At 42.3% G+C, this 70800-nt stretch overlaps 2 protein-coding genes across 6 annotated transcripts in view; both read right to left on the bottom strand.

Annotated features, from left to right (window-relative positions):
- Nucleotides 1-2104, bottom strand: part of LOC136051491 (synaptophysin-like protein 1) — a 4450-nt gene extending 2346 nt beyond the window's left edge. The window contains exons 1-2 of the mRNA XM_065740931.1: nucleotides 2002-2104; nucleotides 1190-1308 (exon numbers count right to left, since the gene is read on the bottom strand). Of these exons, the coding sequence (XP_065597003.1) occupies nucleotides 1190-1308; nucleotides 2002-2070 (188 nt within the window). The 5' untranslated portion in view covers nucleotides 2071-2104. The remainder of the gene's footprint in view (nucleotides 1-1189; nucleotides 1309-2001) is intronic.
- A 26792-nt stretch (nucleotides 2105-28896) lies between these two features.
- On the bottom strand, nucleotides 28897-57770 carry NAMPT (nicotinamide phosphoribosyltransferase). Of its 5 annotated transcripts, none has more exons than XM_065743608.1 (12): nucleotides 57621-57770; nucleotides 47115-47271; nucleotides 45779-45882; nucleotides 42998-43126; nucleotides 42382-42540; nucleotides 41898-42034; nucleotides 39207-39432; nucleotides 37926-38045; nucleotides 35767-35784; nucleotides 33735-33875; nucleotides 33458-33592; nucleotides 28897-31809 (listed from the first exon to the last, which is right to left on the bottom strand). In XM_065743608.1, exons 1-12 carry the CDS (start codon nucleotides 57678-57680, stop codon nucleotides 31696-31698), a joined length of 1500 nt encoding a protein of 499 aa, XP_065599680.1. In that variant the 5' UTR covers nucleotides 57681-57770; the 3' UTR covers nucleotides 28897-31695. The 5 variants fall into 5 exon arrangements, with proteins under 5 accessions (XP_065599680.1, XP_065599679.1, XP_065599683.1 ...); XM_065743607.1 differs by lacking the exon at nucleotides 57621-57770 and adding an exon at nucleotides 56544-56811; XM_065743611.1 differs by lacking the exon at nucleotides 57621-57770 and adding an exon at nucleotides 53649-53740.
- Nucleotides 57771-70800: the final 13030 nt, after the last annotated feature.

Here is a 70800-nt window from a genome sequence, read left to right as displayed (position 1 = left end):
ACAACGGTAGCTTTAAAGAATCTTGATCTTGCATTTAGACTAATTGAAGAAAGCAGCCTCACTTGGGAAGCAGATATTTCCAGGAAACACTACTTCTCCAAGAGCGGTCAGGCAGTGGAATGGGCTGCCCAGGGACGTGGAGTCACCAACCTTGGAGGTGTTCAGGGAACATCCAGACACTGTTGAAGGACATGGTTCAGAGAGAATTCAGAGAGAGCTATTGCTGGTTAAGGGGATAGCTGGACTGGGTGATCTTGTAGGTCTTTCCCAACCTTGGTGATTCTATGATTTTGGAAGCTAGCACTTGAAGGTGGAGGGACAGTGAGAGGAAAGACTTAAAATGAAACAACTGCACATCTGCAAGCAAGTACAAGCACTGGATTTTAAGCAAAGGAAGCTCAATAAAGTTCACAACCAGTAGTAACCACTCAACGACCACTACAAAAGCATTTCAGATTCCTACCTTCTCCTCCAAGTGCTTTTACAGAGATGAGGTTTGTGGCTAAGTTCTGTACTTCTGTAGTGGTCTTTATATGCTAGCATCTGAATCTATTGGTACTGCTTATTGGGCATGCAAGTAACACATGCACTTCTTACAGCTGTGCAGAAGTACAAAGAAAGAATAAGCCTTTTCCCTCATGCTCCAGGAAAGCAGCCTGCATTTACAACACTGCAATTATCGCAGTCTTTAGCCATGTACTGAACACCTTCACAAAAATTACAGTGAAATAAAATAAGAAGTTAATGTCTTTATAGGAAGACAGAATGGAAAAGATTATTATGACAACAGCGCATCTAAAGAAGAGTCTTACCTGGGTCCCCAGATCAACTACAAATTGATGAAGAAAGAGACTGGACTAGGGGACTTATTAAGGTTGGAAAATACCTCTATGACTACTTGATTCGTGCTGCTAATTAATCACCTTCCATAGCTTTTCCATACTGGTGGAATATAGTTTAGGAGAAAGTAACACAAAACAGTAACACAGCCAATTATCACTTCTACCTACTTGCCTCCATAAGGCACTGACAATCACACTGCTTTCAAACATAACTATTATCCACTTCCTTCCCCCTCAACTACCACAGATCAAGTCAAGGTGTTTACAATATTGATTTGTATATATAAGCTGTTCACAAAGGAAAAAAAAGTCAGTGTATGAGTAACAGCTGGACAGATTAACCTCACCTGAATGGATAAGCAAACGCAGCTGTAACTGTTTTGTTCACCACACCCTTGCAGGAAACCAAAAGGGTAGTTTCACCACGAAAGCCTCCACATGTTGAAGAGACAAAGATGGAGAAAATCTAGAAATTGAAACAAGACATTAGCATGCACCAGTAGATCTCCAAAGAAATCATCCCAGCCTTTTAGGAGAAGCAGCTAATAAAAACCAAGAACTAGGCAAAAAAATAATATGTTAATGAAAAAGCATTAAAGCAAAAGCAAGAAGGAACCAGCACACTGTTTCTATAGAAATAACTGGGGAAAAACCCTAAACAAGTCAGTTTCAAAGATTCTTGTTCACATTCCACTCAGCTCTACTGAGAAAGTACCATTTTGATTTGAATGCTCTCATGGAAACCCAACACAGCCTCTCATGTAGTCTAATGAGCATTTTTAGGAGTCTCAGACACCCACAATTGTGCCGTGTGGTAACAAGAAGCTGTACCTCTAAATAGCTCTAGCTTTCCCTATGTTAAGTAGAGAAACCCCAAAGCTCCTACAAGCAGGAGCTAAGATACTAACAGCCAGCAGCCCAAGTTGCTGTAACAGCTGTAATTAGTAGATCATGATATTTATCTGCAGAAGTGCTTTCTTTCCTCCTAGGTGGGACCTGAGGAGCAGCTCTGTGCAGAGCAGCCACCGCTAGCAGTGCAGCGCACACAGGCTGCCTGCCTACACGCTCCTGCTGAGGCCTGCCCAGCCACAGCCCAGAGAGCCACGCTCTGAGCAGGAGGACAAACTGACAACCTCAGGACCTTCCCTGCCCCACTCACCCACTCGAGGACCTTGATGAAGACCAGGGGCTCCAGCAGCGAGCTACAGTCCACCTGCAAGCCAAACATCCTGCAAGACAACCAAGCAGCTTCTAGGAGCCAGAGAAACCCCCACTAAGCCCCTAGGTCTCCAGGCAGCCTGTTATAGCCACTGCCAGACCCCACCCCACCCACTCACATCACAGTGCAGGTGGCCCCACCCCCATTACCTCATAATGGGTTGGCCTTGCCCCCTAATGCCTTGCGCTGCTGATGGCCCTGCTCCCTGGTCCATCACGCTGTGGCCCTGTGTAAGGTCCAGCTGTGTGAGATGGCTGCTGCTGCCATCGAGGACATGAGTTGAGATCTTGCTCGGGGAAGTAGTGCAGCCGCAGGTAGGAACAGCTTTGGCCATTTTGTGAAATACTCCAGGAGTTCGGGACTTGGCACTTGGCCTTGTTGAAGCTCATCCCATTGGCCTCAGCCCAGCGATCCAGCCTGCCCAGATCCCTCTGCAGGGACTTCCTAGCCCAGTCAGATCAACCCTTCCTCCCAGCTCGCTGTCATCTCTGAACTTAGTGAGGATGCACTCACTTGCCTCATCCAGGTCATCAGTAAAGATATTGAGCAGGGCGGGCCTCAGTACCATCCCCTGGGGAACACCACTTGCAGTCATTCGCCAGCTGGATTTAAATCCATTCACCACCACACTCTTGGTAGTGGTGGTGAATGGATTCTCCTCCAGCCAGTTCTTTACCAGTGAAGTGAGGCCTGACCCTCATGGTTACTGATGTCTCAAAATAGACCATCACACTGTAAGACTTATTCCAGGCCACGTGGTTTATTTCTCCTCCTACCCAGCGTGAACATGAAGAAATGAGGAGAGATCGAGGAGCACAAAAGGACAGCGATGACTCAGGCTTTCACCTCACCTGGGGTTGGTCTGTGGCGAAGCACTGCAGCACAGTGTGACATTACCACAAATTTGCTCCTTTGTGCAAGAAGGAATTTTCTGCCCCAGCTTACTGGGAGAGGTGCTGAGATGTGCCAGCTGCTACGGGCTCCTGGAGGCAGCCCAGTGTAAAGCTGTGAAAAGAGTGGTTCGTTCTTTTCTTTTACTGCTGTGTTACACGTGCAGTTGCCCAGCCTGGCAGCCTCCTCCCTAGCTAGCGACTTCTGCTTTGTTCATGCGTGTGCTTGGCAACGTAACACAAACTGCACAGGTGAAATATCATCAATCCCCAGCTGTCTCGTTTTGATGTGCCTGTCCCTGGAGGTTGTATGAACTATTCAAATGAGTAGAGTAGGCTCCTTTGTTACAGGAAAATGATGTTGTTGATGCCACAAAATACGGTGATTAGTGTCACTGATTCTATTTGTACCAAAATCTGTAAACTGCTTTCAAATCTGATGTCACTTTAAGCTCACCAGCATTAGTATTAAAGTGTGATCTTGCTATTATGATCAACGTACAGATTCTTAGCTAACTAGTTACAGATGATAACTAGTTGGTCTGTATATTGGAACTCTCCAAGAATATGCATCTGTGGTTACAAAACACAAATGGCGCAGAGTGCGCTGAAGGGTGAGAGCACTAGCATAGCAAAGGCTACTTGTGGATCTTTCCTTGGAGGTGTGAGGCTGTTCTGCAGACACTCAAGGAGCTAGGACAGGGTGCTGGACCTCCCAGCACTCTAGTGGAGTGTATAAGCATCATTAACCATATGCTAGAATTGATTTTTGGAACTTGATATCATCTTATTTCTGTCTGCGTGTGCCTTTCAAGCTCAAAAACGATCAGCCACTCCTTGGAGTAGGTTACTAAAACACTCAATGTGGTTAGAAACAATGGCAGGGTATCACACATGTGGGAACCCTAGGACAGCAGGAACCTACATAACCAGTCTGCAGAATTGCACCTTGCATTTCAAAATGAAAGTGACAAGGCCAGTGACAGTCATAGAATCACAGAATAGTTTGGGTTGGAAGGGACCTACAAGATCATCTATTTCCAGCCCCCTGCTACAGGGAGGGCCACCTCCTAGTTGACCAGGTTGCTCAAAGCCCTCTCCAGACTGGTCTCGAATGCTTCCAGTGGGGGGGGGGGCAACCACCTGTGTGTGCTCTGGTATTGTGCCAGAAACGTGGAGCCTTGAGAGACCTCCAGCTCCTGAAGATGCACTGTTCAGCACAGCCATTAGATCTGTAGCAGCTCAGGGCAGAGCTGTCTGTCTGGGCATTCATTCTGCAGCTTTGGGGCTATTCTAGATATGCTCAGAGCAGGCTGCCTGACCAAGGTAAGGTTTGAGATGATAAAGCTTGTTATTTCATTGATTATAACAAATTTGACTGCGCTGACTAATGTTGCAAAGGAATCTGTTATTTTAGTGCTGGAAGTAATCTCTGTTAAACTCAATAGAGTTGAATGGTGGGTACAGATTAGGGAACAAGACCACAGTAGAGCTCGTTCACAGGGATATTGCAGTGGCACAGCTGAAGCATACTTTAGGCTGTAAAGATCTTGTGGGATTGAACTCCAGTGGGGAAGTCTCTGTGGATCTGATGTTTTGTTGTTGTTGTTTTGTTTTTTCAGTGTTTCACAGTGGTATATCTAATGCAGCTGGTGAAATTGGCTCTGATCTTGTAAAGATCTGTCACAGTTCAGTGGTATTTCCCTTCCCCTGAGTTAAATGAGTAGTGGCTGAACCAGGCTGAACCAGTGAATGTACCCCGTGGGAGGCAATCTACGAGCCCTATTGACTTTGTAGTACACGAACCTCACCAGAACATACCAAAAAGATAAAAAACTGAAAACAGAACAAAACAAAAAACAACCAACAACAAATGCTGTGCCACATTAATTAGCCAAGCTGCCTTGAGCAGACAGTTCTTTTAAGGAGTTAAAGAAGATTATAAAAAAAATGGGACAGGTCAAAAGAAAAGTTGGGAGATCTATTTGGTTCTCCTTCTCTGGAGTCGTTCAAGACCCGCCTGGACGCCTACCTGTGCAACCTGGGCTAGGGTGCTGCTTTGGAAGGGGGTTTGGACTTGATGATCTCTAGAGTTCCCTTCCAAGCCCTACAATTCTGTGATTCTGTGCATCTCCATAAAAATACGCATAGGCTTTTGTCTGATTCCTCTCCTTTTCCACTCATTTGGTTAAAATTATTTCCTTATTTAAAGCATTCTTCAAAAATGCTCTCAGTCCCTAATTGATTTTTTTTTAACCAGTGTCTCTCCAGGTATTAGATACCTGGTATGGAATTACTCTCATCTTGATGCTATATTCTAGCTGTGGGCTCATTAATTCAAAACTGTAAAATACTCTCACTCCATATAACTTATCTCTTCACTGAGGTTAAAAGTATTTTGGAACATTTTTGTTAATAGGTTGCATTCCAAAGTGGTATCAAAGATATAAATATAGGTGATGCTTCCACAGTGCCAATTTCATAAGCTAAAACCAATTCTAAATCAAATCTCTGCAAGAAGGAATTTAAGCAGGTAAACCGTGAAACTAAGAGCAATGAAAAAGTGCACTACAGAAGAAGAGAGTTATTTTGCTTAGCAAATCGGTTTGGCTTAGAGAGAAAGTGAAAAAAGAATAGAAATTATACAGCAAATGGGAGAAGCTGTTAATAATGAATATAAATTAGAAGGTGGCTTCTTGCAGAAAAGTGATAAGGGAGCAAATGGACCAAGGGACCAGCGTATGATCTACACACTCACAGACAACAGCCATGCATTTTTAAAATGTAGAAGGAAGAGATTATACCAAAGTGAATAGATAGAAATGATTGAAATAAGCTCAAAGGGAAAAAAAATGCAGGAACAATCAATATTATGTTTTGTATTTGGGAAAAAAGCAGAGAAGAATTAATGTGCTAATAGTATAATAAATCCTTTCCACTCCAGCAGGGCTCAGGAGAGTGTTGTGTCACATCTGCTAAAGCTTTTCCATCAGCTGTCCGTACCCAGCAATCCCAGTTTGGACAGGGCTGATAAAAGAGCTCTTGTAATACTACTACTGATTGCCAGTCATCTTTGAAATGCTGCTCAGGATCTAGATGTCTGATGTCATGGCAAGGTCAATCCTGTCCATTTATCACTATTCCTAAGGAAAAAATATGACCCTCTTAATAGAGAATTAAATAAACATAGTTTTATCTCAAAATATGAGGTCATTTGGGAGTTAGCTTTTGCTGATTGGCCTATGCCTAAGCCTGTGCTTAAGCAGTGATGATCAAAATACTGGGCTGATGCAGTTAATAGTTGTTACTGTGACATATATTTGACCTGGGACTTGATGATGCATAAGAATATAAAACTGATGCGAAATGCTGATTTTAATTGGAAAGTAACCGATTTCAATAAATTAACTTCGATCTTCAAAAAGGGCAAGAAGGAGTATCTGGGGAACTACAGGCCAGTCAGCCTCACCTCCGTCTGTGGAAAGGTGATGGAACAACTTGTTCTGGATGCTGTCTTCAGGCAATTGGAAGAGAAGAGAGTTATCAGGAGTAGTCAGCACGGGGAGTCAGTCAGGAGGAGGTCGGGCTCGACCAACCTGGTGGCCTTCTATGATGTCATTACTGGCTGGCTGGATGGGGGGAGAGCAGTGGTTGTAGTCTACTTTGATTTCAGCAAAGCATTTGACAGTGTCTACCACAGAATCCTGATAACAAAGGTGAAGGAAGAGTGGAATAGGTGAGTGGACAGAGACATGGGTTGAGAACTGGCTGATTGGCAGAGCTCAGAAGGTTGTGATCAGTGGTGAAGAGTCCAGTTGGAGGCCTGTACTTAGCAGTGTTCCTCAGGGGTCAATGCGGGTTCTGTTCAACATCTTCATCAATGACCTTGATGAGGGGATAGAGTCCACCCTCAGCAAGTTTGCTGATGAAACAAAGCTGGGAGGAATGGCTGACACACTGGAAGGCTGTGGTGCCATTCAGCAAAACCTGGACAGGCTGGAGGCAGAGAGGAACCAGATGAGGTTTAACAAGAGCAAGTGTAAAGTCTTGCACATGGGGAGGAATAACCGCATGCATCAGTACAGGCTGAGGGATGAGCTGCTGGAGAGGAGCTCTGAGGAGAGGAATCTGGGTGTCCTGGTGGATGACAGGCTGGTCATGAGCCTGCACTGTGCCCTGGTGGCCAAGAAGGCCAATGAGATCCTGGGGTACATTAAGAAGAGCATGGCCAGCAGGTCAAGGGAGGTGATCCTCCCCCTCTACTCTGCCCTGGTGAGGCCTCACCTGGAGTATCGTGACCAGTTGTGGGATCTCCTGTACAAAAAAGACTGGGATCTCCTCAAAAGAGTCCAGTGGAGGGCCACAAAGACAATAAAAGATGTGGAACATCTGCTGCATGACTAAAGGCTGAGAGACCTGGGTCTGTTCAGCCTTGAGAAAAGAAGACTCAGAGGGGATCTGATCCATGTCTATAGATATCGAAGGAATGGGAGACAAAGGGATGAGGCCAGACTGTTCTCAGCAGTGTGTGGCGATAGGACAAGGGGAAATGGCCACAAACTAAAGCATAGCAAGTTCTGCACAAATGTGTGTGGGAACTCCTTCCCAGTGCAGTGACGGAGCAGTGGCACAGCTGCTCAGAGAGGTGGTGGGGTCTCCTTCTCTGGAGACGTTCCAGAGCCGCCTGGACGCCTACCTGTGCAACCTGGGCTAGGGAGCTGCTCTGGCAGGGGGTTGGACTGATGATCTCTGGAGGTCCCTTCCAACCCCTACAGTTCCATGATTCTGTGATTATCTTAAACTGAGAATCCATAATATTAGTAAGAAAGTAAAAATAATTTCTTAATATATTGAGTATCATTCTTGGGAAAAGATAAGACATAGCTGTGGGGCTTATAGAGCTGCTATCAGAGTGCCTGGTGTGGGAGAAACCTGTGGGTCTGCCTGCTGCCCAGAGACATGTCTATAATAGGGACAGCAAGGCGCAACGGGGACAGCAAGGTGCCAGTGCTGCCCTGCAAGGAGAATCCTCTGAGTATGGCAGCCTCACTGACTCTTGTGAGAGATGAATTCCAACTGTCTGTTTGGTTAAGGGTTGTGGAGAGCTCCTTTTCTTAGTCTGAAAGAAGTTGGATGGTTTAGCTCATCAAAGTGGAGTGTAACTGAAGATATTACTGCTGTCTTGAAGTACACCAGAGAATAGATTCAGGGAAGGAAGAGGTTGATACTAAAAGACAGTTTTACCATAGGGATGACTGCATATAGTCAAAGAATGTAATTTATGTTGAGTGTAAAGTGTAAGTGTGAGGTTCTGAAGGTGTCTCCCATCAGCAAGCTCAATGTAAATGCTGTTTTCAGAGGGAGTTCAGAATATTTGTGATATTGTGACTTGTGATAGCAGTGGAAAAGAACCTGATGATTCCTGAAGCTCTTTTCCCATGCTAATCTCCTGCACAGTCCAAACAAGAAGTAATTCAGGGAAGTCCTACGCTCTATGTTTATAGATAAATCAAGAAAGGATTATTAATTTAGTACTGATCTGTCAGGGAGACACCATTACATGGGGCTGCCCTGCCCACTAGACTGTGCAGCAGTTTTACTGCAACATTAGACACTTCAGGTGGGGAAAGTGCTTTTCTTCTCATATCAAATACATTTTCCCTGTCAAATAGCTGTTTACAGTTTCTCTTAATGCAATAGGTTGCATTCGTCTGACCATTCTGTTTTCTAGAATCTTTATATCATTTTATTTGCTTGTGCGCTCTGATGTTTTAAAACTTTCCTCATTAGAACCGTTAGTGTATTTATTGTTCTATTTATTCCTCTTTTGGCCCTCTAACAACAGCACTAAGTTACACAGTACTTTTTCCCTGACTTCTGTGGCACTCCATTGACTTTTCTTCAGAACTCCGAAAATTGCTGCTCAGTGTTGCACATTGCTAAAGTCCTTGAGACATTTTTCACAGCGTGTGATGTTCCATGTGTAACCCTACCCAAACAGGCTTTAAGCCCTGTGATTAACTTAGATGTTCTGAGACACAGAATCAATTTAAAAATTAAATTCCAGGCATCTTCTTCCTACCCTCTCCGCTTGAATCACTGTCCACCTACCACCAATACTGCTCACTAAACCATGTCCCTAAGTACCACATCTCTACTTTTCCCAAATGCTTCCAGGGATGGTGACACTATCACCTCCCTGGGCAGCCTCATCTAATCCAGTACCACTACAGAAGGTTCTTGAAGCTGTGGTTGCCTCCCAGGCAGTGTGATTTTCACCTGGGATCACAATCTACAAGTGAATCTCGTGCCTTAATTTTCACAGCTCAACATTTGCAGGTGTTAACGAGTCAGCTGTGAGGCAGCCGATGCAGTATGCTGAGCTGTGAATTGTTCTGTGGGTACACCTCGGAAAGGTCATCGCTGAAGATGGAGCTCTGGGACATAACAGACAATAATTATGACGTGTGCTATTGTATTTAAAATTCTAGCTTACACCGTAGAATCTTCAGACAGAGCAAAGCTGCGCTGAGCGGCTGCAGTTGTGCAGACAGAATCCTGTCGTACCATCTAGTGGCCTGCTGGGATAGAGCATGCTGTGGAAGTTACCCAACTGCAGGAAAAGACAGTTATTATTCATATAAATTATTCTTAATTTATGTTTATCACTTGTGCAACCCAACAGAAATGCATTTACAGTGAATTTCTTGGATTAAGGGAAGATAATACCAATGTTAGGGATAATTTAAAGTGGAAAACATGGGAGAAAGGAGGTAGAACATACTCTCTGCTACAGCCAAACCAGTGTGGTCAGCCAGACAAGCTTGGTTTGGGCATCAGAAGCTTCTGTGGATTAGAATCATTAAAGACCAACGTTACTATATATGACCTGTTTATTATGGCAAAGCACACCTCTGTAGTGCCATTACTAGTTTATGTTAACCCCTTTCCTTTCCCCTCCTTTTATTTTCTGATAACTGCCTCTTCGAACTACCCTAGTATGTTCAGTTTTGGCCCTGCTGGTTAAAAAACATTTTTCTCCCCTGGCTGCACTGACATCCACATAAATTTGCACTGTCATACATTTGATTGGGATGAAAAAGAAACCCACTATTTCATTTTATAATTTATTTTACTAATTTAGTTTTGTACCAAATAGATGCACTAATCCTGTGCTGTTACAAAGCAAGATGTTGTTTGGGATAGGATGGAGCAGCTAGAGGCACGAAATGCCTTTCTTTCAACTACTTTGCATTTCTCCTTAGCCAAAGTGATTCCTGACTGCCCCAGAAACAACCTGACCCCCACATGAGACATCAGACGTCCACTGCAAAAAAGATGACTATGATTCCCTTTCAGGACACTGTATTGAGAACACAAAGAGCAGGCGAACTGGGCAGGGTTGGACAAGATCCCTTGGGAGCTTCCAAATGCACTGTGTCTGCCTGAGCAGGTCTGGAGTTCAGCTCAGATCTGCACAGCAGTTCCAAGTTTGCAAGGACATGTTGTAGCACACTGAGGCTGAGAAGCAAAGCAGCTTTAGAACTTCCCCATTTATCTGATGGATAAAGAAATACAGCATCCACTCTGCATCCTGAATGAACACTGCTGTGCTGCTGTGCAGCTGATGCTGCTATACTATACTGCTGATTTTGCCTATCCAAATCTCTTTAGAAGTTTTTTGTATAATTAATTATACAAGCAAGCAGAATACATTGCTTTGCTTTATTTTTTTAAGGTTCCAGATTTCCCAACTGTTGACAAAGAATGTGATAATATCATCATTATGAAGTTCTGTTGTTTACTGTTTTCTTCAGCAAACAGTAATTTTATTGACTTTGGCAGAGACATTGGTGTTTTGCGTGATTTCAGTAGATTCTGTGGCACAGATGCATAATATAATCCAAGATGTTCCATTATAAACAGGGCTGTTACTACCAGATGGAAATAGTCCTGAAGCATTACTGGACTTGAAAAAACAAAAATGTTTTAAGACAAACATTTTAGGTCTCAGCTTAATCGTCTTGAATCAATATGTACTTAGAATATTTTTTGAAAGAAAAAAAGAAGGCAAAGGAAGGATATAAACAGTATTTATTTCAGATTTTACTATTTTATTATCTGTACACAAATTTAGTAAAATTTATCTCTTTAAAAGACATGCTGACACACAAGTTAGTGAGATAACTGCACAAACTAATATGAATCAGGGATGAGATATTTCTGGTCAGAAAACAAAGACTCAGAAGATATTTTGGCAGCAAACGTAAATATACATAAACTCAAAGAGAGTAGATAATGGCTGACCTTATTTGTAGAGCTGCTCAAATTACTAATTGTGAATTTCAAATTAATTCTAAATGTATCCTGCTAACAGGTTACATAATGACAGGTTTATAACTCAAATCTGGCTTGTGGACACGAGGCCACAAAACAAAAATTAATCTATTCAACAGTACAAATATTCCTCATTTTAAATTGTGAGAAAGGAAGTCTTACGTGCTTGGGTGGAACGGCTGTACACAAATACAGATGGTTCAGCAGGTATTATTTGCCTGCCAAATGGGACACAATAGATACCCTCAAAGAGTGTGTTAAAAATGTGGAGGCAATGAAATACGCTGGGTAGATTGTGTGTTTTAGGTCACAGATTGTAAAAATACATACAAATGAAATAAAATGCAAACAGCTGTGAGAAATTGAAGAAAAACTGAAACAGAGAGCGTAATAAAATTGTGTTGTTATGCAGTTAATTCTGTTATCATTTGACCAGATTATATTTTCTAGAAATAAAAACACAAAACATGTTTCAAGCAGCCCATGTAAATATAAAAGCCCTTCTCAGTGCCATTGAATGCAAATGCTGCTCAGTGAAAATAGTTCATAAATCCTTAGTGCAAATGTTCACAGTCTGCAAAATGTAAGAATGAGCCGTCTTGTTCATGCAAGCCAAGGGTTTGGCCAAGTCCAGCTTCATGTAGAACAACAAACTGCACTCTTGGCACTGTGGTTTGGTAGCTGCATGTTTAACGTCCTCCCTCCTGCTTCAGCACTTGACATTTAACAGAAACAAACCGAGAAGGCATTCGGTGACCCCTGCCCTTCTCCTGCTGCCTTCAGAGCCAGGGATTGCGCTCAGGCACTGCTGTTACTTGCCTGTCAGCAGCAGAAGCGCCATTTTGGCATAACATTGAGCAAATGGGTATACCAGTTGAGAAAGATGATGCAATGTTGCCCCGTTATCCTAGGAAAACAATACTGCACAGGAACTGCAAGAAAAGCACTTCCTATAGGCTAGCTGACAGATCCAGACCTTCAAATACTTAGGCTATGAAAAAGAACCTGGTCCTCACAGTAAGATCTATTAAGATTAAGTAAAAGTCAGGTTTCGGATTTCCTGTGGGAATCTTTCCAGTGTAATTTTTGAAAGGCCTTCTCAGAGCCGTATCTGTATCATGGTGACTGACAGTATAAATGCAATGTAAAATATGGAAGAAAACAGTTTCCAGTGATGCTTTAGCTCTAGTAATTAAGCGGGGCTGGGGACCTTCCAAACCAAGGTGGCTGTGTGACCTGGTGGGCCATCATCGCACTTGAACTGGGCCTAGGAATTACGTGGGAGTGAGTCTGTGTTCCCAAGCCAAATTCCTGTGCTTCACCAGTTTGTTTTCACTGACAGTGCTCCAGGGCAGGCAGCTCCCCTTACCACTCTTCAATATTTCTGTCCAGAAACAGCATTTTAGTGGAGGGCTGGGGTATAAGCATGGCACAGAGCAGGAAAGTTGCTTGGCGCTTCCTTCCGCCCTGCTCCAGGTACTTGCCTTGCTCTCCCGCCTTCTCAAGCCATGTAGATGCTTGTGTTGGGCTTTATAAGACTGATTTCTCCCTTCTGACATCAACTGTCTTTGCCTCCATTTTTTTTCTGGAGGTCCTCTCATGATAATCAAACCTGGGTGGATTTTCCAGGAGACAGGAGGTGGAAGGCAGCAGGGGGCTGGCAAGAAGCCAGGCAGTGATAATGCTGCTCCCAGCCCATGGCACTGTAAGCATCCTGCTGGACGAGCTGTTTGATTAGCCATTCATCATATTCACAAACGAGCTGTTTGCTCTGAGAGTATTTTGAAGAAGAATAGGAAGCCTGGAAGGGAAGTCTAGGCTGCCTAATTGCATGGTAGCTCTGGGGTCTCCTACATGTGTCCCGATGCCACTGTCACTGCAGCATGCCTCCCAGCAAATATCTGCATGTCAGTAGAGCACAGGCAGTTCTACTTTACCTGTGTACAGCACTTTGAAACCCTGACTGTGATGTGCTGTGGTTGTGCTGTCACCTCACTGTCATGGTCTACTGTGCAAGTGTGTGTGTGTGTACCTAAAATTCAAAACAACCAAACCCCAGAGTCAGTTCTGGGAATTGATACAGCTGGTGTTTCAGCACTGAAAAATGCTATGTTTTGCCTAGCTTCCTGGGGATTTTTCCAGTATGTTTAATCAGTCCTGCTGGTAGCCTGTCAGCCCCAGGCAGTGTTTTGGCGCTGCGTGTTACTCCAACATAAAGCTGGAGCAACCTTGGAGGGCCATGGGCTGCATGCTGCTAGGCTAACCCAGCTTGGCTGCTGCTGCAGAGGCATAAATCCACTGTTACTTCCTCTCTTCATCCTTTCTGCACTGAATGCTCAAGAATTTCTTGGCCATACATAGTGCCTAATGACTTTACCTTCTCCATGCTTTCCTGTTAGCATCCAAGTCAATTTTTTTTCTTTGGATCTCCTTCAAATATATATATATAGGCTTGGCACATAACACATTCAGACATAGTTTACATTAAGTTGTAAATTTCAAGCACCTAATTAAAATGCATGTTTTTCAGGGAAGGCAGAATTCAGGACCTAAGTGTTTTGACAGAACTTTCCATGAAGTAGAGCTTCAGTTGTGCTTTCATTAGATTGTACAAATCAAAAATAAGTTTCTGGAAGTTATATCCTAAAAAATAGGTGCTGTTGAGCATCTTGCATGGGAATATAGAGCTTGAGCTAAAGAATTTGGCTTCAGTGCAAAAGCATGAAGGCAGAATCAACCCAATATGAGCAGATTTATGCAGAGATGTGCATTGTTATGGGAATACTGTGCTCTCCTCTGTATATGATTCTCACCAATCAAATATGATCTCTCTCATTGCATGGATTCATCCTTTTTCACTGGCTTTTCTCTAGATTATACATCATGACCTGCCCATTCAGCACGTGGTTGTATATGTGTTGAATAGAGTCCCTCACCAGATCCTTTGAATCAAAGAATCCTAAGTTGGAAGGGTCCTAAAAGGATCATCGCGTCCAACTCCTGATTCTGCACAGGACCACTGAAAATTCAAACCCTGTGTCTGAGAGCGGTGTCCCAATGCTCCTTGAACTCCTCCATCAGCTCGGGGCCGTGCCCACTGCCCTCCGGTGCAGCCCCTTTCCCTGACCCCTTTCCCCGCCCCTCCCCTGACACAGCTCCGTGCCGCTCCCTCGGGCCCTGTCGCTGTCACACAGAGCAGAGCTCAGCGCTGCCCCTCCGCTCCCTGGGAGAGCTGCAGCCGCCATCAGGACTCAGCTCAGCTCCTCTGCTCTGGGCTCAGCAAGCACAGGGACCTCAGCTGCTCCTCACACATCTCCACACCCTCCCCCATCTTTGCAGCCGTCCTTTGGACGCTCTGTAATAGCTTTATGTCCCTCTTATATCATGGTGACCACAACCGCACTCAGCATCCCCTGTGTCACAACACACTCATGGCTGGGAGAAATCCTCCTGTGGCCTTAGGAGGTTTTCCACTGTGGAAACAAGCAACTGCTGGAGAACAGAGGACAAGCCCCAGGATCGACCAAGCATGGACACTGCTTCGATGTCTCTGATTAATTTCTGCCTATATCTTACATGGGAAGTATACAAGCTAATTGCTGAATGAGAAAGGTTTGCTGGCTTGGCACAAGACTCAAGGAGCGTGGGAGATGTCACTGCTGAACTGCGATGGCTTGTCAGCGAGCCATTAGCTGTTCACTGCTTGTTTCAGGCTGACCACTTTGTTTCCACTTAGACCTCTGCATTAAAAAATGAATGTTCTCATCTGATGACAAGTGTAGCATCATCACACAAGGCTTGCTTCAGCGTGGAGCCCAAGGGCTGGCAGCAGGGTTCTGACGGCAGCACTGGCTCAGCCCCAGGTCTGCTGGCTGGGAGTGCAGCCATGAGCTGCCATGTGCCCGCGGCCAGCCTGCGGCGCTGCCTGCCCGCCTCACACACGGCTGTGTCCTTTCACACTCACAAGACCCTGACAAGCCTCTGTCCAAAGAGCTCTGCGCTTGTTGGCAGCCAGTTGGCAGCCAGCCTGCTTGTGATTTTCCAGTGACACGTGTTCAGCAACAACTGCCGTTAGCTTTGGCAGATGCAAGGAAAACATTTTGTAACCCTGGAAAATCCCCAGTACTCATGCTCCATCTGACTGCTAAGAGCATCCTTATCCAATGGCATTTCAGGTTGAGAAGCATCAAAGAGAGTGAGTGACTGTCTTGAGCCTTAGAAGGAAGAAGGGCAGGGATCGAAGAAGTAAAAAGCAATTCTATTCAAGAATTTCATGGTATTATTTTTCTTTCAAAGTACTGAAAACCCAGTTGTTAGTCCTCAAAACCATCCAGCTTTCAAGCCATGCAGTTGGCTTGATAATCAGATACAGCTGAGATTTCTTTCCATTTGTCTTCTGATCCTTTACCTTTAGGAGGAGGCATTCTTCAGCTTTTCTCTGCAGTTTCAGTGGCTAGAATCTTATATTTAATTGTAGTGGAAGCTGAGATCCTCACATAATCATATGACTCCAGAAAGCTGGGGATTGAGGAGCTACACTGTGTGCCATGGGTCCAGCAACCAGCATGTTGGCTGCACTGCAGCATTTCCCTGGACAGCTCGTCCTGCTGTCCCAAAGATAACGTACAAGGTGGCAGGTGAGCTGCAGCAGTGATCTAAAGGTCACGTTCAGCCCTGTGCGATGATCCAGCACAGGCCGATGGATCACGTACCTCTCAAGTAGGACCTCTACACATAGGCTGGGTTGACATTCACGTTGACCTCAAGACCAGATTGAATTTCATTCAAGGTGAATTAAGAAGAGCCAACAGCTCCACTGCTGAAATGAGTGGAAGTAAAATCTCAGAACTAGAAAAGGGTCTGTGCTTCTCTTTTTCCTTTTTTTTTTTTTTTTTTTGATAGCTGGCATTCCCTCCAACTCCCTCTTCCATGGACCAAAAATCATCTAATTCAGAATATAACTTTTGGATGAAGGTAACAGTACAGAACATGCACAGAGAGAAAGAGATAATGTTTTGACGAATGTATGTTGCGTATATGTTACATGTGTAGAAATAAAAAGCTTTCATTATTGCATGTTTTCAAAGAAAATGTATTTTTTTATTTTCAAAGCAGACTTTTATTCTGAAATCCTCCTAATCTGATATAGAGAATAGATTAAAAGGTAACCAGACAAAAAACATAATATTTTGGATCCAATAGAATATTTCAGCTGCGTGTAAAGAAAAACTGCTTTATTTCAGCTGCCCTATTAAGAAAATCAGTCTTTGGTTTGGGAATCATCTTCAGCACTCTAACAACGCAGAATACAGTCCAGGAGTCTGAGGCAGATGGAGGCAGCAGAGCCCCTGGAGCTGCAGAGCCATTCACCACTGTCACCATGAGAGCCGTGTTGGGCAGGGGAGGTCATACTGAACTGAGCCACTGCTTCCTGCTCCAACCCGTGCAAGGGCACGTGGCTTGGGGCCAAAGCTTGTGCAAAGGCTTGTGAGGGAGCAGGTGGTGACTGCAAGTTTTGCAATCAGCTGGCAGTACATTTTCTGTATTTCAGTCTGAGGTTAGGACACTCGAACACCCTTGCCAATAACCCTCTCATAGACATCAATGACAAAACTCTCAGAGAGGTCGTATCTCTATTGGGATAAGTTAGTTCTTTTGTATTATTATTATTATCATTTATTATTATTATTATTATTATTAAGGAAAGAAAGCAAAGTGGATTTTCAGTGGGTTTTGTTGTTTTTCTCCATTTGCACAACCACTAGGGGGCTATCATCATGTTCTATGTTCTGGAGGAATCTGGTTGAAGAATGAGTGGAGGGTTGGATTTCTTGTATCCATTTCCATTGACTGCTCCAGGAGGAAGGGGCACATGCTGCAAGAAGGACCCTCAGCTAATCCAAGGCACCAGAAGACTGCTGTGACAGCATGTTTCTGGGGAAGGCATTTGGAGCAACCAAAGAGAGAGTGTATGGGGTTCGTTTTGCCTCTGTGATGTTTTGCCCCTGCCTTTCCCATGGCAGAGGATGGGGTGAAGTGTCCCAGTGCAGGGTGGGGTAATACACACAGCTGTGGTTTTGCACAGAAATAAAATGAAAAGCGGTGGAGCAAGCTCAGACAGGAAATCACTTATTTCCTCATGCTGCTGCTATGACAGCAATGTTGATGTTGGATCTTCCCTAGGTGAAGAAAAAAAAAAAAAAAAAAGCAAGTTCAACCAGAATAGGGCCTGATTCCTGTAAGGGTGAGCCACTGCCTCCTCTGCAAGGTGGATTTCTGCAGCCCTTGGGCACAGAGCATCAGCTGTGCAAGCCATCAGGGATGGATGATAGTACATTTGTCATCCTTTATCTACAAGATGCACAGCTCTGAGTAGGGAAAGATTGTGATTTAATCATTTGGTTGAACACAGTAAGGAACAGAGAGGGATTTTCCAGTAATACTTGAGGTGGTTTCATTCTCATTGGCCTTGAGACAGAGATTTATTGTCTTGTCACTTAATGGCAGTTGCTTGCACTCCTAAACTCCTGGGATGCCTTGAAAAAGAGGGTAACAGTTTTCAATGACCAAAAAATCTTCTCATATCACTTAATGAGGGAGAACTTAGGATTTCCTGGCACCAGAGTGGGCTCTTCTGTAGTTTTCATTGCATCCTCTGTGCTTCCTCTGAGAAGATGCTGAGTGCTCGCTGCTCAGCCCATTTGCAAAAAGGACCTCACCTTGATTCTTCTTCCTTTTCAAACTGCTCTTACTGTGTTGCTGAAGAAAGACAAGTCAAAGAGAGCTATTGTTCATTTCATCAGCTTTTTTTCCAGCACCACAGGCAAATCTGAACTTTCCAACAAAGTTGAAGTGGGGAGTATTTGTGAGGTTGTGTGGCAGCAGTTGACTGCAGAGGAAAATCAATGCTCCCCATCAAAACAGCTCAATAGCCTCATGCACACCCACAGAGGTTTTCTTTCCAGATGCTGTGGCTTCATCCTAGGAGTATTTCCAGTTGTCATCATGAACCTGAGTTCTGTGTTTCACCTGCAAACAGTTCAGCTTGGTTGGCATATTAGCAACCCCAGCTCAATCCACCTTCATAAATGCGTGGAAGAGCAGACCTACCCCAGAGAGCTGGGGTTGTTGTGAAATAGCATACAGGGGTCTATAGCACCAGTGTGCATCTACTGACTCAAAGGGGCCGGTGTCTGTTGTACAGAGATCTGTGTGAGACCCGAGCTGGGCACAGGCACCCTGGAGGTTTTAAGGCCTAGGAGAACGGTGGGCAGGGCACCTGCCCTGATCTCCCGTGGATCTCCTCGGAGCAGAATTTCTGAAGCAGCCTTCCACTCCCAGCCGTTCGGTGGCTGTATTCTCTGTTGTGCTGGGACCCTAAGTGTGAATCTGTACCAACTCAAAATATGAGTAAAATAAAATCAATGTAGTTTAAGTGAAATGTTTTTATTTTTTATTTCTTCTTTCTTGAACAGTCGGAAACTTATTTGTAACCATGAGGGGATACCCATTTTTATTTTTTTTAATAAAGGCTGAGATTTTCACTTCATCCCAGGTCTACAGCAAATGCAGATCCTGCAGTAAAGCTGGGCTGGCATGGGATCATGACCAGGCATCTCAGGGCTCAGCCCAGCCACGGTAAACCTGCCTGCATCTGCTGCAAACAGGGCAGGTTGTAGCCAGTGACTGCGTGGGTTGGGAGATGCATGTCTTCTGCAGGAGAGGCACATGTCCACCCAACTCTAACTGCTGCCAAATTCCAGCACATTGACCACACCACAAAGCTGGGTGCCATCACCAAACTTTCTTTCCACTCTTTGTGTTACCAACAAAGATGTTGAACAGCACTGGTTCAGTACTGAGCCCCAGAGAACACCACTTGTCACTGGTCTCCACTGGGACATAAAGCCATTGACTGCAACTCTTTGGGTGTGACCATCCATCCAATTCCTGACCCACTGGGTGGCCCTCATCGTCCTATAGCATCTAGATGAGTCAAAGGACTTCTTTTATAGAAGTACAAAATATTTCACTGTTGTAGACCTAGTAAGAGAAGGCTTGCAAAACCAACAGTAAGAACAACAACCAAGCAGACAAAACCCAAGCAGGAAGAATAAAGGCACAGCCCCTGCTCAGGAGACATTCCAATCAAAAGGCAAAGCCAAGTGTGAGACAGGGTACCTGTCACAGCTGAGCATTTGAAAGCTGAGGGAACCAATTAGATCAGCCCCAGAGCTGCTGTGCTGGGTCTAGTGTTTTTATAGCAGCTTGATTGTCTTGGGAGCTTTGTGGCTCCTGCAGGGTGAGTTCAAGTTCATGATCGAACGTATCAGCAATGAGCTTTTATTTCATGCCTTCAGTGTGCCATGGGGCAAAAGGCCAAAGGCAGCGTCACTTCACACAGCTGGAAAGTGCATTTAGCACCTCACCAGTGTGAGCTCTGGAAGATGTTATTCCAGAATGAAGCTTTTTTTTTTCTTTGGCTTAAAAAAGCCCACAATTTTTTAGTTCAAAATTAGAATGAATGTAACTGGTTTTGTGTGTTTTCTCAACTCTTTCTCTGGTGTGGAAAGTGGAGGGTGGAAAGAAAGGAAGACAGTTTACTCACTTATCTTTAATGATTTCCTTTGGTTCCCACTACCCATCAGTCATCCTCACATTTCCTGGAAAAGAATACTTTTAGCAGAGGGCAGGATTTTGCCTGAACCTCACACTAGTTTTAACCCAGCATATACCCTTTTGGGGGATAAAAATCAGCAGGAAAACTGTACTAAGCCTTCCAGCTTTTTAGCAGAAAAAGGCATGCCTTTAGCATAATGTTTTATTTTCTTTTTTTTTCATTTGACTTTTATGAAAAGGGAGAGAGCCAGAAATGCTTCACCTGTTGCTTTGAAGCTGCTCTGTTCAGAGGAAACAAAACAAAACCGTCGAATAGGAGCAGATCGGTGAAACAGGGACAAACAAGAGCAAGCCAGCATCCTCCCCATGCCGCGTAGGCTCAGGCAAACCATCCATTGCTGTGTCCTACCTTCCGGCTGCAGAGGAAATACTGAGGCAGAAGGACTGCCTGGTATCTTTTATTTTTGCTTCAGTGTACTGGAAAGTACTGCTGCTGCTCAGTTTTGGCAGCTTACTGCAGAGCTCAGGCTGCAGCCTCCCCTCTGGTCCCCACTTTCTTCCTGGGGCTGCTTGCAAACCTCTCTCCTGTTCCCCAAAAGTTAAGATCAGAAAACTTTTGCCTTCAGTCAGTTCAAACATTTTTGTTTGAAATCATGCAAAAATACCTCATTTTTATTTCAGTTCCATTTATTGTTCTATTTTTTTTTTAACTGTAGCTGTGAATGAAGTTTTTATCTGAAAAGTTGTGCTGACAAACTCAGCGGTTCTGCAGTCTCAGAACTTATCTAATAGTGCACCAAATGGGCAGATTCATGGAAACCAAGCCTTTCTGCCAGGAGTTCTGTAAGAAACTGGCATTTTTCTAAGGAAAAATATGCTTCAGAGGAGAAATACCATACTCTTTTTGCCCAAATCATTGTATAAAGTCTTTCATAATAGTCAAAAGGTCAGTTTGGTTTTTTTTCAGAGGAAGAAAGTTCATATTTCCTTCTAATCTTCTGTAGCAGGAGAGGAGGTAAAAATAGGTAAACATTCACATTTTGGTAGTTAAATATGCACATTTAGGCCTTCATACATTTGAAGCACCATTGAAGCTTAAGGCGTCAGTAACTGGGCTGGGGCACCTGGAAATTTGCTCAGGGCTCTGCACTTGGGCAACCAGCGCAGGAGAGTGTGGTGTTGCTTCAGGAGCTTTGTTAACACCTGGGCTCATGCAAAATGCACAGAACTTGATGTGCTGCAGGATGCTTCACACTGAAACCCATGCATCACCCAATGATGTGCGGGGAATTACATTCCTTGCTTGAAGCAAGAAGCTTGCAAATCGGGCACAGGAGTTGGCTTCCAGATGAACAAACGGACAGAGGGAGTGATCAGTTCAGTTTAACGAAGACTGGACTTCCCCTGGCTCCATGCTTATTCATCTCTGTCATGGAGGAGCAAGCTTGAGGGCATTTCCAAAGCTGCTGCTGGTGCTCTGCTTGCTGAGGCACAGCAAAGAACCCCATTTTTCAGGCACTGTTCAGACCCTCACTGGCAGTGCAGAGTATATATGCTCTCCTCCCCACTCAGTGTCTTCACAGCACAAAGTCCCAAGTCACAAACAACTGAAAATAGCAAAATGATCTCATAGATCAGTTGCTAAAAATACGGAGAAGAGTCTAGTTACAAACACTGTGGTCTGCTGGTTTATTATTCAAGTGGCAGAAGAAAGCATCACTGAATCCTGGATTCTACCGCTTCTGGAATAATTTTTCTTTGCTGGTGTTGCCTCTGTCATTTCCCAAGCAACACTGAGCCTATTATAGAGGCCCTTGTGCAGAAGGCAGTATGGGGAGTGAGGTGAGCACATCTCATGTGGGCCATCACTGTCACCCAGGGTTACCCTTGTTGCGATCCTGCCCCAACAGCACAGAGAAACCTCACGCACAGATCAGAGATGGCCAGTGGCTCCCCAGGGGACATAATCCCTATAAAACACCCATGGGCCCATTAATGTTGGCCAGCAGTCTAATGCTGCTTAAGAATGCCATGCACTTTTTGCATGGCTGGTGGTGGGACAGGAGTCACTGTGGGAGCAGCTCCTTGCTCGTGCTGGTCCCCAGCTTGGAAGCTGAAAGATCAATGGAAAAAACACAGTTTGAGAACTCCTCTGGCTTTTTTAGGTGCAAATAGAGGGAGCTCAGCTACAAACACAAATGCACCCTGACAAGGAAGCTTGGCATGGAAAGTCACATCGTGCTGGATGATTTCCCTTCCCTGCTCACACCTAATGAGCAGGAGGGATCCACACCTGGGATGGATCTAACTCACTGCCTTGAATTTCACCCTGGTCTTGGCCATACGCTCACTTTGTGCTAATGCCACAGTGGTACTCTGACACTCCAGCCCCAGAACTGCCCACTGATGCCCATAGGCTGCTGGAGCTCACGACCTGGTAGGACTGCATAGCAGGGGCTGCTTGTGTCATGGCCTGGCCTGCACATCTGGAATCTGCTCCAAGCAAGAGCCCACGAGGGGTTTCTAAGCCCCAGAGGGCTGCACGCTGAGACTGTGGTGGCTGTTTGAGCCCTTCTGCAGAAGAAGAAAATTCTTGGTGATTGAGCAGCCCATGTCCCAGGACCCCATTCCAGCCTAGCTTTGGGCCCCTGTCTTCTGTGTTGATCTAATGCAGGCATTTGCCCAAAGAGAGAGAAGCTGCCAGGTCAGAGCTGTGCAGGGAAGGACAGCCCCATGGTGGTGGTCTCCTCTTCCCCTGTGACATTACTGAGCGAATGCAGGCTGCCACCTCACCCCATGGGCTGTGTTTCTCCAGCCAAATATTTTCAGCACATTCTTTACCTAAAGGTATTTCCTTTCATAGTTAGGAATTGTAGCAGAAATGAGGATTTGGCCAGCAGCATTTCCTGCTCACAGCTAAATGGAGAAGGAGATCCTAAATGGAGAATATAATCTGTAACCTTCCAGTTCAGAGCACTTTAATGGCCAGTAGTGACAAGGGGATTTAATAGAGCATGGGTCTGAAAGCTGTTGTCTTTTTAATAATGGGAGCGCGTATCTGTTGAATAACAAAAACCATATAATGTTAATTCCTCCAGTGCATTAATACAGTACTGTGTTTGATTTAAAAACTGCTGTGGTATGGAGTTAGCAGGGAATGAACTATAATAGATAGGGAAAAAATAGATAAAAAAATAGATTAAAATGACGTCTCATCACTGATTCACATATCGATCACTGGAGACCATCAGTGAGCATGACCACTTTTAGCAGGGATGCCAAAGGGTTGGGGTCTTTTTGCTACCATTCAGTTTGTCGGTGAAGCAGACAATGACACAAAACTTCTGCTGGCAAACGCTATGGAAGACATGGAAACTAGGAGGTTGTGAAGAGGAAAAAAGCCATGTTACTGTTAAGCAGAGCTGCCTTGCCTGGGCGCAGACCCATGGCACCCACTGGCAGATAGCTAAATTCTAACTTATGCAACACCAGAGATAGACATGCAGACTGTCTTGGCAAGTAAGAATTCAGAGACAGATTTAAGTGTAATCATAGATGATCACTTCAGTGTAAGCTGCCAGTCAGGTGGCAGCCAAAAAGGCTGATTACACAACTCTCGGTGTACAAAATGAAGCTAGCAGGAAGAAACGGGGCAAGGATGGATCCCTTTTCACATTTGTGAAAAGTCAGAGAACATGAAAGATCACAGCCCATGAAAGATTATAAAAGATTAGGTTAGGGTGTCTTTAGTCTTTATAAGACATTTCCTTCTATGTGCAGAATACTTATGAATCTATATTCATCCATCTATTCATACACAGAGAGATTTGCATATCCATTTGTGTAATTTGTATATAGATATATACAATTGTATGTAAGTGATCCCCATACAGTTTGTATGTATGGAAGTGTGTATGAAAGACTCTCCTGTCCCAAAGGACTCTGCTGAAATAGGTGACTGTCACCATATGAATAAAACTGCAGTTGGCGTTTGCCACTGAGAAATTTACTCTGATGTAGCAAAGATAGCAGAAGAACAAGGATCAGTTTCACAAATTCCCTGAATTTTCTGGAGCTTGATTTTCCAAGTCTTCAAAGAACTTCTAACCTTGCTGACAAAGGCCATAGAAAGGCCAAGTGGCTTGAAGTTGGACTCAACTTTGAAACTGCAGTGGTAGGAAGGAAGTTAATGGGACAACTGCAGACCATATTTCAAGGGGAAGTCATGTTTCAGAACCCAGAGTTCTCTGAAAGAATCAGCAGGTGTGTGGTAAGGGAGATCCAATGATATAACCTTCTTTAATTTCAAAAATGCATACCACAAGGTTTCTTATCAGAAGTCCTTAAAGGCTCATAGAATTACCAAGGTTGGAAAAGACCTCTAAGATCATCCAGTCTAACTGTCCACCTCTCACCAGTATTTCCCCACTAAACCATGTCCTTCAGTACATCTACATGCTTCTTGAACACCTAAAGGGATGGCTTTGCCACCACCTCCCTGGGCAGCCTGTTCTAGTGCCTCACCATGCTTTCTGAGTTCTTCCTAACATCCAGCCTGAACCTGCCCTGGTTTGACTTTAGGTCATTCCCTTTTGTCCTATAGCTAGTTACACAAGAGGAGAGGATGATCCCCACCTCACCCCTATTTCCCTTCAGGCAGTTGTAGAGAGCGATAAAAGCGATAAGATCTCCTCCAGACTGAACCATCCCGGTTCCCTCAGCCACTCCCCATCGGATCTGTGCTCCAGACCTCTCACCAGCTTTGTTGTTCTTCTCTGAACACATTCCTGGGCCTCAATGTCTTTCTTGTACTGAGGGGCCCACAACTAAGAAGCTAAGAAGTCTATGGACCCAAAGGTAGGAAACAGAGTAGAAAAAGTGAAAGCTTAGCTTTCACAGACAGGAGTGGAGTTTCTTACTGATGTGTGCAGTAACTCATGGGGCTCTACACATTATGAAACAGTCTGGAGAAAGATGAGTAAACAGGGGATGCTGGAGACGCTGAGTTATTTGAGGTAATAAAGATGTGTGCCAATTGTGAAGAATTGCAGAAGGATCTTAGGAAACACTGTGACTACAAATTAAATTTGGAGATGAAATCCAGTATAGATAAACATAAACTGATGGGCACAGGACATAATCCTGCTTTACATATGAAATGATGCATTGTGAATCATCTACTCCAGATAAACACAAAATCCTGGAGTTAAAAAATAGCTTTATCAAAATATTAAAAATATCAAAATGTTAAAAACAAAGCTAACAAGCACTAAAAAGAAGCAAACAAAAAAACCTGATCAATTCAAGAGCTATGAAAAAGCAGAGACTGTAACACTGAACTTAAAGCCACGTGGATTTGTATTAGAAAAGGTTTAGAGAGATGAGAAAAGAAAGAGACAGAGCAGTGAAGAGCTTCTGTGCAAAGAATTAGGTTGGGATGCTTCAGCCTGGAGTGGGACTATGACACAGACCTATGTACTCATGAATGGCTCAGAAAAGGTGAAATATGCCCTCTCCTTTTCCAAAGGGAGGAATTGGATGGCAAGAGAAAGTAGCAGCTCGAAGACTCAGAACTAACATAAAAGGCTGCACAGGGGCAGCTTTCTCTTCTGGTTTTACTGTGTTAATCTATTTGCTTTGGTCTGAAGGTGTGGTGTAAAGATTGCAAAACCTTGTACAGAGGGGAAATCTTCCTTTTACTTCGTGAAGATTTATTGCCACAATAAAAGCAAGTAATGGTCTTCAAGCAACAGTGCTGCAGGTGAAGCTGCATAAAAAAAGACAGCGTGAGACCAATGGTAGCTTTAATGAAGTTTGTCACTGGCATTTGGCTTAATGAGTTGTTATAAGCCTTGAAAAATGGATTAAGGTTTGACTGGTTCACAGTAACAGACCATTGCTCTGTTATCACAGGGACACGGACACACTTCGCTTTGGTTGAACAGCCTCAATGCTGTTGCAGCAGATTATAGGATAGACTTGAACCAGCTCAGCCGAGACAGAAATCACGGGGAGGCACCCTCACCAGAGGGAGATTAGCTGTCAAGCTCTGACCCTTCTGTGATTTACAGACGTATCCCTACCCAAAGCCATTTAGCTCACAGTTTATCCTCTTAAATTGCAGGATAGGCCATCCTTCTGACACCAAAAACCAAGCTGCAATTCCTTACGCATAAACTAGGGTGGTATCTTTTGGAACATGGAAAACTCCCTCAAAGGGAAGTGTGCTAGCTGCTGCTGCTTCAGTCGAGGAAATTGCATCACAGTGACCCTCAGAAAACAGCTTTCCTCTTTTCCCTTTTGCGGAAAACGGAAGGAAGGAAGTTCAAGACTGATATTCTTCACTTCTTAGAATGAAAGGAAGCCTTAATAAGGCTTAGAGTTCTCACAATTCACCTGACACAAAAGTGTAAATTTTTATTAATCTTTTGGTGATAGGAATACTCAGTCATCATAAAGTAAGTTTCCTTGTCATAGAATTACAGATTCTGTACAGTTGGAAGGGGTCTTTAAAGGCCATCTAGTCCAACTCCCCTGCAATGCACAGGGACACCACTGTTAGATCAGGTTGCCCAGAGCCCGATCCAGCCTCGCTTTGAAAGCCTCCAGGGTCAGGGCGTCAACCACAACACTAGGCAACCTGTTCAGTGCCTCACCACCCTCATAATTTTTACCTTTTATCGAACCTAAATCGACCCTCCCTGAGCTTGAAGCCATTTCCCCTTGTTCTATCACCACAGGCCATGCCTAAGTGAGTCTGTCCCCTTCTTTCCTATATCTCCCCTTTAGATATGGAAAGGCCACTCTCAGGTCACCTCGCAGCCTTCTCTTCTCCATGCTGAACAGCCCCAGCTCTCTCAGCCTGTCCTCATAGCAGAGGTGTTGCATCCCTTGGATCATTTTTGTGGCCCTTCTCTGGATGTGCTCCAACAGGTCTGCGTCTCTCCTGTACTGAGGACTCCACATCTGATGCAGTACTCCAGGTGAGGACTCACAATGCAGAGCAGAGGGGCAGGATCACCTCCCTCTACCTGCCGGTCATGCATCTTCTAATAGAGGGCCACATCCCTTTTCATATAGAAGAGCTGATGTGGAACCTTTAAATAGCAACATTAATAACTTAACTGAGTGATAAGTACGATCGTCAGAACGCACAGTATTCATCAGTGAAACGTAAGAAAATGCAAACAATTAAAAATACAGATAAAGTATGCTTGTGTGATCATGTGAGATCCAGAATCCACATTGTTCTGATTTTCTACTCAAACGTAAACCAGCAATAAACTTCTGCTACTGCTTTTCTTCTCTGAAGAGTTGGAGGAGAGGGAAATTAAAAAGTTGTTGGAGGCGTGATGGGTTCCTCCCTCCTGCTCCAACTAGGAGTGGGATAGAGAACTTGGTTCTGATTTTAGGAAATCTCCCCATAAATGGAAAAGTTTAAAAATTCACAGAACCACAGAACTGTAGGGGTTGGAAGGGACCTCCAGAGATCACTGAGTCCAACCCCCTGCCAAAGCAGCTCCCTAGCCCAGGTTGCACAGGTAGGCGTCCAGGCGGCTCTGGAACGTCTCCAGAGTACTCAGATAAAGAGCTCTAAGGAAATGCTGTAGAATAAAGTACACAACTTGAGAAGAATCCTACAGACTTCACTCCCAAATCCTTTGAATTGCTCTGCATTGTCTTGCAGCAGAAACCAGCAAAAACAACACTACAGGAAAAGAGCCTTTGGAGGTGGCTCCATTGCTACGTGCTACCCATCTCTGCCCATAAAAGCGTTTTAGATAAATGTGACGGATGTTTTTAAATCGTTAACAAGATTGGCTGTGCTATCGGTAAAAAGAGACAAAAATGAACACAGTATCTATGGCTAACAACTGTGATTTCACTAAGCATGACTCCACAGAGCACCTTTATTGTCAGTGTTTCTGTACTTCAGGTGGCTAAGTGCTTACCTTTTATGGTTCTCCCCGTATCTTGCCTCTGTCCATCATGTTTAAGAGCATCACCTCACACTAAGCTGCTCACACACACTTCAGAGCAGGTGCATGCCTACAGGATGCTGCTGGGACTCCCAAGGACAAGCAGAAACATGCAGTACAGCTCACAGGTACAACTACCATTCGTTAAATATCAGCGCAGATTCAGCTTTGAGTATCTCAGCACAGTAATCATTAATAACTGTAATCATTAGGGAAGAATTAGGGGGCACAGAGAGCCATGTTTGCAAGTCCCTTGCCTTCTACACAGCTTGGAGCTTGAGACTTCTCTGCAGGCTCCTTTGAGTGCTGGCCCGGGAGCTCACCAATGCACGCTTAACATCACCCATTGCCTTTAACTTTCTCAAAGGCTGCTTAGAGGAAGAAGAGATGGAAGCGTTGCAGCTGGACATTTCTACCAGCAGAGAAGTGCCCCTTGTATTCCAGTGTGACGTGAAGGGACAAGTAACAAATAGAACTAAATCATCTTCACACTCATATTACAGATTGCATTTATGGGACGCTTTGCCATTTAAAGTTGCATAGGAACTAAAAGCAGTTTCTTCCAATTATGAAAATCCTGTTCAAAGGGACTGGAGCTATTCTCTCCCCTAAGAGATGGTATTTTCAATAGATTGCCGAGCATTTTAGTAGCTTTCCACGTGAAAATTAAAGAATAAATCTTTATCTGAGAAAGGATTATGTGAAGCGTAGATAGTGGATAAGACTTTATAGCAAATCCAATCAGAAGTGCTCCATCTTTAAGCAGAAGCACACATCATATTGAACCACAGATGCAGTGACGCTCTACAAGAAAAATACTGAAAAGGAAGAAGAGTCTAGTTTTCCTTCTCTTCTTTAGAGCAAAGTTGACCACAAACTGCACACCAGCTGACAGTGCAGCTCTTCCACAGCACACTGTGACAGCGCACCTATGCTCCCCTCTGTTCAGCAACGAAGAGCACGTGAATGAAATCTGATGCCCAACATCACAACTTTAAGACACAGGCAAATGGCTCTTAATTTTCACTGCCAGAACTAAACTTTATTTCCATGTGTATTACATACTGGTATTTGATGCCAAGTACATTAGAATTACTTTAACAGAGGATTTAAGTGAGGAATATTTATTCTTCACTAAACAGGTTAAGAAGGAATGTAAAAACCTACAGGAAAAAAAAAATGTTTCAACTCAGTTTTGATTTTGGCAATCCAAACAGTTAAGTACTCTTCTATTCTCTCCTCCAATCTTCCGAAGTAGGAAAAAGAAACCCCATCTTTTCATAATCATGCAGCTCAAGAAAAATAGTTTTATAAAATCCATTTCTTATGCTAAATATGGTTACAAATAAAGTATTAACACAAAACTCCCAATTCCTATTTTTAAATACAAATACTGTGTTATATTATGAAATGGGGATAATTAAAATATATCGATGACTACAAATCTAGTAATTTAAAAGCAAGCTTAAACATGCTGTTTGCTTTTATGTGGAAGAATTAGGATACTGTATGGTTTAACCACTGCAGTAATTTCTGTCAACTCCTTGATGCCCAGAACAACAAACCGTCAAACACAGAGAAACACGTATTTGGGTCTGAATAGCACCAGGTGTTTTTCTCCCAGAGTCCCCTCTCAAAATTTATCAGCATTTACCAAGATGAGTGACATGACAACTTTCTGAGAGTGACGTGCACACACAATTTGCTTTAAGACTCCAACGAGCAAGCTACATTTTAGACAACACTGAACAAATATTGATGCACATCGTGATACAAAAGAAAACAGCGCTTCCACAGCATATCCTCAGTTCCCAAATACAAAAATATCAGTTATGGGTACTTAATAGTTATCAAAATTTTTATTGGTACAGAATGAAAGCAGCATTTACTTTTTCGTTTTAAACTGTACATCATAAAATTCCCTAGTACACATGTGGAGGAGTAAAATAGGCTCTGTACTATTTACCTGCTATTGGTACTAAGCCCAGGTTTAAATCCCTTCTTGGCCAAATACAAACAGTATCACTAATAGCAAAGGGAAGGTAGTTCCTCAGTGTGAAAGGTCAGCACTTAAAGTTCTACTAAAGCGCTATTTTTGGAACAATACATCACTTAAATGTATAATTACATACACTAAGAGTGAAAAACAAGTCTTTATGAACAAGAACTACTGAGACTGGGCATAAATATCTTAACCACAAACCCTAGAAAGATTCTGAATGCTTTGATGTGGCCCTTTTTGGTGAGAGAATAAAAACAATAAAGTATGGCTTTTCAATCTTCCTTTAAATGCATGTTTTGTATAACTTTTGTAGGCTTAAGTGATTTCAGAGGACCTCTAACATTTTCCTTTAACGTCATTTCCTAATTAGAAGCATTAATTACATCAGTATATGAAGTCATCGATAGTTGATCATTAAAATAATACAGAAGCCGTTTGCTTTTGCTGTTGTTTTTTTAAGGGAGGTATTCCTTCTGTAGCGAGAGCCAGCCTACAGTACTAACATTTCAGAGGTTACTACATAGCTTCTCAAATGAAATCCTCAACAGTTTTGTTTTCCAGCAGATATTTAAATCAAGCATATGCAGAGAGCTCATACAATCAAGCGCAGACAGTTCAGAAGTCTTTCCAACGCTGCTTACAGCTACCCTCTGCAAAACAAAGGCCCCTCCTCGCCCCACTGAGATGGGGGAGAAGGGGAAACAGCTCTGCCATTCGTGTAGGAGTTTGGCTAGCATAAAGTTTTATTAAAGTTGTTAACAAAAATAGTTAAACATTTTTTACAATTTAACATCCAGTCTGACAAAAGGCAAATCAATGAAAAAAATACAAAAAAGTAAAAAAGTGCACTACCGAGTCCAGTATTCTGCTTTAAAGTCATGTCACTTACAGTATATGAAAAATAAACCCAGAAGTGTCATTACTTTAAAATACACCGCTTCCATATTTCAATATTTTACACATATATTCTATAGTGGAAGAGGAGATCTCTTAAAAACTTTACTCTTAAAATATTGAGGTGCGTGCGCCAAGTGGGACAGACTTGGCAACTTAAGTTGCAGTAGAGAACCCTTTCAAATTTGGCATTCTGTTTTACACACCTTACTGTGCCAGCAAGGCCTGTAAGCACCTAAACCTTCTAAAAAGAACAGTAATTTCTTCGATGCAGATTAACTAATACAGACAACTACAAGAAACGGTGAGGTCAGCAATTCTATAGATCTTAAGGAGATACAAGTCCTGATTCAGTCGTCAAATGGTACAATGTCACAACAAACCTTAAGGCCGTGTTTTATTTGCTGATTAATGGACAAAAGGCAATGGATTCTCCCCCCCACCAAATATTTTCTTGAAAGTCTGTGCTCGTAAAAATCATGAAAAGTTGGAAAGACTTAATTATTGAAACTTTAAATATATTTTACACAATCTTGTTTGTACAAAAATACAAGTTAAATATAAACATAAAGCAATCATGATAATTTTATGTAAATCCATTTTGTGATATTCTGTAATATATATAAAAAAGTTCAGCTCTGTCTCATTTGTGAAAAGATCAATACCAGATTGAATCACTACTGGCAAAGGGCCCTAAAAAGCACACTTTAGCATTAAATATGTTTTACAATGTAAGTACCATTTCCTGATTTCATATTTTCTAAAGGCTGGCGAAAGATAGGGCAGTATGTCCATAAACCAACAAATAATTTGGCTACAATGTCATAAAACACAAACACACAAATCTGTACAGTAAATCCAGTAGCTATGCAGTACATACGTGTTACACACATACACAGACATGGAATGAAACTTAGTGAGACGCCATTTCTAGTTCACTGTTCTTCAGCCTGGCATTTTGTCTTACTTCATCAAATGAGTATGACTTTGTTACCTTCCCGTTCTTAAATACCGTATGGAGGAGATCCTGCAAGAGACACCATTGTTTTAGCAAGGCTGATTTGGTCAATAATCCAACAACGCAGGTTACACAAACTACATATAAACTCAAATGCAAGGACCCAAAATCAAGACTGATGAGACTAGAGCTTGCGTCCGCCACAATACCTGATCTTTTCACCTTCTTCTGGTATCTCTCTCTATCGAAGTTTTGTGCTAAGTAGTCCCTAAAATAAACCGTCCTCATTTGGCCAGAGGCAGAACAACATAAGCTAAATAGATCCTCCCAGATTAGCTAGGAGAGAAGACACCAACCAAATTTTAAGTGCAATTCAACCGCAGAGGTTTAGATGAAGTCTTCATTTTCATCATCTATGAAAGATATCTTTCTTTACACTCAATCCCCTTTGCATAAAAGTTCTGTAAAACAGAACAAGGGGTGCACACAAACAGAACACTGAAAGAGCAACAAGCAGAGCTTTGTGCACAAAAGTTAGCACAAAGCAATGTGGGGCAGCTGCTGTGCCTGGTGACCTATCACACAGAGACAGGTTATATCAGGCCAAGGTTTATGACAGAGTTGAAGGGATTTCTCAACTCTCATAATGAAGCATCTTACTATTAGCTAATCTAGATTTTCCCTCTTTCAGTTTAAAACCATTATCACTTGTCCTATCATTACACTTCCAGACAACCTGTTTCTGAGATCTTCGCATCCAGAACATACTACCTATGGAGTTTGTTTGCTTTCTACACTCAGATTTCTCAGAGATCTCAGTTTTATGATTACTGTTGCATAAAACTGTGTGCCTAGTAGTACCCCTCTGCCTCGTAGCACAGATGTGTCTCCAAGCACCAGAAAACTCAAGAATCTTCCAGCTTTTAATGGCTGAATTGCAATTTGATAGCTTGCTTATTTTCAAACCTCTTAATTCAGGAAGAGGCATGCAGTTAAACAGTTTATTGCTCATACAATGAAAAATTAAAGAGATTTCCAGCTGAAAGCCTGGGGACTGGCCTAAACACCACTGTTATTTTATTGAAATAGCACTTAATTTTGTGATTGCAAAGAATTAACAAGGAAACTGAATTTGTGGATTAATTTAAAGCTTTGAAAACCAGGAAACTCCCGACAAGGAATATTAGCACCTGAAGGAACTATTTTAAAAATCTCAAATGAGAAAGCATAAACAAATTTAATAAAACCCATCCCTATCCCCCTTCCACCTCAGGACGTTACTCTAATTGCAGAACGTGGCTCATACAGAAGTACCTGGCCAGCATAATATTCTCATAGAACATCTCAAGTGGGAAGGGACCCAGAAGGATCAGTGTCTTCCCCTCTACACCTATCACCACCTTGGCTGCCTCCTTTTACAGGCTCTCCAATAGTTTTACATTTTTCTAGTATTCTATTACATTAAGACAAAACTAGTTTTGGGGGAAAAAAGCAACATTCTCCTGTTCCTGAAGACAAACAAAAGACAGATCGTACAACCTGGACATTCTACAAACACTAACATTCCACTGTTACAGAATTCCCCACTGGAGGTACTTCTGAAGTACTGTGACAGAAGTTGAACAAAAATACAATTTCACAATTTGTTTTCAATTAACTTTTTTACCCAGTCTACATTTGTACAGAGAACAACGTAATAAGCCTTGAAAATTCATACCTGCCCATACTCTTCAAGATCTCCCTTTCCTTCTTCAAGTGTCACAAATTCTCCAGCAGGTGTCCTATGCAAAGACAGTCGGCCTTTCTTTGACCTTTTGTTCGGATCAGCTACTGGATCCTTGAAGACATTTACCTAAAATCAAAAGAACATTGGGCTTTGTTGGTGTTGCGTACCTTACGTAGATGGCAGTAATCTAACAGGAGGTATGAAAAAGTATGTTTTCAGCAGGGGCCTCCCTCCCTGACATACTGGTAGAAATAGTATAAAGACATACCCCAAGACCGTTGGTTACCACGTAGCTACATTTGAAGGAACAATTTAAGAGATCTCTTGTTAGTTTCTGCAACAAAGCTCCACCAGATCCAAATGCAATATTTTCAATACTCCATTTATTCTTCTTCATTCCTTCCACAATCTAATAACAAAAAGAAAATTAGCATGGCCTAAAAGCATATTTTGTCATATTTTTCCATCAAAATAGCATACTACTTAAACAAGATGCTTTTTACAGACAATTTAACCAACTAACATTCAGTTTCCAGGAGATGCATGTAACACTCCTGTCAATACTCATGCAGCAGTTTGCTCAAAAATAAATAAAACTTGAAAATTGCATCATCTGGAATTAAGAGTAGCAATTTAGAAAAGGAGATACATAAAGCTGCTTAGAACGTTTGTTTTGGCACTTTCTCAGGCAGACACAGATCAATGGTATTGACAGTCAATTTAAAGCTTACCACAGCATTCCTCTCCTCCTCATCCCATTCTGTCTATGCAAACATGACATACCCTAACCTGGAGTCACGAGCGCTAGTTTGGTCACGCTCGTAAGTGGCCAAGACTCTTCCATGACTCATTACCCCTATGTAAGGCTAAAAAAGACAGTGACAGCCCCACTAAGAACATTTGAACTCATACCTCCTAAATATTTCACTAATACAAGTGGTAGCTTCCAAGTTGGTGAAATAGCAAAGCCCCATCGGTACAGATAAAAGGAAGCTGAGGAGCGGAACGGAAGGATATAACCCATGGGCAACAATGCAGTTTCAGAAAACAACATCATGAGAAATCTGGTAATCGTTTGTGCACGCTCAGCCTCTTACTTCAAAAGGAAATGCCACGGTAACAGATAACACAACTGTTCCAGAAGCTGCTGATGTCAAATCATTTCTTTTAGAGACAGCTAAGGTGAAATTAAGTGGGGAGACATGACAGCTTTCAGATAATAGTAAATGGGTAGCTAACGTAAACAGAAATGTATATAGTGTTTTATTTACCCATTTAGTCACATGTAGACTGTCTCAACAGTTACTCAACCTTACCCAAGGTACGGTTGACCCTTTGGGCTGCCAGGGCACACCGCTGGCTTTTGTCTGACTTGCCATCAGCCAGAACCTGTAGATCCTAACTCCAAGAAGGGCTAACACTAAGGAAGAATAAAAAAAAAAGAAAAAAACACCAAAAAACCCAAAGCAACAAAAACCCACCTACAAGCATTTGCTCTTGCTTTCAGAGACTTAACTTAGACAGAACACCTTGAACAACGTTCCAAAAGATGTTAAGCAGAAATTTATTCTGTAATGATCTTACAATAGGGCTTTCCTCAACCTAATGGTAGCTGCTTACTCAGCCTCATTCCAGAAAGCAAGCAGAAGGACTCTTCAGCCCCAGTCCCCTGACCTTTGCCTAAGGAAGGAACCCTTCAGAAACTGTATCTTGAACAAATAGTGCCTCTGTATGGGAAAATCCTGTGCAATTTAGCAGTAGTTATCACATCCTTCCCAATAGCAGGCCTGTACAAAAGATGATAAGGTTCATGCATTTCATAAGTTACTCTACGTGACAAAGAAATGATAATAAAAATGGACGTCTTCTCATGAAGCATAAAACCTAGTGAGACAGAAAGAACCTAGCCTTGACTCACAAATATGAACTTTGCTCATTTATCACTGTCTTTTGAAAATGCTAATGTTGGTAAACCCCATCCAGACGGATCCAATTCAATCTTTCTGATCTGAAGTCCCCACCCCAAGGAAAAACCAACAGAGAACTATTTATTGTCTTATTTTCTTGTAAAGAACAGGTCTTGTGTTCAGGTTTGACCACCTCCTGCTGACAATTACAAACACAATTAACAATTGTGACTCCAGGTTAGAGGATTTTCTTTCTTTATGACCATTTCAAGACATCTGGAAATTGAATGTTCAAAAGGAAGTCCTTTGAAAGTGTAGTATCTTGTGGAGTTAGCAGATTGGAATGATTTTTAAAGTGAAAATACTAGAAGAAAGTCAGAAAAGGTTCCTTACCTGTTCTACCAGCATTCCCTATTAAAACAAAGAATTTTAAAATCCAGTTTATACTGAGTTGTTTTCTGTATTTTTCTTTCAGCTAGTTCTGATTATTAAATTAGACTGATCTGCAATTACTCATTCTAGCTTTCCTGTTATATGCATTACCCCTCATCAGATCCATAACAGGTCATGCCTAGAATCTAAAGCTGATACAAAATAGTTAGAATGGTCACATTCTAATAGGGGTAAGAAAAAAAGATGGCCACAAGAATGCATTCAGGTTTGTTCATGTAAGCTCCTTCTTAAAAGGTATGAATTATATTTCAAGATTTTTCCTTTAAATGGCAAGCTATTATCCATTCCTTCACAAGTCAGCATAGTAACCTCAGTTTTGCTGACATAAAAGGAAAGAAAAATCCATGAAATTTTAAACACAGCTAAAATAGGCTGCAAACTTGTGGCCTTTCTGCTCCAACATAACTTGCTGCTGCCAAATTAGAAGCATTGCCTTCCTCCTTTTCTGCTTCCACCAGCTCAAGACAATAGTTTCCATTTCTCTTGTATTTTGCCAGTGATTAGTATTCTGTTTTATGGGGCAATTTCATTTATTAAAACAACAGGAAAAAAGTATCACTTTCAGCCAAGTTAGTTTGCTGCATTTGCGGTCTAGGTTAGTTTAACGGTCAGTAGATCAACAGCCAAAGCTGACATGAGGTGCAGAGCAAGATAACAGCCAAGATGAGGTGACAGCGAGGTATATTTATTCTGTGAGCCTTGTGGAATTGGACCCTCTATCTGCTACATTACTGGTAAACTTATTGTGGTTTAAGTTCTGTTTAAAAGTCACTGAGAATAATAAGCTTATTCATCAAGTCGCTTCTCTTAGAATCTAACCATAAGACTTATTTCTCATGCTTTGTTTCCTTAAGAACATTAACACAGATTATTCTCAGAAAGCTACAGGAACAAAGGTTGCTTTAAAGATATAGGTTCAGGTACAAAACTGTGGTGTATGACTACACTATGGCTAGTACATCAGGAAACAACCTCAGTGTGAAATGCTCTCTATGGATTTGAGTGACAAACATCTCTGGAGTTCTATGGTCGAGGTTAACACGATATGCTTGCATTAAATACGCATATGTCTTCTAGCTGGCTTGAAACTAAACTTGCTTTCTCTCACACTCCTAACGCGAGAAGCAGCAGAAGTCAACTTTGCTAATAAGAACCTAAAGATCTGTCAACCTGAGAAGCTAAGATAAGCATCAGGATTAATTTTACTGGATTTAAGTTTATCAAACATTTCTGGCTTTGAACTCTAACACAATTAAAGATGAAAAATGCACGTCAAACCTTATAAAGTCAAGCCCTCCTTTATCCTCCTCATCTGCATTGTATCAGCTAGTATCTCCTTCTAGTAAATAGTAATGAAGTTTTAACCAGCTTCTAGCATGCAGCAACCACTAAATAACTAGCTTTTGTCTTGCTGAAGTGGCACTTGTCGTGTAATTACTCAAAGATTATGTATATTTACCAGATCCAGGCACCAATGGTCCAACTAGTGGTGATAGGTGGACAGTCGGGACTGTATGATCTTGCAGGTTTTTACCAAACTTGGTGATTCTAATTTGATTCAGACCACAACCTAATCTGTTATTCATATTTTGGGGGGTTTCAACCAATAGAATCCTTACTTCCCTTACCTTTCTTTTTAAAAGGTCACCTTTAAAATCCACACCTTCAAAATTCCAAGTACAAACACTCATCAAAGCATTCATAACTAATGAACCCAACCAGTTAATTACTACTATTGCTGCAGCACAGCAATCATGCAGTGTGCTTTAGGTGTCACTGAGGGGACCAAGCATTGCCAGATTTTTATCTGAATTAGGATTGACTAGCAGGACAAAAGCAAACAAAAACCTGAGACAGCACGAGCAGAAGGGTTACAACACTAAGGTTAGGATATGCCTTTTAGTTGCTTATGCATGTTAATTATTCCCTGCAGGGTTTAATGAGTGTGTTTTACACAGGAGGATATTAAAGCCAACGTCCGGGACAAAGGGCAGGGAGGGGTCAGTAGTGAAGCTGCAACATGTGACTAGTCATAACAGATTCCAGATTAAATAGCAACAGTGCCAGTATCACCCTGACACTGGAACAGGATCTCTCACCTCTTGCAAGGTGTTGATGTCCACGCCATCCCCTTGAATAACTCTGAGATATGGCGGCAGCAATTTGTAGCCTTTAGAGTTCTCTGTAATGGGAAACTTCTTCCCTAAGATCTCTAAGACCTACAGAAAAGGAAGATAGTTCAAAATAAAAGTAAAAAAAATGCCTTTCCAATAAAGAAGCAAGTTTTCACATTTGATTCATTAAAGCAACAAGAATGCACAAATCCATAAATATATTTAAAGCAGGATATGTGGTTATATCTAACATAGGCACACAAACAAAAAGCACACCAGCCATTGTGGCAGAAGTCATTAGATTAAAGCAGTCGTAGAGCAAAAAACCTTTATAAACATGTACCCAAAAGCTAATCCGATCCACACTTCCCCTCTTCCTCTCTTTCACTGCTGCCCTTTATTGCTATTTAGATGTCAGCTGACAATCCTGCTCTTTTTTCTACCACCTTTAAGGTGGGGTGAAGGAGGCTTTCAGTTTTCTAAGATTTTCTTAGCCAGAAATTAAATGAAACTCTACAGATGGGATTTTTCTTACTTGCTACGATGAAGACTATTCAAAGCTCTTATTTGTGATGTCACTCACCCCATAAGAAAGAAAAAAAACAACCAACATTAAAGCTGCACAGATTTGATAGAATACCAGTATCCCTAAAATCTTCCATACTTATTAAAACAGTGTGGGCAGATACTCAAATTCAGATGTACCAACAGTTTTTATTATTTAAAACCTTCAATACCCGTTATACTCTGCATACAGTTAGAAGGCCAGACAGTTTTCAACATAAAGTTCACTTGTCATTGACTGAAATACAAGTCAGGGAGGAGACTGTTTAATATCTATTTGCACCTTAAAATGTTAGATTATACAAGACTCCAAGATACCTAAGAAAGAAGTCTTACCTGCCTGATATTTGTATTAATACAAATAAGGAGGCAAAAAAAGAATAATTGTTTTTAAGTGAGGAAAGACTTCTCTCTACAGTATAATTCCAGCATCATTAGAAGAACAAGACTGGTAACTGTTATAAAAGCTTCAAGGAATGGTATGTGAGAAGTTTGTTTTTTTTTTAAATGAAAATAATGAAGTTATTTTGACTGCAAAGGAGTTGCCATATCTGTGTCTCCTTTAAATATAAGTTTAGATTTGTTATAGGTATCCTTTTCAAAGCATACTAAGCTAGAACATTATGTTTACTAACCAGCTAGTCATTAGGAAGGACAATTGTTTGTTCTGTAATCTTGTATATAAAGAACTTAAAGCATTACCTTTAAAACAGTGTCAAGGGGATTCCCAGAATCTGGTCTAATAATAAGTGGTGCCTCTGGACTTCGGCCTTCAATTATATGCCTTAAGTCGTCGCCCCATATTTTTTCACAAGCATTATAAATGTCGTAGCTGTCACTAACCACAGATACAGGCACTGAAGAGAACTGCGTCACTATGTGTTCAAAAGCATCTTTTTCATGATCCTTCCCCCAAGCTGTTATGGTACTGTGAAGTTAATTGAAAAAGACACATTAGAGCAGCATTTGTGTTAAATTGCACATTCTGCATTTCCTAACGGAAATAAATCAAGATAAGAATAGGCAATGTGATTGCAGGACAGCACAAATTATGTACTTATGAGTTCTGTCTTTCATGGATAGCAAACATACTAATCTCTGGCAGCTCAAACACTGGATATGCAAAGCTTCTTTAACACATAACTTAGCTTTACTTATTTACTTTTTGTATTTGTGAGAATTTCTCTTAGATGTGAAATTCAGACGATTAAGGAATTACAAATGCAAGAACAGACCATCTGCTCTGTCAACTTCAGACTATCAAATGGGAAGTAGAAAACTAGCAGCACAAATTAGAAGAACCTTAAGATTTTTTTTTTAATTTATTTTGGATAACAATTTAAAACCATTAAGTTCTCTAACACAAAGCTTCTTCCAGAAGAACCTCAGAGCATTACCCTTGGTACAAGGGTACAGCCAAGCACACAAAATGAAGTTGCTAAAAGAGGCAGTAAGTTACTGAATGCCAGTTGATCTGCAGAGGCCATCTGTACGTAGCTGGCATAATCTACATCAATAAATTCTGTGTGAACAAATAAAACACACTTATATAAACCACAGGCATGCAGTAAGAACTAGCTCACATTGCAGCCTTCGCCCCAAAATGCTAGCATTAACTTTTCAGCAGATGAGCACTGGGCCACAGGAGCAAAGAGACAACACAAAATTACTTTCCAGGAGGCTGGGGCAGTCAGGAACAACCCAAGTTGTGTTCCAGAAGAAGCACCACATGCAGCTCCACCTCAGACTGGAAGTTGTGGAGCAGCAGAACAAATCTACAGAAATTCAGGTCTCTTGCAAAGACCCACTTTGTGTACCAGCTTGAAAACAGTGACTGGTCTGCATAAGACAGCTCTCATGCTACCACTTCTACATGCTGTGCAAAAGATGCTTCCATGCATTCTCTTTTATTACACATAAATTGGATCAAGTGACTGTAAAATTATTATTTTTCTTAATTCACTGCAGAGTTAAGCCAAGAGAAGCATCAGGCATGTTTTGTTACTTCCACATCAAGTAGCAGCTCTAGAACAGCATTATAGCAAGGATCCAGATAGGGAAATGAAACAAAGTACCTTTAAAACTGATCACAACCCTATTAGAACTACTGCTGTAAGCTTTCCTGTTAACTTTCTTGAAATTCTGAATAAAATCCTCTATTCAAAAGGAACTGTATTTGTACTTGCTAAGAAAAAACAAGAGGTTTTTCCTTCCTTTGTGCTTATTTCAGTATGCAGACACAAGTGACATCCAAAAATTTTCAATCACTCCTGACACTGTAAAAGATTCCAATATCAAAGCAGAGGTCTTCACCTCAAGTGCCTGTCTCAGATTAACTCCTTACTCTCTATTTGTTGAGAATGAATTTGAGAACGATATTGAGAATGATATTATTTCCTGAATCCAATATGCTGATAGGAAACTGCAGAACAAGGGAAACATAGTGGGAAAGTTGTACCCCATATGGTTTTTCACTTTATTTTAAACATAAAATTGTAACTGTGAAATTTGTAACATGAATCCTCAATATCTTTTACCCATGAGCATTCAGGTTCCATTGAAAAAGTCATCTACATTCAGAATTATATAATTTATCCTGAATTGGAAGGGACCCACCACAAGGATCACCAACTTCTACTTCACACTCTGTTAGGAAGACCACAGTTTTGAATCGTGAGAACAATTTGAGCAGATACGAGCTGAAGGACAGGAGGCTTGCATAAATGCAAGCTCAAGAACAAAACGTGGAGGCCACAAAGCTTGTTGTCAAGTGAAGATAAGAAAGTAGAATAGATGTCCTGTTTTTGAAGATAAAATGGCAAAACAGATGCCTCAGCTCAACATAACATCAGTTGGAACCGGTTTGGGCTACCTACCACCTTACAGGTTGGAAATTTACAGCGAGAATGACTCTTAGTTTTAATCCCATGAACACCAGAGATGTCAATCATTTCCTGGAATTTCTGTCCACGTCCTTGGAATGTAATGAATACGTATGTGCTATGCCTTCAAACATGTAGTCATTTCTCTCTTTGGTGTGCATGTTTGGTGAGTGATCCCCACACACCCAGCGCTGTAACAAAGGGAATACCTGCTTGGCATAACTCATGGGTGTTTCAAGTTACTTTGTTGGATTTTTTTCAGCTTCAGTTTTAAAACATGTGCAGTTAAAAACAGCCACACCACTGTTGAGCCCCTAAAACACACAGACGCATCAGTACAGAACACTTTAGCTTCAATATCTGCATCAATCAAATAGAGTATGGTGTAAATGAAACAGCTTAAGATGAAGAGAAGCTTTCACTTTCCTTTAAGGTGAAAAAAAAGCAACATTCCTAGACAAAGATTAGCAAGTTTAAAAAAAAAAATTTTTTTTATTGTCAGAAATCCTACCTGTGTTCAGCAGCTGGAACAGAATATCCAGGAACTGGATCTTTAGTTCCATAATACTTCTTAATTAATGCAATTCCAGCTACAGTGTCTGTTCCTTTGAAGTTCACCAAATGAGCCGAAGCTCCTATTCCTGCAGTCTGAAAAAGATGCAGCTTTCAGTTGCCAGGCCAAATATAGGAGTCTAAAATCAGTTACTGGCTAGCACCAATTTGAAACAGCAGAACTGACTTGGTTCCTCTTTCACCAATGCACTCTTCATACATTTAAAAAGGAAAGACAATTTCCACAGAGAAGAAGGCTCTCCCTTTCTGAACTGTTTCTGAGAATTACTACACATGCCCAGATCCACTCCCTCCATGTAAATACAATCGCAGCATTCTGTGAATTCACAATTTCACTGTTGCACACAATTACAATTGTTAAATACTCACTGCTGTCCTTTATAGTTTACAGACCTTCCAAATTATTAGAAAAGCTGTATTACCTCTTGTGAAGAAACTCCTCTGTAGCCGAAATCATGCAGTTTATACTCCAGTCCTTCCAAGCTGCCAGAAGTCTCCAGCAAGTATTTGGCCAAAATCTTTTTCTGCTCTCTAGAATTTGTAGCCACTGTGATCGGATACCACGACTGAACAAGGATAGTCTAAAGCAAAAGCCCAAAACATTATTAGGCATGCATTAAGTGAGAGTTTTTGAATCCTAAGTAAACATTTGCTCAGGTACAAAGAGGGCTATTTATTTTCATCACCCGTTCAGAAAGCCTCCAACAGTTTACTTTAGGTTAAAGTAATTAGGCTTTATAATACCTTTATAAGGCAGGGTAATACTAGCCATCCCAACAGTTATTGCTCCCAAGCCACAGACATGTACAACTCCATTCTTCCTCCTTCCTTTACAGAAAAGCTACTGCTGTAAAATTATTACAGTCACTCGCCAGGTAGGGAGGAAAGGTCTGTGTACAAGAACTAAAGGAAGAATCAAGGCTTACTTAAAGCAGAAAATTAAATCTGTCAGAACGGAATTTAACCTCTAATTTAAGTCCATTAGTTTTTTTGTTTTTTGCTTTTGTAGAAAAAACATGCTAACTTCCCAAGACTGACCTCAATCCAGTTCGTGAGCCAGTAGCATTCTGGATCTGTATTTTCTACTGTGAAGAGAACATTTCCTCTGGGAATGACAGAGCCCTCGGGAACAGCCTTTATTTCTATAGGAAGATGGCCATCATATTTCTGTGTGAGAAAGAGCAATGTCATTAAGCAATAGGAAGGTTACATACTACTCCTCTTACTTGATTGCAGTAGATAAAAGTCAGTCTGTGAGTCTTCTCGTAAAGCTTTTTATTTTCTTCTTTTTTTCTAATCTAAAATATATTAAAGTCTACTTAGATACTGACCAATTTAAATAAAAAACCCAACCTATGAATAAAGGAGGAAAACTCTAAAGAACAAAAGTCTCTTCATCAAATCAAATGAAGGTTTTCAATTGCATTCACTGGCAAATTGAGGCAGAAGGGTTAAAATATTGCCTAAGAATACGTATACTCCATTCACAGAGTAGGAAATAAGAAATACTTTGTAATCATTTTCTTCAGTGCTTTCACCTGAACTAAAGAAAAAGTTAATATCTAAGCCTTCAAAAAGCCATAGTAGTTTTGTTCGGTATAGATGCGTTATTTATTAATTTACTGGAGTAGGATCTGTTTGAAAGAATGTTTTATCACCTCAATTATTCACTAAACATGAAATCCAGACTTTAAGTATCACTCTACGTCAAATTCAGTCTTTCATCCTTGGAAACTAAATATTCTATGGAATACGTTTTTGCAAAAAGGCAGTTGAGAACAGTAGCTCTAAATCAGTAATTATACCTTTCTGAAACAGCTTTCTAAGCTAAACCAGTAATACTTAAAACATTTTGCACGTTAATACTTTTTGACAGAAAGCAGAAAACAGAAAGCTTCACAAGAGATATTACTTCTTTAAAGGCAACAAAAATTGCACAAAAAATTGCACAACTTTTGAGAAATTACACAGATTCTTAACTAGCATCAACACACGTTCTCCAGTGCCTGAAACACATTAAAAAAAATCTCTTACATACTACAGTTAAATTTCTTATGAAATGCTACATGCTGAAGCAAATTGCATTTATACACCACCCAGGCTGTGGGGTTTTCAGACTTGGAGACGACTGTTCTAGTTCAGTAAAGGACAATAAGACCTTCCAAAAGGCTCAAAAATATTTAGTAATGATTCAATGAAGTATACCTAAGTGGAAAAAAACCCACAAGATCTAGAAGTTCCTACTGATGCTGGTTTTGTCCATGAAAAGCAGTAAGACTATATCATAACAGTATAGTATCATCATTTCTGGTAAGCATTTTGGGTAAAATGCATAGTACTTATTAAAATTATTTAAATTATTATAAATATTTATATTAAAATATAAATATAAATTATAATATTTATTTATTATTTATTTTAGTACTCCCCTAGCACAAGAAATTAAACAACAGAGCAGGCAATGGTAGGTTTATAGAGTATAGAGAGCAGAAGGGTCTCTGTGCACGTAGGGACATTCAGCACACAAAGGAAACTTACTCTTCCAGTTCAACAGATATTCACATCTAAGACCAAAAAGGGGAATCATATTTGTTTTAATATGAATCACTTTGGCAAGAAAACACAAGCAATGATAAACTGTATTCACAGCAGACACGTAGAATGACTGTTTTGACCAAGGCAAAAGCATGCACTGAAATAGGATTAGTTAAATAATGTTGAAACTCAGTGTGGACAGACATGTAGCATCACAAGGCACTGATTCAGTTTAGCAAAAGAGGGATCAAGATTACTTTAAATACAAGTGAGAGCAGTCCACAATGCTTAAGGTAGCTTAAATAAGAATACAGTTTGAATTAACATCTGTAGTTACTTCAAAAGAAGACAAGGGTTCCATGAATCTCTGGATCAGTATCTCTTCGCAAACACCAGTTTCACTTAACTTACTGCAATTCACAAAATTAGCCAAAATTCACCGTTCTCTTGCACACCTGATGGTTCAACCCTTGCTGCAAGATGACATCCAGATATATTCACCAACAGATGCCACCATAAAATGCAATCAGTCAGGGTATTGATAGGAAAATAAACTCAGGGGGCTAAAAATTGTTTGCTGGCGTCAAACGTCATTCATTAGAATTCACAACAAAGCTTAGCATTTAATTCATCTGCAGAGATTAGAACAGCTCCAAAGAATTCTATCAGCCTGAATATGCTGGTTTTACAGAGAGAGACGTTTGTAATTACCTGAAGATTGACATATTTACAAACATAAGAGAAATACTATAAAATGTGGAAAAACTTGGAGGGATTTGTGTGTCAAGTCTTGTATTTTGTAATAGAGTTGAACTGAAGTACCTCTGAAAAACCTGGAGACAATTGAACAAAACACATTTACACATTTTCTGGAACTATTTCCACATGCAAGATGCTGTAATGCTTTCTGCATTAGAATTAAAACAGTTATGATTAGTTACAGACAGCAATACAAACGACGCAACTAAGCACTAGACACCAAATTATAAACAGAGATTGGTCAACAAGCCCCCGCTTACTCTAATCTGGCTGATGGCAGCCATAAGCCCTCATCTCCAGCACAGCCATACCTGTCATCCAAAAGGTTGAGTACTGCTTTTCTCTTACAATTATATCATAATTTTTGACAGCTACTACTCCTGTACACTGTATATAAAAAGCTACATTTACCCACTCTTCAGTATTATGGCTGAAATATCTCAGTTTAAAGAAAAAACTGCCAATCTATTTTATAGTTGATTCATAAATCCTTTGTTAACTTGTCTTATTTTCGTGAAGTTTTACCTCCAGAATATAGTTCCACCCCTTTTCATTGAAGACATCATCTTGAAAGTGCTCCCTATACACTTCTTTGGCTTCCTTGATTTTTTCTTTGGTCACCACTTTACCTGCGGTTTCGGAAACAAATGAAAGCTTAGAAAATAAATAACAAGACATTCATACACAGAAGAGTTACTCTGCCTAAAAAAAAAAAAAAAAAAAAAAAAGAGAGAGAAAAACCATGGAGAACATATCAAATGTAGTATAGTAGCTATGTTTAAATCAAATTTAATTTATTATTTAGATTAGGATGCTCAGAAAGCTAACAGCATAAACAGACTTGTGGTCTGCAGGTGGCTGAGGGACAATTTCAGATCTTCTGTCTTTTATAATAACAGCTAATAACTCATCATGAGTTTTGTTTACCACTCGTTTTCCTGGAATAGTATAGCAATTATGAAACCAACACACTCAACAAGACATAGCCTGCCTAGCACAAGGCTCCAGCTATACTGCTCCAAGAGAATCCCTGTGGAGATGCCTTAAAAATCAGTATCTGATTAAGCACTTCTGTGATGGAAAAAGACAGACTGACCTGATTACTTGAGTAAGCACTGCTATTGCTTTAGGACTAATTGTCTATTTGCAATGTTAGAGGACAGTCCTCAGATTGCTAGAGAAGAGGTAAGATTAAGTTCTGATTTTAGTTTAATCCCAACATTCGGCGGAGATATTTATGGATTCTGGATATGACAAAAGCATGCAAGCTACATGGCTATGGCTTTCCTTCTAAAGCTTGGCAGAAGGCAATTTGCATTCAGGTCAGAACAGGTGATATTTACACAATGCAAACAAAACCCAAGTAAAATCTTAAATACCACCACAGAATTTTCAAATGTTACTGCCAGTAAAACTGAAAACTGCCAATATTGAAAGCAAGTTCACAGGTAGCTGCCATATTAAATAACCTGAGTGGCTACAGAGCAAATACAGATTAAAACTTGCATTCAGAAAACATGAAATGTATCTTCTTGTGATTCCAAGAAGTTTGTTCCATTTCCATTCATCTCAATTTAGCCCACTGAAGGTGGCGTAGAAACACCTCTTCATTTCTAATAATTTATTGTCATAAAGAAAGATAGAAGGAGGGTGCCTGAATGTAGAAGTCTATATCATTTTACTGGGGTGGTCATCTCATTTTCAGAATCACATAAATTCAGCCGCCTTATGGCTGTCACTATCAGTAACCTACCAAGCAAGATAATCTGGACTTGTTTAAATCATATGACACCAGTAAAGCTTGAGAAAAATTAAGGTATTTATTTACAGGTAGGTTTTTACTGGAATTTGAGATAGTTACCTTTTAAGTATTTATTCAGAATGTACTGCAAACCATAAAAAACAGTTTCTTCATACTTCACTTTCCTTAACTTGGAATTTTCAGTCTTCTTCTCACGACATTCAAAGTACGAATATACTTTGCTTGTATTAGGTGGATATTGCTTGTAGTGTGTAACCTACATTAAGAAAAACATTGCTAAGTGCTTGAAACAACAATGTAAAAGACAAAAGAAATCAGAAGTCATTGGGCATATTACGGTTTTCAGCAGAGCTCTACCTCCATGTTAGAGCTCACAGGAACTCCAACTCTTCTGACCTATTTTCCTCCACCCATAATCCACATAGTAAGCATTTAAGGGACAACCCCTCCTGTAGCCTTCAGATTTTCAGTTCAGAAGTCTGTCTCCTTTATCTCATTTTCTTTGTTTTTGCAACAGACCTTTTTTCCCCAGTACCCTTCATGTCAGCTCTTCTATTGCCCCAACTCTGATTCACTGGGAAAGACATCAATGGCTTGTGTTTCAGGACCAGCACTGAGCACTCACCTGCCCAGACAGTTTTCTCTCCACTACACTTGGCTTCCTGCAGCTATTGGGCTTGGCTACAAAGTTGTCTGCCACTACCAACCCAGAGATAACCTTTCAATTAAATACAAGCAGATAAGACTATAGTCATGTAGTTCAAGCGAAAGCCATCCAGGCTCAAGAAGGCACTGACATGTCCAAATGCCTCATTCACCATGACCAGAGCAGACTTCCCAAACCCAAATGATGTCGGTGACAGCTCACAACCCTGTTACTGTTGGGAAATCTGCTAAAAGAGATGCCTGAGGTTTTCACCTCCCCCAGACTTCTCATTCTGTGGCAGAGACAAGCTCCATCACACAACAAAATCTGAAAAGGTGCTAAAAATACATCAACAGTCTTCAGAAAAGCCAGATTTGACCATGAGATGAACGTAACTTAATTGCTGCTACTTCTTACCCCAAATAATCTCAAGAAGTGTCATTTCTAATACCCACAGGAAACCTGATAAGGAATACCAACGATTTCTTCTTTGCTGTCCTGTCTTTTTAAACTGCACCTCTGACACTTTCAAAACAAAAACATTTGAGTTTCCATTACCTGTATTGCTAGAACTGTATATTAAGAATTTTAAAAACAGTGGGTTCAATTCCTCTCAAATGTCACTTCTATTTAGTATTTCACTCAGCTTGGATAACCAACTAGACAGCTCAATTGCATTTTCTGGTTCTTCTACAGCACCAGTTGCGTTTGGGCTTCCAATGCTGCAAGGAACAGTCAAATAAACAAAAAGGTCAATTTATAGATCTTTCCATTATCTTTACTTGTATGAGGTTTCCAAGGCCAATCAAATAAAATCCAAGGTTGTAATGGCAAGTTATCAGCCTTCACTTCAAACAAAGCACTGCTGAGCAGACATCAACAGAGTGCAACCTATTCTGCTCCAATTCCACAACCACCCTGAAGAGGGAATTACTAACTAGTTTTTAGACTTAGTTCTAGCTATTTGGAAACATCTCACTCCATATACTTTAACACATCTGTCCCCAGTTCTAGGCACAACTAGGAAAAAAACTAACACTGCCAGCTCAGACAGTTCTGTTCACATACAAAACCCACAACCACAGAAACCTACTATGCAATGTTTTGAAAAAATATCACATCCTTCTGACTAACAGGAATATGGACATACACACAATTCCCTTACAGAAAACTAAGTTGGTCTCAGAGGAAAACATAACAAATGAGAAGGTTCATTTACTTCACAACACAGACAGCAGAATTCCTTGCCTCACGCTGTTGCTGCATGAGTTACTGTGACTGTATGAGAAGTCCCAGTCTTTTTTGTGACCATGCAAGGGACTGGACTTTAAGCTGGAACTTCATTTTATTGTACCACTTACAAATACTGACTTTGCTTGAATTCTTCATCCTTCTGGGATGCTATAGCTTCATGATTTCAGAGTAAGCACTCAGCACAGAGCTGACAAACAAAGATGCATAGAGCAGACACTCCAAGAACAATTCCCAAACCAGTACCTGAATTCCTGGAATGTGCTCTGGAACAAAACAATGTAATGCTGTTTTGTCCACAACGATTCAAGCAAGACAAAACACCACATCCATGCGAGAATGTTTACTCAAGTCTCTTTAATAACATTTAATGACCCAAATTACTAACACAGGCATGTTTTTGCAGTTAACATTTGCCTTATAATGAAAGCTTGCATGATCTTCCACTACTGTCTTTGAAACAACCTGTGACTTCAGTCATTTAAAGACATCTCCTCCAGCTACACTTTTCTGTTCATCAAACGAGTTACAGGGCCCAAGTTAACTTATGGAGTGCAGTGCACACACTGAGCTGGTGCCACCTTTCCCTGATGCATTTAAATCCTTTTCCATAGGGTCTTCCCATTCTAGCTCTGCTTTGAAGCATAACTGCAGAACACAGCACTCTGGCAGTACATGAGCAGAATATGAGGGCTGAAACCTAACTGGAGAGCTAACAGCCAGAGTTATCCTTCATGCAGCATGCCTGGGGAGACTGCTCCTCCAGACTACCTTGCAGTAGTTTTGTCTCTGTTGTTTTGGCCGAAACAAAACCAAGACGACCAAAACACAGAAAGAAAACCTCAAATGCACATCCATCAAACATTAAATAACAGGTTTTGCTAATTTTTCTAACTTCAGATTAGACCTCATTCTTAAAGTATATAGCCCTTACCATCCAGGAAAGTTATTTCTAAAGATGCAAACTTGTTTCAGTTTGAAAGAAACTGATACATTTAATCAATTGAACTTCATCAAGTACTTGACAGAGATCATTTTACAAGAGTAGTAATTTGTAAGACATAGTCCTATTCTTCACATGTTAGAATCTATTTAAACAGTGAAAAATACACCTGCCTGGCAATTAAGATATTTCACACCTAATCAAGTCTTCGTAATTTTGAACATGTGTGCTTCCTTCAATATTCCACAAAGCTACGTGTTTCCTCTATAAAACCAGAGCGCCCACTACACGCCCACAAGGCTCTCATGGACTTCACAGTACTCAGACTCAACCTCATTCTTACAGCACCACACCTTCCAACTGCTACTTACCTCAGGCACACAGTACAGGTAGGTGAGAAGGTAACCACAAGACCCATTTTCTCCTGCTCTCAATGTGTTTAACCACAACAGCCTCCAGATCCAATGCCAAATGTCCAGGCTTCCACTATGCTAAGCCACGTCATCATTCTGAACCTTAAGGCGCATCCATCAGCTGAAGGCCCCTTGTTCAGTCTATGCTGCGCTTACAAGCAACCAGGCAGGGCACTGAACCTGGAAGGCACATCTGTCTACAACGCATCACGGTGGCTCTGCCCATCAGTGGGCATTTCAGGACATCTAGGGCACCGGAAAATGATGCACATTCACTACAGTGATGGTCAGAAGGTTGTGTAGGAAGTCAAATGGCAGTCTCATCTGGTGGGTGGCAACCCTGCCCTTGGCAAGAGGGAATTGAATGGGTTTTGAAGACCCTCCCAACCCAAGCTGTTCTGGGATTCTATGAAATGTCTGTGGTAAAAAAAAAAAAAAAAAAAAAATTAAAAAAAAAAAGAAAAAGAAAAAGGATCACGCCCCAGGAAACAGGAACATGTCACAGAAGAGACAAAGAATGGCACTGGGGAAAACAAAACAAACAAACAACACACAATACAATCATCCACACACACAAAAAAAGACAACAAGGCACTTGGACAATAAAAGATACGCTTTCAAAAGCGCCTGAACTTTCCCTGCTGTCAGACAACATTTTGCAACTCCCTGTGTGCTACAGAGAGTAGAAAGAACAATCGATGACAACAGATGGCATTTGAAATGTATTTCATGTGACTTACAGACTGGGACAGCGTTGATAAATCTATGCTTTCAGGTAGTGGCTGACACAAGCTGGACCTGTACAGACAGGCTCTTGATAAGCAGCAGTGACTCTAAGCTCTATAGGAAACCCCCATTTCTACAGAAACAAAAACCAAGCAGAAGTTCCCACTGAGATTAAGAGACCCTTACAAGAAAACAGAACTCCAGAATATGTTCAAAGGTCTTTTGATACTTAGTTCAAAGACTGTGGCTTAGGTTTTGTTTCCACAAATTTCAACAGTCCTAGAACAACCATCTACAACAAGGTTATGAATTTTGACTGAAAAAGGCACTTTAATTCTCCAGCTGTGATAGCTCCTTATTAAATTTAATCCAAATAAAGGTGTATGCTGGACAAAGAATACCTCTATTCAATTAAATATAGCAGAAAAATAATATGAAGCACAAAATGGATTCAGAGCAGCCATCCAAGAAAACACACCAACTATAAGAAGTTTAAGAGAAATGAATTAAGAGGTACTCATGACAAAACAGTGAGAATTGAGACAGAGGTGGTATTTTTTTTTAAATAGGATATGTAACAAGCATAATAAGCATCTCTGTTCGCAAGCTTTGTTGTACAAGAGTTTGCAGTGAAATCCTTTAAAAATGTTATTTAAGTCCATACATGCCAACCATTTGAGAATATGAGAAACCCAGCTCTGACCTCAGCAGAGCAATCTGGTGTGCTCACATTCCTGGTGCTCAGCTGGGTGCTATCATGAATCATCAGAAAGATGCTTCTAAGCTCCTTCGGTAGCAAAGAAAACAAAACCAGTCCAGGGCTGGCCTGTGCTGTTACAAGAGATTATACCAGCTCAACTAAGAAGGTACTTGAACTTTTTGCAGTTAGTCTGAAAACTCTTCATTGCAAAATGGGTATTAAAAAAAAAAAAACACCATAGGCAGATACTGCAGCCAAGGTCAAAGCAGCGTGGTCCTAGAAGTCAGTAGGTGGGCCACTCAGCTGGAGCACTTCAGGATCTGCAGTACATCACTAGAGCATGAATTAGGGGCTGGTCAGTGTCCTGCCAGCCTCGTTCACATGCGAAAATGGGCAACAGCCATGACAGCATAAGGTGAAAATTGATACAAACAAAAAGAGAGCCAAAGCTCTGGGACGTGGTATCAGAATGGCTTGTTGAATTAACCAGTACTGGGAAACGTTTATCTGGGGGATTCTCACCTCCAAATACAGTGTGCTGAGTTAGGTAACTTTCCAGCAGCAGTGCCTCAAGCATTTATCCTGGACAGACTCATGTGAAGCACCCCTTAGACTCTCTCTCATTCTGGCATTACCTGCCATTTGAAAATTCACGGGAAAAGATGGAGGCCATGATTTGAAAGACTACACCACCTAACTTTATTGGGTGTTTAACTGACGGAATGGTTCAAAGCAAAGGTTGCCAATAACTTACTCTGAAGACATAATTAACAAACAGCAGAGGAAACAAACCAGTACATAGGATAAACTAACAGGCTACAGTTGAGACAGAAGGCTGATTCTGTACCAATTTCTGTATTTTAGCATATCCATTATCTCATATAGGTAAAAAAAAAAAAAATCACAGAATTGTAGGGGTTGGAAGGGACCTCCCAAGATCACGGAGTCCAACCCCCTGCCCGAGCAGCTCCCTAGCCCAGGTTGCACAGGTAGGCGTCCAGGTGGCTCTGGAACATCTCCAGAGAAGGAGACTCCACCACCTCTCTGTGCAGCTGTGCCACTGCTCCGTCACTGCACTGGGAAGAAGAGGAGAGTAAGTAAAAAAAAAAAAAAAACCTAAGGGATCAGTCAGTACTACAATAAATAATGAAAGCATGTGCATGCAGCTAGATTTCTGTGGAATCTGCACACAACAGCAAGAGATGCTCTAAAGGGATCGCATTCACATTCATCTACAAAACAAGGTCAACAGTAAAGCACCATAACCAAAGCTATTCTAAAACACTCAGAGAAAATTAATGTTTTAAAATGTTTTAGAATGTTTTAAAAGTAATACTTTACAACAGACCTGTCACCAAAAATTCCCATCTTTTATATCCAAGATTATCATAACAAAGATGACAAATGCCTCATCCTTACAGCTTACATGTTTTTGTGTAGTGGTAGTATTTCACGCACAGCTACAAGCTTCATGTTTCTTGATTAAAAATGAAAGACATTTCACTTTTCAACAAGGAAAGATGCAATGACTGTGCAGAGGTGCACTTCCCATTAATTTCAAAATCGTCCAAATCCCATACAGTCACAGCATTCACATAAAACATTGATGACCGGACAACCGAACAGGAACATGAAACTGAGTTAAAACCTGGAAGGCAACAGACCCTGAAATAACAAAGATTGCCTCATACAAGGAATGCTAGGCCAGAAACTTCCAATACTTCCATTGCCAGAATTACAGGAGGCAAAAGAACACATTCACATCCCATCCCCACCAAAATATTTTAATTAAAATAAATATAGACATATATTTGCTCCTAAGAAGAATAGTATGCCATCACTAAGTACTAATCAAAACCAATAAAGAATACTCATGACACTTCCTTGCATACCCATAGCCTTATAAATAACAAATGTACAGGCTGTCAGAGCCTGAGAATAAACACAGACTCACATGAAACACTTCAGATGTGCTCTTCTCCATCCACGTGGAGTAAAAGAAGTCATTGGAATGACATACTTGAAATTCAACACAGAAGATGCACAGGTTTTGTTTTGTTTTTTTAAGAAAAAAAGAAAAAAAGAAAAGAAAAAAGAAAATATCTTTAAGTTTCCTTGAAGCATCCAGAAAGAACTGAATTCTGACACAGATCTCATTTGTAGTCTAGATATCAAGTCAGTTCCTCCTATGGGGTAATTGCATGGCAGCTTATTATAGCTATCAGCTTAATTACAAACCATTCCAAGCAGCAGTAATATGGCCCATTGCTGGTAACAACATAAGCTATTACTGGTTTAGCAAACAAGGTTCAGTCCTTCTGACAGCCCTTCCCCACTCACAGCTCACACCACAGACTGGCCAGTTGTGGGCCTGTCCCTGCACATTCCCACCGAAACCCATCCTGGGCTGGCCCTCCATGGGCACTCAGGTGATGCACTGCCTGGAAGGTTTGTGGCCTGTACACAAAGAAACATGGGATAAACAGAGCGCTGGGAAGCAAAGAAAACAGAAAAAGGCAGCGTGTCAGCAGCACCAGGGATGAAGGAGGTAGAAGACTTCACCAGAAAAGTGCAGGGAGTCACAAGGGGTACAAGGACACGACAACGTGCAGCCCAAACCAACTACTGATGAAAATAAAACCACCACAAAGCAAAAAATAAAAAAATATAAAGAAAAATTATAGGGACTTGTTGGTATCAACAGTGCGTTAAGACAGCAGCCAGCATGTTCAGCTGAGGAACAGTGAGCTTCAAGGAGTCTGCCTGTATCCATCCCCTCCGCTGCAGCTTTTCAACTAGGAGCCAGGATTCGGACATCGAGTGCTTCCCTTTCCAGCAACTATCATATCACCAGCAAGAAATTTCATCGCAAAAAGTATCATCTCTCTACTGGACATTGCCACAGAGCAATTCCCCAGACACTGCTTCACAGATTAATTTTTTGGAAGTCTTATGATCCAAGGAATTAACAACTTCTCTCATTCACCAGTGAGATACAAACACACTGCTCCAGGCAGCCACCACAGACCTGGCAACAGTGGCAAGTAACAGGGAAATCACTGCCGGAGGACTTGGGGAAGCTTAAGAATCTGCAACAAAGTATTCAGATTTTTTCCCCCCCTCTAACTGATGTAAAAACATTTGTATTGTTACTAGGGAGTAGAGAGACACTACACAATTTGAAGCCCTGCCCTGAAATCACGAAGCACCGGTACAGATCTGTGAGCCTCAACTCGAAAAGGAACCACAGCACTGGGTTTGGAGTGTAGTATCTGAAATTCCCCCCCAAGAATGATTCCTGCCCAGAAAAATAGAACTGTACTAGAAATAAACATGGTATTGGAAGTTGGAGTTTGATAATCTTCAGTGACTTAAGAGGAAGCATCCTACAACAGACATACAGACAGGAAAATAGTTGAGGGGGGAAGAGGAATTGGATCAGCTCTTAACAGAAAGCTCCACTGAATCACCCTGCCGTACACCACTTGTTTCTGTTTTCTGATAGACACTTAAACCAGTAATCAAGTTTTCTCTTCACCCCATGCTGGAACTAACAGCACCTGAACACAAACAAATGAGCTGTGCCCAACTAGAGCTCAGATACCAGACCTCGTTACCCACAGACAGTTGCCTTGGACGGGGCTGCACTGTTTGAGATGCTCCACACGTTTTCCTCCCAAAGCTGTTTATCTGCACGTGACTTCTGTCACCACTATTAGTTCACATGGATCTGCATCTACTGCAATGGAATCGTGAAGTAAATTTCTGAACACAAGTAGATGCTTTTCCTCACAGTTTGTGTGTCACATATTGCATAGAAACTGACGCTGTAATGGTGGCAGAAATATTGAGGGGGAAACAAACAAACATGAGATCAATTCTCATTTTTGTTCTAATAGTGTATCCCTGTGTTTGGTAACTCCTGCAAAAAGCCTGACATTGTGCACTACCAGATCTTTTAGCACAATCATACTGAAAGTGCTTTCAGTAAGCGTGCTTCATTGATTAGGAAATGACAGCATCATCCAGGGAGCCAATAAGTGATGTGTGCCCCTGTTACCTAACAGGATAAAAGCAACTACTTAGTTACTCAAAGATGTAAGGGCTCTTAAGGATTGGAATGAAGCATGGGGAGACAATCTGCATGGCCCTAACAGAGCCAAGCAGGTAGCTCCAACTGCTTTTGATATAACATAAAACACTTCAAACCGTCACAGAAAACTTAATCCCAATTCAGTGTGAACTAGAAATAACTCAGCCTTTAATTGACTCCTGGAAGGTTCCTACCACTTACAGAATGTCACTACATCAGCCTTCGTACAGAGGAAACAGAACAGCTTGGTCAGCTATTATTCCAGCACCCCACACTTGCTGCCCCCACCAGCTCAGGCTGCACAGGGCCCCATCCAACCTGGCCCTAAACGCCTCCAAAGATGGGGCATCCACAGCTTCTCTGGGCAGCTGTGCCAGGGCCTCACCCACCTCCGAGTAATGAACTTCCTTTTAACATCAAAACCAAATCTCCCCGCTTTCACTGTAAGGGCATTCCCCCTTGTCACATCACTATAAGGCTGTCCCCCTCCTGTTAGAAGCTCCCTTCAAGTACTGAAAGAGACCACTATCAGGTTTTGCCCAAGACTTCTCCATTCTGAGCAAGTCCAGCTCCCTCAGCCCGTCTTCATAGAGAAGCACTCCAGTTCCCTTAATACGTAAGACTACAACGTAGTTCTTAAGGAGTACTGTACATTGCCAGATTAAGCCCTTAATAAAAGTGGTTTCAGGAGCCTCAAGGAAGCCCTGAGAGAGCTGCTCTGATGTTCTGTTGGTGTCTCCTCATGTTCTAACTCACCTGTTCACAGACTGTGGTGGCACATGCTACAGATTCCTTTACAAAAAGAGTTCCTTTGTGTAACATCAAATAATAATGGTGTCATCACAACCTCAGAGATGAGCTGGCAGAGACGGCAACACAAGCACTCAGAGCACGCACGGAGACTCCTGATGCAGGAGTTTGTCAGTGACAGGACCCGGCCGTGATATAACATCTCCTTTTCTCAGCTCTACTGGATGTCAACACACGCCCAACCCCATACGAGCGGTCAGAGCTCTAAGGAACGACAGCGTTAACAAACGGCAATCGGCGGAGCGACTGCAGCGGTGTTAAGGGCACCGGCCGCCTCCCTGACACCGCAATTCGGCTCCTGAAGGGGAAAAAGTTCATTTGTCACTGCCGGAGTCACAGGGCGCGCGTGTGGGCCGGGCTGGGGGCTCCCCGCCATGGCTGCGCCCGGAGCCACGTGCTCGCGGTAAGCAGCACCGAGCACGGACGGGGCCCGCGGCCGGGCGCGCTCACGTCCCGATGCGCCTAAAGGGCTTCTGGGTCACACCCCGCGGAACGGGAGCGAGCATCTCGCGCGGCGAGACCCCGCTGCCGGGCAGCGCTATCGGCCGCCCCACCGCCTCCCAACGGAGAGCCAACGCACAGAGCCGGCGCACAGAGCGGCCGCCCCGAGCACGTCTCCGTCCGGCGGCTCCTCGGGGCCGATGACGCCCCGCTACAGCGCGGGACGGACAGCGCCGCCTCAGGGCCACACGTGCGCCGCTGCCGCCCGTCCCCGCCGCGGCCGGAGAGTGACCGGTGCCGCCATAGCCGCTTTCACTTTCTCTCTCACCCCGCAGGCACCGGGGCCGCGGGGCCCCGCAGAGCCCCACCGACGTTCCTCTCGCGGCGCTCCGAGGCCGGGAGCGCTCCTTTCCTCCTTCCCTCCGCGGGGCCTTCCCGCCCTCGGCAGAGCGGGCAGGGAACGGCAGCCGGCGGCGGCCTGGCTCGGAGCCTCAGCCGGCGGCAGGCTCGCGGGTTCAAAACGGCGCCCGCAGGGGTGACCCCCCCCACCCCCTCCAGCCCCGTCCCTCCCGCCGCGCCCACCTTGTAGGAGTCGGTGGCGAGGAGGATGTTGAACTCGGCGCCCGCCGCCGCGCACTCCATGCCGCCGAGCCCCGAGCAGGCGACGCCGGCACGGACAGGACTGGGCTGCGCTGCCCGCCGCCGCCAGGCGCTCGGTGCGGGGAGGGGGCAGAGAGGAGAAAGGGGGGATGGCGGAGGGCGGGGCCGGGCGGATGACGGCCTGGAGGGCGGGACCTCTCTCGGCTTCTGGGCGCTGATTGGCCGCGCCGCCGAGCCGCCGGAGGCGGGGCCGTGAGGTCAGAGCGCGCGTGGGCGGAGCCAGAGCAGGGGCAACCTCTGATTGGACGAGCGGTGCAGGGCGGGGGGGGGAGGGCGGTGTGACACCGCGAGTGCGGGGGAGAGCCCCGAGCCGCACGTTCTCTTTCATCGGAGTCCGGGCGGAGGGCGGAGGGGCGGGGCCGGCTTGGTGACGTCACCGCGCGGCCGGTGCGCGCTCTCTCCTGATTGGCCGAGGCAGCGGGGGCGGGGCGAGCGCGGCTCTCGGTGGCGGCGGCGGGGGCGCGCGGTTCGCGGGTACGCGTCCAGGGGCTCCGGTTTCGATTCCTGCGGACACCGCCTGTGGGCGCGATTCCGGGAAGGGGCGGGGCCGGTGCGTGTCTCGGGGCCCCGTTGTAATGCGGGCGTGGGAGGGGCCCTTGTGACAGGTGTACGGAGTGCGTGCTCAGAAAGTCGTTAATTAGCCCTCTGTCTATACTTCGAGTTTCCGGGTACATAGGACTGGAGTGTTGTGTTGTCGTCGTTTTTCTATTTCGTTTTTCTGTTGTAAGAAGTTCAGCACGGGTGGATTCCACTGGTCAGGTTGTCACAGGAGCACGGGTGTCCCCGGAGGTTCGGGAACACGAAGGGGAGAGGTCCCCGTGGCCTGGTCACCGGTAGCAGAGCTGGCAGCAGCTCGTGCTCCGGGCAGAGCCCTGGAAGGTTCGGACCAGGAGCTGTTGTGCCCCTTTCACCAGCCTCTCTCCTCAGTACTGGCCTTCCTTCCTCATGTTCTCACTCTTGCTGCTTGTGAGGTTATCCCCCTGCCGTCGTTTTTCTCCATCGCCGCAGCAGATATGTTGGCATCTCCCAGCTGCAGTTCCTCCCTCGGGGCTCTCCGTGGCTCTCGCTGTGTTTGAGGAGAGCCAGCTCCTCTTTTCCATTGGTAAAACTCATCTTAAAATGCTGTTTACGTGCCAGTCTAGGAAGCTTCTCCACCTTTATCCATATCTGCCTTGAAATGAAGTGCTTTTGGTGGAGTTCTCTTGACGTAATTCCTCTCCTGTTACAGAGTGTCCCATCAGTGCATGAGCGTGATTATGGGGTGGTGTGAAATTGTCTTTACGCACAACTTTGCTGTGCTCTGTTCCAGACCTTTGCACTGAAATCTCATTTACACGTGCGTTTTCCCCCTTACTGTGTCCTTCCTCCACGTGTTCTTTCCTGGTGACATTGCGGCAAAGGACAAATCTCCATTTTTGTTTGGAAAGTCTTATTTTAACGTAAGTCAGATCACTGAAAAGAAAAATAGATTGACTTGATCAGATCCATCTTTTATCTTAACCGTTCCAAGAAATTAGAAAAGCCAGAGACGTACCACAGGGCTTGTTGTTTTTTAAAATCTGACATTTCTCGCTACAGTGTTCTGCTGATAAGCCTTCAGTAGCATAATTAATGATGATTTGCTCAGACAGAATTTCTAATTGTCAGCATCTTCCCCCTCCTCCTGCTGGCTCTTTCTTGGATCTTACAATGCACCCGTACTTGAAGAATGGTTTAATTTAGCTCGTGTGAGCAAATCTAAAGCTGTATCTATAATGAAATATTGTAAAGTTAGGACACTGTAGAGTATTAATAGAAAATAGTATTATGCTGAACAGAGCTGTATTAAATCACACTGCTGGTTAAGAGAACATATTTTACATTTGGAAAAAAAAAAAAAAAGAAATACTCTAGCTGTTGTAGCAGAGGGAGTGTATTACAGCGTGGGAAGAGAGGTGGTCCTGAAGAACCTCAAACACTGGATGTCCGTGCTGTATTTGTCTGTTATCTGTGTAAATGACTTTGGGCTCTTATGTCTGGCTTACTGAAACCAGGATTTGTAATTTATGTAGGCATAACTTTTCTTTGCAGATGGAACCACATTAAGAAATCATGTTCTTCAATTTAAATTGAACTTCAGCTGAATTGTTTCTGACAGCATTTAGCCTGCTGATAGAGCTAAATGCTCTGTCGGTGAGCATCTTCAGTGAGTGAGGATCTTCACTAATGATTTCTATCACTTTCCTTTGACATATGAAACACTTTTAGAGGTACTCATTTTACAAGTTTTTAATAAACAAAACTGGAATTGTAGGTTTTATAAAGTCATATTAATCCAGGGGCATTTTTTTTTTGTCCCCAGGATTTCTTATAAGAAATGATACTCTGAGTAGTAGAAGTGTCCAGTCAGCAGTTTCTATTTCTAAATAAATAAATACGTATATGTAAAGTCTGTAATGTAGTCTGCTGCTGCTTTTGGAAGAAATTTGTCCTGCAAATATGTTCTCAGGTTGATGTATTGTATACAAGGGCAGCCAAATTAAGATGGAGATTAGATCATATCTCTTTGATCACTGTTGCAAAACTGGTTATTTATTTAATCTAGCTGTGAGAATCATGTTGCAGTTACAGAGAAAATCCAAGTGACTGAAATTTCTGTACTTAGATTGAATTTTTCACCTCACCTGAAGAGTTTCTGGTTCTTTTGTTTTGTTTCAGTTTGGTTTGTTTCCTTCAGAGATTCCATTAAGAGGGGCCTGGACAAGCTTGAGCAGTGGGCCCATGTGAACTTCACGAGATTCAGCAAATCCAAATGCAAGGTATTACACCTGGGTTGAAGCAACCCTCACTACCAATACAAGCTGGGGGATGAAAGAACTGAGTGCAGTCCTGCTGAAAAAGACCTGGGAGTAATGGTGGGTGGGAAGCAGACGTGAGCCCACAATGTGCCCTCACAGACCAAAAATCCAGCAGTGTCCTGGGCTGCACCAAAAGCAGAGTGACCAGCAGGGCAAGGGAGGTGATCCTGCCCCTCTGCTCTGCATTGTGAGCCCTCACCTGGAGTACTACATCCAGATGTGGAGTCCTCAGTACAGGAGAGACGCAGACCTGTTGGAGCACATCCAGAGAAGGGCCACAAAAATGATCCAAGGGATGCAACACCTCTGCTATGAGGACAGGCTGCGAGAGCTGGGGCTGTTCAGCCTGGAGAAGAGAAGGCTGCGAGGTGGCCTTTCAGTATCTAAAGGGAAACTATGGGAAAGAAGGGGACAGACTCTTAAGCAGGGTCTGTGATGATAGAACAAGGTAAAATAGTTCTGAGCTTAAAGAGGGTAGAGCTAGGTTGGACATAAGGAAAAAATCATTTACAGTGAGGATGGTGAGGCACTGGAACAGGTTGCCAAAGATGTGGATGCCCTAACCCTGGATACTTTGAGACAGGGCTGGATCAAGCCCTGGACAACCTGATCTAGCTATGCATGATCCTGTTCATTGCAGGGGAGTTGGACTAGATGACCTTTAAAGGTCCCTTTCAACTCTTAAGGATTTTATGGTTCTTTTGATAATTAATTCTCAGCCTGGACCAATCCTTCATACTCTGTTTATCTTGGTGATAATTCCAAAGCATATGGATGAATCTGGGATTGTTCCATCTGGAGAAGAGGAGGCTCAGGGGAGACATTATTGCTCTCCACAATTGCCTGAAAGGAGGTTGTGGCGAGGGAGGACTTGACCTCTTCTCCCAGGTAACAGCAATAGGATGAGAAGTAATGGCCTCAAGTTGTACCAGGGGATGTTCAGGATGGATATTAGGAGCAATTTATTCTCTGGAAGAGGGTCAAGTGCTGGAACAGGCTGCCCGGGGAGGTGGTGGAGTCACTGACCCTGGAGGTGTTCAAGAAACATGGAGTTGTACTAAGAGACATGGTTTTGTGGGGTTATATTGGTGTACTATATTAGTGGCTGGTTGGGATAGAGGTCTTTTCCAACCTTGGCGATTCTATGCTTCTGAGTCTATGAATTAGATGCCAGCATTGTATTTTAAAACTGATCATTTATTTTCAAATATGCAGATATAGCTGCACTCCTTTGTGCTTTAGGTTTGGTACAGCGCTTGTGGTGGTGTTGAAGCATATAATAATTGGCAGCAAATATCTCTGTGCCTGACAGGCAGGCTGGTATTGCTGGATTGTGTTAGACATCTGTCTTCCCCAACCTCACTGCACTCTTCATTGTGAAACTGTGAAGAAAACAGAGTGGAACCTGGAGACTTTTCATCAGGGCTAAGTCTCCTAAATCTTCTCTTGTCCTTCCTAAAGCTTCCCACCCTACAACTTTCTGCAGCATCTCAGTATTTCCTCTGTATAGTTAATGGTGTTCTTTCACCGTGGATGGATCCAGAGATGATCAGTGCACAATTGGCTCAGGTGTTGGTACCATCTAAGTAGATTTTAGCAGGCTTGAGAACTTTATTATTTTCGTTAAACAGCATTCATCCACAGTCCTGTAAAATAGTATCCCAATCACAAGGAATTGTGGAGTAGTGGATTATTTTGCATAAAGCAAAAAAAAAATCCTGACACGTCACTTTAAATCATATTCAGTGAATGAAGCAAGCACTAGTATTTCTCCCCAGTAGTTTATCCAAAGGCTTGTTTAGAAGCCTAATTAATTCATAACTCAAAATACTCTTTAAAAATTCTGTGTTATGCAGGCTGTATAAATAACTGAGCATAGTGTGTAAGAAAATAAGATGTGCTATAGGATAAGGTTAAATCCAGTGCCAGATTTTACTTACAGAAAATGGCAGAGCCTTTTGGTGGACAACCACACTAGCTTATATGAAGTTTGATACTCAGATTCTGGGTCTTTGTGTACAAATCTGTATATATATATTACATTTATGTATATATACACAAACTAATTCTATTAAAATACTTCTTTGTGATCTGTCTACTGAAGTTGCTATTCAGTTCATGGTGTAGCAGCTCTTTTCAAATTCCAGCCTAGCAAAAGATGTTCGTATGACTGCAGGACCTGGGTCAGCAATAATTTCATCTCAGGATGGCTGTTTTTCAAGAAGTTATCAGATTTTGTGGTTCAAAGTGTGTATTACAGCAAGCCAGTTTTTCTTTATACTTTCCTAAGAGCTCTGTCTCACCATTAGGTCTTATCTTTGGAAGGAGATGCGTGTATTTCTGCTGGGAGTGGATTCCTTAGCTTTCCAGATATGCTGCAAGTTGCCTTGGTTTTTGAAAGAAATGAATTTCAGGTTCATGGAGCTAACCTCACTTCAGGTTATGATTATGGCTTTACTTAGCTCATGAATTTGTATTTCTTGACATACATTGCATAAGCAGTGCTGAGGTTTTTTGCTTGCTCTTCAAAGAGTGAAAGAAGTTCAGTCACTTCCCTGTTCAGAATAACATGAAGCTAAGTTAACTTGAAGATGCTGTCACACAGGTGTGCAAATATCACAGGATCCCTTGAAGCTTGTAAAGTACTGAGGTATGTGACTACTTCTGCAGAGTTGCTATGGATCCATGACAGTTCATCTGCTTTGGCTGAGTCCTGAGGCACCCTCCATCAAGAGCCACTCAGGTTTCTCTGCTCTTTGTTTCACAAGTGCTCAGTATTTTTCATGAGTTAAGTGCTGTGTGTGGTTATTTGAGTACATCTCCCTAGAACCAGCTCAGGTCAGGACAGACCTTCCTGAGTGGAAGCTTGCTGGGTTTAACGGGGCCCCATAAGTAAAGGTGTCTGTGCCGCACTTATGAGTCTTTCTGGGGTTCAGATATACAGTGAACAGAGATAGCTTGGGTCAGTAGAGTTTATTTTATATTATTATGTTCCAGATAACACAAAAATGGGTACACTGCTCCTAGATCTGTCACTGCTTAACCTTGTTTGTGCAGTGCTGCACTTGAGCCAATAAACTTTGTGTGAGTAACCTCTGAGCTATACAGGCTGAGTCCATGGCACAATGTGCAGCTGAAATAGCCCTCCACGGTCAGTTAAGGGACGGCTGTGGACTGTGGCATGCAGTGAAAGTGAGTAGCTGATATGAACATTAAATTGGATCACCTGTGATTTGCCCACAGATCAAGGTCCACAGACATCTAAGCAGCTGGGTTTCTTTTTCTTTTAAATTGAATAAGCAGAAAGTGTTTTCTTTGCCTCTCAAACCAAATTTCCTCCGCTTCATTACAGTGCCCTGAGGCTCAGCTTGGGCAAATAGAGTTCATGTTAATTAATCCATCTGGCTTTTACAGGAAGAAGAGTGAACTATTTCCAGTAAATATATTTCAGGATTCAGAATTACTCCTAAATAGTTTCTCCAGCAGTGTTTGGCTGAGAATTTTTGATGCTATGGCATAGTGTGAAGATTTTACAGCCATTTGTCTAGAATAACGTTTGTAATTTAATCATTTCTCATTGCTCTGGAGTAAAACAATGAAAAGCAAATCCCCTGGAGCTGAGACCACTTCAGTTCTGTGTTTGTTTGTCCCCTAAGGGGGTGAGGACTGATTCAAACCAGTATCTTTCCACTGCCACAGTGGCAGTGACTGCAGCGTCCATGGGGTGTGATTGCTCTTTGCATGGGTGGAGGAATAAGAGACCTCATACAAAACTTGATGCTTTTCTGACAAGTATTTGAAAGGATGATTTTCGAAGAGAGTTAGATGTACAGTTGTGTGTCCTGGTAAAAACACATGGTTAACAGTATCCACAGCACCACTGTGTTAGCAAAATTTGTGAAGTTGAGCCACACCTCCACAGTTCTGTCTGAAGACCATGTGCCAGTTCTCAGGCTTAGAGAGCCTGAAGATGACTCACTAATGGTCTGGGTCTCCATGCTCATTCTAGAGAACTGAAGGTTATGTCTGTGTATTATTTTTTTTTCCTACACACTTAGGAAGAAAAGGAAAAACCAGGAATCCCCTAGAAGCACAGATTCCCCACAGTTTCTGTTTTTGCTGTGTTGGCAACATGGAAAATTAGACATATTTAGTGACTGCCTAGTTTCTGTAACATTCACACTAGCTTTGCAGGAGAACACCTGAAACAAAACAAGATAAATCAGTGCACTTGTAAAAGGCAGCAGCCAGCCCTGACACTCCAGCCCCGCTGTTACAGGAGAGGCAGTTCCTCAGCTGATGACCTCAACCAGTCTCCTCGCATGAACTTCAGCCCTGAGCTGGTGCTGCACTAACACGCTCAGGCGTGCTCTGTTAGGCGTGATCCGTAGCAAGCACCGCTTCTCCCATGAGAACCCTGAGCTGCCGCTGTCTTTGGGAAGCTCAGCATCTTGCTTACTGTTTCTTTAAAGGGAGAAGAGAATGAATAATTAATTGCTGCTCTCTGGAAGAGAGGGCAAGCAGTACTGAACAGACAGTTTTCTACAAAAAAAAAAAAATCACATTCGATGCACTACAAGTTTAAAGAAATGTGTTATTTTTTCCCTTAAACACTTTCTCGATGAGAACTAGGAGATTTATCAGGGAATGATCTTGCTCCTGCTGTTCCCGAGGAACATGAATGCTTAGATTGCAGAGGGATCAGGACTGAGCCCCAAGTGATGCCCATTTTCATAACAGCTCACCACAGGCTTAGGGTTTGACTGTGGGACAGATTAAGGCTCTTTCAGGCAGTCAGCAAGGATGTTTGTACCATGGCTGGAGCTGAGGTGCTGCATAGGGATGCAGGGCTGTTCTGCTAAGTCATCCTAGCTCAAGGTGAGCAAACCCTGCAGAAAGATGTAGCATCATTTCTGCTCACTCAGTACTGGTGCATTCAAACTGCTGCTGGGATCTGCTTCTCCTGTGTGTGTGTGGGGGGGGGGGGGAATGCAAAGATGAAAATTGGCTATGGGAACACCTTCAAAACCAGGGAATTTCTCATGGAAATTGTTTGGGTTTGCATTTTGTTGGTTCTTAAGATAACAATGAATGAAAAGAGATGAATTTAGAGTATTAGCTGAAATCCACATCCACAGAAAACTACTCCCTGTTCTTAAATTTCAAGTGTCAGCAGCGAGGAGGATTAAAATCAACATGTTTGGTGAATGATTGCAGAGGTGATGAGCTAGCATGCGAGTGTGTGCACTCCTCTGTGGAGCTGGAAATCTTTCTTTATGCTGTCCCAGACAGGAATGATCTCTGCCAAAAAGTTATTTTTCTGAGCATGGTCTTGCACAATATTTGCATTGGCACAGGGGACTGAGCTTTGCAAGTTCTGCATTGGCTGGCTTACGGAAAATGCCATCACTAGTGTGGTAACAAGGCTCCCTGCATTCTGCCCACTGTCTTTAGGATATAGATTAGACATAGGTTTTTCTGCTCTCTTTCAACCCCAATCCATTGTAAATTCTATGTCCAACAGACAGCCTAGGGCAGGCAGGCAGGCAGCCTGTCCTGCCATAGCCAACTGGTTGGGGCTTTGCTGGAGGGCACGCGCTGGAGCAGCTTCCTCCTGAGGGGCTGCCAGTTACACAGTGGGCAGCTTTCTGCTCTCACTCTCCATGCAGGGAAAGATTGCAGCAGTGCTTTGTGTAGAGCTTAATCCCATTAGTGTGTGTGAAGCGTGGCCTAGAAATCCTCTCTGGATGAAAGCAGAGGGATGTTGTCTGCAGATGCTGATGGGCGGAGGTACTGGGGCAGCTGTGAGCTTGCACAGAAGCAAACTGATCAGCACATAGAAAGCCTTTGGGTTGAACAGATAGGCACCTGCTACATTATATACAGCTGCATAGTGCTTTCTATGAATGCTATGTTTGGATTTTGTATTTTTATAAATCAAATTCTGCTTGATTTATCTTTGTCATAATTTTAATGTAGTACTTTGTGATTAAAAATGAAATGAAAACTGGGGTCAGAGTCTACTGTGTAGCAGAAGGATACAGGGATGAAGTTCAAGCACCCATTTCTGATCAACAGATCAGATTGATGCATACATAATAAAAAAAACCACACACACACACAAACAAAACAAACAAAAAATCCCCAAACAAACAAACAGAAAACCACAAGAATTATGAGGAGTTACAAGAAGTGCTGAGCAGTGGAAGAGGAGGAAAAGCTCGCTGAGCCCAGTAGGAAGAGAGAGGGCAGCCATGCTGTGTAACAGCTTGTACTGCATTTGGAATCAACATGAGATCTCAGTTGGAGCTATTTTATTTGGATTGCACCTACCCAACAAGTACCTGTAGGGTCTGGATTTTCTCTTTTACTTTGAAAACATCTGGGGAGTTTGTCAATCTGATAAACTGCTGAACTGAACTGAATTACAGCACAGCCCCCTGCGCACAGCATTTTCTTGCCGGCATCTCTTCCCATCCCAGTTTGACAGGTTCCCTGATTTCAGTTCTTGCCTACAGTCTCATTTCTTCCTCAGTGCCCTCAAGAAATGAACCATATAATTAAAACACACCTCTGAAATCCCCATTTGTTTACTGCTAGTCCTTCCTCTGGGATCGTTAGCAAGGAGTCTTTATAATTCCTCTATAGATTAGATCCTGAAATCCCAAAGTGAGTGGAAACTGGAGTGAGATTTTAGATTGCAGATTTTAGATTGTGTGTCAAATCAGCACTGAAGGTATTGCCTGAGATGAAGCAATAATCATCTCTCTGGCAACACTACTTCTTACACATGAAATATGATAATCTTTAGCACAAAATTAAAAAGCCAAGCCTTTAGCTGACCAGGCAGCAAGTAATAATCATTCCACAAATACTTTGAGTAATTTGTAGTGCAACAAACCCAGTGAGATAAATACTTGGCTTTATGACAAACTTCAGTGTCGAACAAAACATGAACCCTTCCATAGCCACTGTTAATTTTGCTACACTGAATCAGTCCCTTCCACATGTTTTCATTTTCTCATTCATTTTCTCAGTCTCAGATATGCCTTTTCCTGCTTCTGGTTTCTTTCTTCTTGCTGGGGAGGCAGACGATATTTACTACATAGTACTATTTTCTCTCTTTTATAACCTGATCGTAGTAGTAGGAATTAATTCCATTATTCCTATTAAGAGGATTTATTTATGTATCACTCACCTTATATTTATTAATGCTTATGTATTATGCCATTAAAAAACAACTGATACTGTCACAAGGATCTTCCATTTGATAATAACAAGTTGATTTCAATTAAAAGGTTTAAATTTGCAGGACTTTTAAGATATATGCTGCAATTAACTATGATATATATTACAATTTACAATGAAAAATATACAATTGTTAATCCTAACAGTCTCTTTTACAAAGAGAATGAAAATGCCGTAGAAATTGGAGGGCATAAGGAAATAACTGTGTATATAGCTGAAGAAATAATGTTCTACTTGATGCTGAAATACTAAAGAGTCAAAAATTTTCCTCTCAAAGGGAAATGTTTAGAAGATGGTAAGGGTAAATTGTCTAGCCTTGAGCAATGCAAAAAAAAAAAAAAAAAAAAAGTGGGAGTGAAATTAAAGATGGAAAATAAATGATCCAGAAGACAACAGTGAGAATATATATGTAGAAGAAATGGTCAGCAGTCCTTGTTTAAGTGAACATTGCTGCAGTAATCTTCCCCACCTCACCTATGAGCCATAGCTGCGGGGAAGTTCTCAGGAGTTCCATTAAATCAGGAAAGCAACACAGGAGTAGTATCTTGATTTAAATGCACACTGTAGTAGGTGTATGGCTGTTTCAGCTGCTGATTGTCCAGTTTAGCATCTGTTGTATCAGATCATGTTTCCAAGAGGTGTACCTGGGATTATTTTTGTGATGTGCATGGTGGGGTCAGGGCAAGGAGAGCTGCTGTGAATTTCCATGTCACAGGGGTGCATGAGAGCTCCAGATACACTCGGAATGTGGTATGGTTCTGGATTCAGAGCTGGGAATTAGAAGGTGTTCCTGGATGTAATTTGCACATGTATTTTGTAAAAACATTGCATGACTTTGATCTGCTGACAGGACATGCATCAGGAAGGGAAAAGGTGAGCTGAAGTCTTGGCAAATAACTGAGCCCATTACTTTTCCCACTGCATTCTGATGGATATCAGGCAACTCACTTAAACGTTATTGCACTCTACCACTTCCTGAAGGGGGGTTGTGGTGAGGAGGGGGTAGGCCTCTTCTCCCTGATAAGTAATGACAGGACGAGAGGGAATGGCCACAAGTTGCGCCAGGGAAGATTTAGATTAGACCTCAGGAAGCATTTCTTTTCTTTTCTTTTCTGAAAGAGTGGTCAGGCACTGGAATGGCCTGCCTAGGGAGGTGGTTGAGGCACCGTCCCTAGCGCTGTTCAAGAAGCGTTTAGATGAGGTGCTAAAGGATTTAATTTAGTAGTTGGGTAGAGATAGTGATAGGAGGATGGTTGGACTAGATGATCTTATAGGTCCTTTCCAACCTTATGAACTTATGAACTTATGAACTTATGAACGTTCTGTGATAATTCAAAAAACCAACCAGGTTGAAAGGGACCTTTGAAGATCTCTGTCCTTGCTGCTCAAAGTGGGTTAATGTGGAATTTGGACCAGGTTGCCAGGGTTCTGTCACATCAAACCTTGAAAATTTCCCAGGACCTAATCTCTCTAGACCATTTGTTTCAATGTTTCATTATCCTCCTAGTGATTTTTTCCCCTGTAGGCACTCTAAGGCTGCTATTTGGTGCTCCCTAAAGCCTTCTATAGGCTGAGCAAGCTCAGCCACCCCTCACAGTGTTTGGGATCTGATCACATTGGATGGGACAAGATTTCTCAAGAGATACTTGCCTCAGTCCTCTCCCATGGGGAAGACTCTTCTCCTTTGCTCACATCTCTAGACACAATGGCCTGAGAGACCTTGCTGGTGATGACTGAGGCAAAAGAAGCCCTGAGTAATATTCTTATCTGTGCCTAGCATCCCATTCAGCAGCAGGCCCATGTTCATGTTTTCTTTTAATGCTAATGTAGCAATGGAAGCTCTTGTTGTCATTGATGCCCCTCACCAAGATTCAACTTTGGATATCCTGAAATCCTCCCTGAGTTCCTCAGCAATGCTTTAATATTTATTTTGACAGCCTTTGTCTATCCATCCATTCATTCATCCATCCATCCATCCATCCATCCATCCATCCATCCATCCATCCATCCATCCATCCACCCACCCAAAATTCTGCTGGTATCATTGATCTCAGTGATCCAAATGTGAATCACTGCATCGTCTCTGGATGTGGAGTCTTGTTGCTTCTGTTTGTTCCTCTGGCTGCATTTTTGTGTATGGACTTCTGAGATAGCTCCTTTATGTCTATTTCATCCTTCCCAAGGGCTCTCTTTCTTTGATCACCTTGTCCCATTACTTACCAGCCTGACCTCCCTTACTTAATTGCAGGCTATTATCACCATTCCCTGGTGTATTGTTTAAAGTCCTCTTTACCAGCTGGCAAGCCTGCTGTCTATTTCTTCCCTGTAACATGAGGATGGTTGTACTTTTCTATTGTACAAGCAAAACATAATTATAGATACATGAAAAAAAAAGTGAGCAGAGCAAGTGAAAAAAAAAATCTGCCTTGTGGGAAACTTGCGTGTGATGAAAAATCTGCAAGTAATAGTTGGGTCATCCATACCTTTGACATTCCTGGATGTCCAATCATGCTCTTTTCTAACAAACTAGTTGCCTGCAAACAAGAAAAGGTTTTATTTGAACTTTTTTTTTTAATAAGGAACTCTTTGAAGCCTACACGTATTCATGAGATATGCTAGTTCTAGCTACTCTATTGCTCTTACCTGTTATATCAGAAAATTCCTAACCAATTGCTCTGCTAATATAGTGCTGAGGGACTGACCATACAGCTAGTGAGTAGTCCCATGGTTGGTTGGCAGCTGTAGGCATTCTGAGAGCTCTCAGTAGAACAGTTAGTTCATAGAACCTGCCCTAACCTCTTGCAGAAATTACACTGAAAGCTGCTGGGAACACAAATGGAGGTCCCTGTCACAAGCAGAGATTTTGAAAACATTAAATGCTATGCTGGCAATGGAGGAAGATGGCTACCATGTGAGACTTCCATCAGCCATTCCCCTTTTACTGTGCACAGGCAGTAACTTTTTCATGAAAATAATTGATTATAGTCTTGATGTGCCAAATGAGCTGTCTGGAAAAC

This window comes from Cyrtonyx montezumae, unplaced genomic scaffold (genome assembly GCF_038088225.1).
Source record: "Cyrtonyx montezumae isolate F1298 unplaced genomic scaffold, pur_monq_1.0 scaffold_3, whole genome shotgun sequence".
Taxonomy (NCBI): Eukaryota; Metazoa; Chordata; class Aves; order Galliformes; family Odontophoridae; genus Cyrtonyx; species Cyrtonyx montezumae.
Note: the sequence above shows the minus strand (reverse complement) of the source record. Positions and strands in the feature narration are given on the sequence as shown.

What these genes read in the sequence shown, in the direction of transcription:
- NAMPT (XM_065743607.1), bottom strand. Translation starts at nt 56,609, where the DNA reads ATGTTACACAAAGGAACTCTTTTTGTAAAGGAATCTGTAGCATGTGCC. An exon ending in TGGTAACCAACGGTCTTGGG is followed by an intron (nt 33,593 to 33,734) that starts GTATGTCTTTAT and finishes TTTTGATTTTAG; the next exon opens with GTAAATGTCTTCAAGGATCC. An exon ending in ATCTTGAAGAGTATGGGCAG is followed by an intron (nt 31,810 to 33,457) that starts GTATGAATTTTC and finishes TGTCTCTTGCAG; the next exon opens with GATCTCCTCCATACGGTATT.